General features: G+C 45.7%; 1 protein-coding gene across 1 annotated transcript; it reads left to right on the top strand.

Moving 5' to 3' along the window:
* Positions 1-6,973: 6,973 nt before the first annotated feature.
* LOC142574317 (uncharacterized) lies at positions 6,974-50,820 on the top strand. Its single transcript, XM_075683433.1, has 5 exons — positions 6,974-7,075; positions 22,550-22,620; positions 23,073-23,174; positions 43,634-44,918; positions 50,663-50,820. The coding sequence occupies exons 1-5, from the start codon at positions 7,030-7,032 to the stop codon at positions 50,740-50,742; spliced, it is 1,584 nt and encodes a 527-aa protein (XP_075539548.1). The 5' UTR covers positions 6,974-7,029; the 3' UTR covers positions 50,743-50,820.
* The last annotated feature ends 17,187 nt before the right edge of the window (positions 50,821-68,007 follow it).

The following is a 68,007-nucleotide window of genomic DNA, read 5'->3' on the forward strand; positions in this document are numbered from 1 at the left end:
AGTTCGAAATGGAGGACTTGGATTGTCACATTTGTTTTTGAGACAGGTAGTCAATCGTTTTTTTTTCTTCAGGGACGCAAAAAACCCGTTTTTATACACTGTCTGCCAACTTCGCCTGGGCAAACACTTGCCCGAAGTGGTTGTCTCAGCGGGCAGTTTGCCAGGGGGTGCTTATGGTTTTCTACGTGAAGTTGTGGCTTCATGCAGGTTTTTGTCAGCGCGTTTTTCACTTCAATATTTGAGTGACGTTAACCGGAAAAAAAATGTACAGGGACCTGTGTGATGTTGTTCTTCCCGTGCCTTTATATCGGTCTCTCTACAGAGCTAGCCATGGGCACAATGTTCTGACGCGCGTTAAGGCGATGCTAGTACCGTCAGGCGCTAACACGTTCTTTTTTGAATTGCACTCCGGAACGCTGACTGTCAAACCATGGCTGGCTGAAAGAGGTTTGTTTGTTCCTTGGGGCACTCATTGTACAATTTGCAGGCAGGAGGAGACAATTGAACATGTTTTTCTGCATTGTTGGGATGCCGTTTTCCTCTGGGATGTGCTCCAGCGCACAATCAAAAAGGATTTCCCCCTAGATGCGTATGGGATTCGCTACTTGCCAATAGAAAGTGATGATGGTACCCCATTCGATGTGATCATGCTTATGGCCCTGCATAGCATTTGGAAATGTAGAATTGCGGTAAGGCATGCCGATCTCGATGCAAGAGCGGCTCGCCAGTATTTCAAAGAAAGCATACGGAACTTTGTAGAGGAACAAAAGTTGCTGGAGTGCATCCCAGAGTGGTTGCCACGAGTGGTATTATTATTGGCGATAAGGGAATTTCAGCACAAGCGCAGCCGCACAAGTTCTGCGGTCGTTTTCATTATATTGTGAGTGTGCCTTTTGATTATTTGTGAATGTGTAATTTTTATCCGGGCCAACGACCGGCAATAAAGAAAATAAAAAACTCGTGGCTCAGTGGTAACGTCTCCGTCTCACACTCCGGAGACCCTGGTTCGATTCCCACCCAGCCCATCTTGGAAGTTGCTTTTTATTTATGAAGCGCCTGACGTGATTTATCGCTCACGGCCAACGCCGCGGACACCGACGCCGACGACACCGGCTTTTCTGCGACACGAGCTCCTTAACGCTATCGCGTTAATATATAAGATGTGTAAAGGTGCACTTTGGCATGTAGAACAGGCGCCTTTGGCAGAACAAGGTGGTGGTTCTGTGCAGAAGGTGCTTTCACGAAAACTAAAATGCGAGCACGAAGCAAGAGAAAAACAGTGAAGTCCACAGGACAAGCAGTCAACGAAGCATTGTGCAGGTCCACTTCCTTGTCTTTTTCTTAATTTTTGGCGTCTTTCTGTAGTCATGAACATGTGCCGATCCTCCCAACAACACACTTTAAAGGTGCTTTGTGGGCTCTTAAATAAGCTATCGAATTTTTGCTGAGAGAAGTTCTTAATACTTACTATGAGGAGTTACACCTTTACTTGTTTAAAAATGCTCAGTGTAACTAGTCGTACCTTCGTCGAAATACGATGTGTGTCTCTAGTACACGTACAATAAATGTGACACTGCCATGTATTTCTAGGTGGCGGAAAGGTCAGTAAAATCTTGTAACTAACTCAAACACACTCATGCAATTTTTTTTTTGCTTGGGGCTCGCTTGGACTCCGACTCACCAAATAATTGCACTAAGCCGGGTGCACTCAGACTTGCCGAAGTTATACTCGGGTGGAGTAACTGCAGGCCCAGAGTCACACCTCTCAGGCTCGCCCGAATTCACACAGGCTCAGACTCCCGGGCTTGCCCGATTCCGAATGAGCCGACACATGAGTTAGTTTGCCCATTTATCTAGAGAATTACTTCACAGTAGCATTAACTAATGAGCATTTGAATTGCTGTATAGTGAATGCATGCGTGCTCCAATTGCAATTCTCGAAACACTTGTTCTCGGATATCCTTTCTGACAGTGACATCAGTTCAACTTAGAATCAGTTAATGGATTTAAGTGAACGATTGAACTGTACATGTGATACTGCGACACGAGAGGGCAAATACCGGTCGTTTACGCAAGGTCGAAAACGAAAGGAAAGCCATCATGTAGAAATTAGAGATGTATGAGTAAGCTGCTTCTGCAGGCAGACACCTACCACCTTATTTTTGCGTGGCAGGGTACTTTTGCTTTTGTTGTATAATACGCCACTGACCACTGCTACAACGGTTACGCTTCGTCATGGTAACACGCTAGCCAAATATGAGCTCTGTGTTTCTGCACAACCGTAAGTGACAGCAGCCGCCACCGATCAGCTTGCATGGAATAACTGAAAGAACATCTCGCGCAAACAACCCGCCCTCAGCCCTCTTACTTTATGCAGATTGTAAATGTACCACACAAATGTGTCATCGTGCGTTGTCGCGGTATTCATCTTAGAAAGCCGCGATGGGTATGAATAGTCGATCAGATTTAAAGATCGGAAATTGCCTTAATAAGCCGCATATTCTAGGAGTGAGAAAAAATGCCTTGCAAAATTTTGCAGCTGTCAAACTATTTCATGTGTACCCCTACGGGCCGTCCATTTCGTTTACAACAGCATCATAAGCGATGTACGTGATTGTTTATTGCAATTAGGCTGAGAAAATAAGTAAAACAAAACAGATTATGGATTAATGGTTGGAGCGTCGAGCTGCTGCCCTAGGGTACCAAGGTTTCAAGAGCACCGTCGGATGCGCTTCCTTTTTTTTTTAGGAGTAAGGAGGAATCTACTCTGCGGCAAAGCAACTAGCAACCGCCGGCCTGGCGCAACCATGGTATAGTAGGCCAAGCAAGCTTAGTCCTAAAAAAGTTGAGATTTGTTTGCGTTGCAAGACTGCCTGGGCGAACAATACCCATTGTCTTTCATCACGGCCGCCGCCAGTGTACTTGTATATCTTTTTCGGGTGACGGCTTTTGACCGTCTAAAAAGAATGTTATCGCTCAGGGTGGGACGCGCCAGCATTTATTGGATGTTTCTCGAATGTTATCGACGGTTCTTGCTGCTGTCTGTTGTCACCGAAGCTTGTGTAAGCTGAATGCGTGTGGGACACGAATTTTGTAGAATTTTCTGGAAAACACGCGGACACGAGTGATTACTCTGGAACCTTCGATGGCTCATGTATAAATTTATCATGTATCGGCTTGACCCGCTGATCAGATTTCGACGATCGCCGACTGTGTTCGCCGCTATCGTTGTGGTTTAAGGGTAGCCTCCTTTCGTGGGCACAGGTTCGCCCAATAAAAGTTAGTTTCGTCATTCACAGTATTGCTACTGTGTTCTATGCCGTCACTACTACGTGACAATATATATATATATATATATATATATATATATATATATATATATATATATATATATATATATATATATATATATAGATATATAGATATATATATATATCTGTGTATATGCGCCTCTATGTACTGCATCAATGGAAAAGCGGGAGCCAACTGAAGCAGCGTGATGGGACAAGGACAACGAAAACAAGGAAACAGCCACAGCAGTACTAACGCCGACCACGAACTTCGTTCAAAAAGTGATGCGGTGATGCTTTCAGGCGTCATTTAGGCGAAATGGTACATTAGGAAGAGAGGCGTACCGCAGATTTAAGTTATGATCATGCCGCTCAGCCACCATGGATGACCTTCCAGAGTAACTGCAAATTTTATGCAGCTACAAAACATGTTGAATACCCGCCGTGGTTGCTCAGTGGCTATGGTGTTGGGCTGCTGAGCACGAGGTCGCGGGATCGAATCCCGGCCACGGCGGCCGCATTTCGATGGGGGCGAAATGCGAAAACACCCGTGTGCTTAGATTTAGGTGCACGTTAAAGAACCCCAGGTGGTCAAAATTTCCGGAGTCCTCCACTACGGCGTGCCTCATAATCAGAAAGTGGTTTTGGCACGTAAAACCCTAAATATTATTTAAAACATGTTGAATAGCAATATATTATGGGCTTAACGTTTCGGTGACGAAGGTGTCCCTAACTTCAATCTTCATGAGCTAGGAGATTATCACGCTAAGTTTAGTAACTTGTAGTTCTGCGACTCGACTAAAGCGCCGAGCATCTCAAAGCACGCTCTTGAACGAGGAAGATTCGTAAAGGTGTTTAATACCACCTTTATGGAACACAACAGTTTCTTAATCGTTAGAGCATTGGGATTCTGTGCTGCGGAAACCGGGTAAGTGGATATGGGTAAGCCGCTGTAAGTGTATCGCAAGCCGTTTCTCACCCGTTGACCACCTTCTCGGCGTGTGAATGCTAATGCATTCTTTCGCTATCCTTTATCTTGACTCAGCAGCAAAGTTGCTGTGTTATATTGTTGGTCTACTCGATATCGTTTTTTTTTTGTATCGAGACATAAAGAGGCACAGGCCGTTCGCGATGTCACTGTAGCGGTAGGGTGGTGCCATCTGTCGCCGCTACAGCAGCACACGGCAATATAGGCCACGTGATGACAGATGGTGCCGGCGTTCTATTGCTGAAAAATTGGCACTTTTTAGACGTGACGCATACATTTGCCATTGCCTCAAATTGGCACTACTTTAGAGACCTAACGCCCTAATTTGTGCTGCCCTCTCTTGTACATCAACGCTAGCATGTGCCAAGTCAATGTAACAAATATTTCACAACTCATTAGGGCCTCCCAGATGCATAAGCTTCTCGTGCCTAAACATCACCTACTGCTTCAGTCATGCTTCCGTGAGGAGATGTGGCTACATCGACGTCGAATGATTGGAAATAGCACTATGAGAGAAATATTGTACGCAATATACAGAACAATCAAATTTTATTCCCATAAAAAAACATAAGATGGTGGAACCTACGGATAGAAGCTGCCCCTAAAAGCGTGTCCAAGAAAAGGGGTAAGCTATTCGCACTCTTCGAACTGGAGGGGATGCGGCGACAACAAACTCACCCCGCGTGCATTTATTGATGGTTCGACTGCTGACCGGCGATAAGGTCCACGCCTGATCGACCGTGAATCAGAAGCATGAGGCGGGAGGTGACTGAAAAACACAGGCGCAATGTAACAAAATAAAATCAGGCGAGAGAAATGATGAAAAAAGAATACGCAAATTGAAAGCAAATGTTGCAAAGCCTCACGGAAGGCGTGCGGGTCCCACACAAATCACACTCTGACGCGACGCGCGACACAGAGCTTACTACGTGGGAATTCCTAACACTCGCGAAATTAACAAAAACATACGCGAGACCAAAGAAAAATACACGTGGCAATAAACGCTGTAAACACTACACTAAGAGAACATACAAAAATTAACACGCGACTAATAATTGAAGGAAAGAGAAAACGCGATTTAAAAAGAAGAGACTGGCGGACAGTTCCGAGAGCTGCTTGGAACACGAGGCTTATCTCTGGCGCGCTCGCCGAGATACCGATCTGAAGAGTGTCGGGCTGTTGGTACCTTGCGGCCAAAGATCTTGACGGACTTGCACCGTCTGTCGAGCTACCGGCGAAGATTTCGGCCTGGGGCTTTCAACCTGCCGACCACATCTTCAGCCGTATCTCGGTGCACGGCCACGCAGCTCCGTCTTTCAAACCGCTCTGCCGGCGATCACCGAGGCAAGCTCGTCCCTCGTCACGCTCTGGTGGCCCACGGGACGAACCGGTCCGAAGAACTCGAGAACAATGGGGAGTCCTCCTCCCGATCGCCGTGCGAGCGGCGCTGCGGCGGCAGTGGCAGTGGCGGCCATCTCGACATGGGGCGCGGGCACGCGCTTTGTGCCCGAGCGGCTAGATGACCATTCAGTAGGAATATCTAAACGAGCAAGACACGTTAGAGCTGATGTTTGTGGCTAAATGTACGTAGATAAAACGCACAATACACATTTAAATGTCATGCATTCGTAAACCTATGCGTGACTGCTTTCACTGTAATTCAGAAATAAAATATGTCGTAATCTTTTAATGAACTTTGCGCAGCCGATTACGCTGATCGCAACACAATTTCACAATGATGACACACAAAAGGCACGAACGTTAGCATGGTGCACAGTTATTGCTTGACCGAAGTATATTTATATTAGATAATGATGAAAACTTTGGAGAATAATTATCATAAGCCTTTCACCAAACAACTGCAACGATAAGCTGGACTAAATATTTAAGCTGGCTTCCACAAATACTGATAGTAGTGGCCAATAACACAGAGAGCATAAGTAAGCAATTACAAGAGTACACATTTTAAATGCGAAAGGTTTACTTGCCGCGAACTTGCGATTTCGCCGTGGCGATGCTCCGAGGACGCAGATGATGTCACAACGCGTGCCTCGCAGCGGATATTTATCTCTCGCTCGCTCCCTTGTCACTACCCCGCATGCGCCGATAGTAGCACCGAGCCACAGGTGTTCCGCCGCTGCACAGCGCCGCGCCTTTCCGCATCCGCGGTTTGGTATGACGTCACACTGCGTTCCTCATCGTTGCGGTCGCCTCCGCTGGCTTCGCCAGCTGCGTCGCATGCCTGATAACATCTTGGAGGATTGAAAAAGACAGCTCGCGTGCGCCGCAACCACAGTTGAGGCGGCAGGATGGACGGTGACAATTCTGATAAGCAGGAGGAGGCCTGAAATCGACATCGGAACGAGATGACGAGGAAATGAATCGCCCAGGAAACAGACGAAGCACGCGCCGAACGACCGGCTAAACGCCGCAACATATCTATACAGCCGGACTAACCTGGACTTGCAATCAAGATTAACCAAGGCTAACCATGCTATGCCTTAGCTTTCGCTATCTATATACTGGCATAGAAGAGCTAAGACACTGCCATTTCTTTACCTAAACTTCACGAAACGAAAAAAAAAACATCCGTCATTGAAACTCTGCTCTGCTTGCAATGCAAGCTTCAGGACACGTGAACAATGGCTAGTAAACAAAAAAAAACATTTCCACTCAAAAGGTAACGTGGCCGATATCCTTGTGACAGTGTTCTCGCGTGCATTGTATGGCAAGTGTTCTATAGGCGCAGAAATGCATACCGGCCGGCATCTCTTTACTCAATTGTTTTACTGGATCGGTGAGTACAAAGGTGTCGCTGTTATTTAAGCTTCGCTGCTGTAGCTTACGAATGTAACGAAGAAAGAATTGTCGGCAAAAGAGTTAATATTTAAACGAGGTAAATAGTATTGCCTTCAATTAGATAGCATGCTATTTGTCAATGGCAGTTTGCCTAAATACTTTGAGAAAAACTAATATTATTTTCAGACTGCACGTTCTGGCAGTTCCATCGTACATGCGTAACAAAATGTTCATTTTCTCTGCTATATACAGTAACCTAACTAATACGGTAGTCTTCGCCTCAGTCGTTTATTACTTACCGCAATGTCTTGCAGCTCCAGGTCATTCTCGTAGTATTAATAAAACGAAATTATTCATAACACTTTTATACATAAGATGGAACAATAAATCCGCAGCGAATCCAGAAACACGCAATGCACTTCTCATTTTCATGAAGATTCATGTAGGGCGCTCATTTTTTTCGCTGGTAGGAACGGCAGTGACGTGCAGCAAAATAGCCAGTAATAACTCGTCACCGCAGGTATTTTTAATAGCTGCAGTATACTAGCGACAAACAACTTCAACATATTCATAGCACAACGAGCGTAAAAAATATATGAATACCTGCTGATTTCACGTTGCTTGCAGTTATTCACGATAGTGGCGATTTTTCGTATAAGAATTTCTGATATGCCTTAGGTCAACCGACAATCACCTGTTCCCGCTGCGTATGGGGCTTCTTTATTTGAGGAAATGCAGCATACTGCTCATTGTCTGCCGGGACGCATTCCCGCGCTCTCCAGAATGGCCACGAAATGTGGAAAGATTGTAATGGTTACCTACATGGACTTGACTCTGGTATTTTCAATTGAGTGTGCAGCAAAGCACTTCGACATGTTGGTACACTCTAAAAATTTTAACACCCTTAAGGGTGTAAATGACTTGTCCCATGGGTGACACCCTTTTTGGGTGTATTGCTACACCCCAAGCAATGGGATGCAAATTAACACCCCACAAAAGAAGGGGTGTTAATATGACGTCACCTCGCCTATGGGTGTAAAACAAACAACACCCTTTCTATATGGGGTGTAACACAGACACCACCCTTTCAATATGGGTGTAGCATGGACAATACCCTTCCAAAAGGGTGTTATCCCTGCAAGTATTTTAGCGTTCACTACAGCCACGTAGTTAATGGGCAGACTAGCTGTTGTGAATGCTGCCTAGCCTTAGCTATGGTACTACCTTGTTCAGTATGAGCCAGATTCTGTGAGGCGTCCTCATATTGCGCTTCTGGTCCGTCATGTGGTAGCATAACGTGCGACCCTTTCAGGCAAACAATTTAAGGTTTCGCCATTGCAGCAAGGCACACAGGCCATGCTTTTCCTAATCTTCCTCTGCAGTGATAGTACACTGCCGGCAGGATGCAGAGCGCAATAACAATGCGCGCTGCACTAAGCACACAGGATCTCCCGCACCTTGGTGCACCAGTACTTATAACCCCGTGGAAACAGCACACAGCCAAAAGCATGGTTACATGCATTTCAGAAATAATTAAAAACCTCCACTTTTCTTGGTCAAAAATTTTCGCAACACCAGCTCGACCAGGAGGGAAAGACACCACAGCTCATTGTTGTAGCTCATATTGAATGCAATAGAGCGCAAGCAATGCATGGATTGGCGACGGTAACAAGTGCAGTACTACAGAAGCATACGTTTGCCTGAAAAGCAGTTCTTTGCCGTTTTAAGCACACATTTTATAACTCTATACATTAATGTTGTCATTTATCTCCACGGGATGCTTCTACTAGTACTTTCACACATGACTTAAAGGCAGCACTGAAAGCCAAAGAACTAAGTGCTTCCACGCCGAATGTTTCAGCATTTACGAACAAAACCGCATGTGCAGCTGTGCATGCTGTTCAATATATAAGCATGCACTATTTCCTGAAATATATGTATGCTCCATTTACTGCCAGTGACCTGCTTATACCCAATAATTTAGTTTATTTTTCACCATGTGCTTGCATTGAACATTCCACAGGCATTGTAAGTTAAGCTACCAGAATAACAATCAGCTAGTCTAAGGTTACCTAATTCAACAAAATCATTGTAAAATTTGTGACGAAATGTCAGAAGAAAAGTATTTATTTCATTAAAGAGAAATGGTTACATAATAATGTTTGCACATTTTAAATGTAAAAAGGAAAATAAGGAGTAAAACCATACCAATACAAAGACATAAGCACCAAATAATGGCACAGGCTTGCTCAATTATATTTTAAGCAGAACAGTTTAAGTAACCTGACTACGAACTATCACATGTTTTCATTCGAAAAGCACTGCATCTTATTATAAAGTACAAAAATACCCGGTCACATAAGTAAGAACAAGTCTGAGTGTGTCTTTAACACAAGGATAGAAAGTTGGGCGAGTTGGTACAGTAACATGACCTTGCATTGTAGCGCGAAGTGACACAGACTAGAAGCCGACAGGATGAGCGCTAACTCTCAACTAAATTTTTATTGAAACGAAGAACACACACATTATATATATATATATATATATATATATATATATATATATATATATATATATATAGGTGACTGCAAAAAACCGCAGCACATCTAAATGAATATTGAATACATAGTAGTCACATGAAGACGACAAACAAAAGCCATCAGCCATCAACTGCGTGGCAAATCTCAAATCTGAGTGCAAGCTATTCTCTTATCAAGTATACCTGTAGGCATTGCGACCAGTGTGCTCCCAAGATGTATGAGGCATTAGTCATTGCAGAGTTGTAAGGACATGACAATCCTAGGATGATTATGTCCTTGAGGCTTTTTTCCCCACTTTCCATTATTTGAAACGTGCATACTTTAGTCATGAAAACAAAAATGCTACAACTGGCGTGTGATAAGTTGTGCGTCTTATTTCCTAGCAGCTCATTGAAACGAGCCACGACGACAAATTACGATGCCGTTACCTCATCAGACATTCCAATTTCTTAAACACAAACAAAACCAGATAGGCATTAGAGTGAGCATCACTTAAATACATTACACTGGTTTTAAAGTTATTGTACCACTTTGTGCCAGGTAAAAATGTTAGAAACATCAAAAATGTTAACATTCTACGACCAAGCGTGAAAACTAAATAAAAAATCATTAAGCTTTCTTAAACAGGTACAGGAGCTTTACAACTGGCCGTCTTGGTGATGGACACGCAGATAGATGAGCAGCCATTCCACTGAGATGAGAATGTTGAGGGCTTCGCATGGAAGTCTGCGAGACACTGCAGAGTAGTTCTTGGTCCACATGAAGGAGGTTGCTTGCATACACATCTGGGCCACCATACTGAATGCATGGTGTTACCGGAACCTTTTCCCCTTGCATTGTGGTAAAAAAGCATGGTTAAGTTTATACGATATTTAATATGCAAAAAAATGTGAGCCATGCAGACAGGACACTAGAGTAGAGAAGTGAACATGAACACGAAAAACATGAAAAAATTCATTAAATTGCTTTATTAGATAATTCTTTTACTATGTGTCATTCATTATGAGGGTTCATAACCGCAACATACTTAATATATAAGCAGGTAGAATTAACAGCTTGGTCAGTTTCCACACGCTCGTTTGAGGCAATTAATCGAGTTTCACAAACACAATCTCAACATTCTTGATTGAAAAAGGAACACCTCAGATGACATGCAGTCCTGTGAGTGGGAATTGCACAGTTCAAGAAAAACAAATTAAAACTCACAGACCGAAAGCGGATTAATTGATAGGTTTTAGTAGCACAAGGGCATCTTTGGCCAATGAGTGCCAACTCTGTACTGCAAAAGATAAACTTAGTGCATCTTTAGAAAGCAAATAAATAAAGATGACTAATGCCTCTCTGCACTACAGTTGCTTTGCTCTAGCGTGCAGTCATTTTAATGCATGCACACGTACATACACATGCTACACCCAAGTGTAACAGCTGCAGAATTAAAATTGGGCAGCAACAAAGTCGCAACCTTTAACCATTGATCCCAAGCTGTACTAGTGACTGGAGGCAGTACCAATATCGCCAATGACGAGTCGCACTCTTTCTGCCCGATGTTACGCTGCTCTTATTGTCAAAGATGAGTTACAGTCGGCACTGAGGGAAGGCTGCCCGCAAGAGCAGCTCCTATTTTTGTGTTATTTCTAACCAGAGACTAACGAAGTAATATATTTTTAGAATGAGAATGACATCGAAAAATTGAGTACGTAAAAAATTTGGTACATTTCTCCGGAATTAACTTGGGGGTTAACGGCTAAAGAGGCAATCCAGAAACTAGAACAAGTTTTGACATGTTTGCTACCAGTGAATGCTAGAAAATATGTTGGCATTCTGTAGTTTTGTCCAACAATGCAAAAGGGATTCTTAATAACTGAGGAAAGAAATGGAAAAGTATCATGAAGTATATTTCGTAAATGTAATGCAGAATCACCCAACTTCTGTTACTATATAATCTCCACTTGAATAACCTGCACTTTCTGAACTAGTTCAGGAGGTGCTGCATTTCACTACTCATTCCACCAGTTCAACGTGGCAGCAACTGCATGTTGCGATTTGTTTTACTTAGTGCAGGCTTTGTACAGGGCGAGTTCACAGCATTCCCTGCACTTGGCCGAAAGGTAGTGCATGTTTACGCAGCAGGTGTGGTGCCGCTTCTGCACGAGCAAGGTGCAGAAATAAGAGTTTCATACAATAATTACTAGAGGGAACTCTGACGTTAGTGTCCACAGGAGATCAAACAAGAACGGCTGTACCAGCATGGAAATTATGGGAAGTACATGGATTTGCCTAAACGTCGTCTGTTTGGCTTCAAACGGCTTTGTGACTTTGTAAACTAGTCATTTTCAACAATATACTGTGTAATAAATAAATAAACATTAAAATCGTCCGACGACAGGATTCAAACACAGGAACTCTAGAACAGAAGTCTGACATTGAAACCATTAAGCCACGGAGGCATGTAACGACAAGCGAGTGCAACGCCCTGATGAATTTATCGCGGGCATACCAGTGCCTTGAGACGCTTGGCACCTTTCGATTTGGCCAGCTGGACAAGCTCAATCGTTGCAATTAATAGCAATTGCGCGTGTTGGCGCCGTCTTCTGCACTTCGAAGAGTGTAGACTGCGCTGAAATTTACGACAATAAGATTTATATAGCGTATAATATACGAAGCCACAAGAACGTCTGAATTCACAAGCACGAATATCAGACAACTCCATGTGCTTCCCATCATTCCCATGGTGGTACGACTCCAGTACCAGAGTTCCCTCTAGTAATTACTGTAAGAAACTATGGCAGAAACAGGAGTAATAAACTAAGTTTTGCTGTCCCATAAATCTTACTGGTCATTAATTCCAAGTTCTAGTGCAGTCACATGTCTAGAAAGCAATTGTGGTATTTTGCATAAACATTGCAAAGCCAACTGTGATGAATGTTCACTATGGTAAATTGTTTATGATCGAGTAGCATAGACTACTGAAGCAATCTCTGGAAGGCAAGTTAAGTAATTTTCTTATTAGCAGCCTTTAAGCAGCATTCGAGCATATGACACATGCACCTCAGATATGCAGATAATATTTCCTTGACTCAGCAAGAAGCGATGCTTCATGTTCCACGAGGCTACTTCTATCAAAGCAGTATTGGTGCTCTCTAAAAACAATGCCAATGCAGATGATCCAAATATTTTTCAGGGGCAACATTTATGCCTGAAATCATGCTAGATTAGATTTTTTAAACACATGCCCAGACCATGTTAGAAGTGCTTCCTAAAATCCTCCTATTTATTAGACTAGTCATATATCTGTACACAAAGGCTACTAATTAGGTCCCATGCTATATCATCATCTTAACAAAAACTTCACTTAGTAATACACATGCTGTGATAAGATTTGAGACCACATTGAGATGCTGAACAAGGTGAATTCATTATTTTTAAAATGAAGCTCCTGTTCTTCCAAACGAGAAGAAAGGATACTGAGGGTCAAAATTTTTCTGAATCACAGCTGGAAGATGCCAGGGAAGGCACATGGAAACTTATTTGTAATTTTCTATTTAAATGTAGAAATGATAAAGGGAAATGAAAATCGTCAAAAAAAACAACCAGCCATGGGGGGAGAACGAACCTACAGCCTTTGCATTAGGCATGCGATGCACTAACCACTGCGCCACCGAGGCAGCATTCAACCGTCCACAATGGTCCCTCAGATTGTCGACGCTCGAACACGGCCGTAGTACCACAGTGGTTATTATATCACATGCGTAATGTGAAGGTTATGGGTCCGTTCCCCACCCACAGGTGGATATCTTTTAATCCACTTTCACTTACCTAGAATTTATCATTTCTACACTTCATATAAAAAACTTAAAACATGTTCCTGTATGCTTTCCTTGGCCTCATTATCTGCTGGCTTCTTCCAGTTCTGCTACTTCCAACACTTATACATATTCTAATCTGGTAAGTAAACAGTTTTGCATGATGCTGGAATGCAATATAAAACATTATTGCAGAGCCGTGTTATGTAGAATGCCTTACATAGCCCAGGCAAGGTGTATTAATGTCAATCTGAAAAAAAAAATCCCACTCAAGGCAGAAATGCTGTGTACTGCTGTGTGCAACAGGGTTTAACGAAAACAACTTGTTCAGAAATAAAGCCACCAAACAACGAGGAACTACGAAAACTAGATGAAAATTTGTGCAGTTGCATGTTAAAAATTTAGCACAGCAACAGATGAAGACATAAGGAAGCGCGAAGATGGTTTATTTTGGACACACGAGGCAATATACTTGAAAGATGCATATGAGCTTACACGTGGAGAAATATTGTTTATGTAGCAGCTAAACTACGAACAGGCCTAGAGCACACTGATACAAGGTGTCGAGCATGTAAATCTTATCATGCCCTTAAGTCAAAGAAACATGGCTGTTTCTCATGATTCGCTACACATGGCTGGCTCACACAACTTAGCTACTTCTATATATGCCTTGGAATTACCAGGTGGTCTGTATGACATGTGCAAGCTTTAAATACGTACAAGTGCCACGTAGCTGGACAGCACCAAGGTAATGTCGTTTGCCAACGTTTTGAGGAAGTGAAACCAATTCTTGCATTTTTCCTAATTAGGTAATTAGTTATTAACAATTATTTAACTGCTCAAATATTTTATTCCAAGCAAAAGTGTCAGTGCGAAAATTGTAGAGCATCCTGCAAAATTCCCAATCCAGCTTTCTACTGCTCAGTAGGTGCACCAAATTTTTTTTTCAAGCCTGAAAGAAGCCAGTGAACACATGCAGGAAGTGCCGTGCAACTAACCACTCGTGCACCTGAACACCATTTGGCTCCTCCTTTCATGCTTGAAAAAAACTTTTTGAAATGAATATTTTAGAAATTGATTAATTATTGACTATGTTTTAGGCAAAATGCATGAAATAGTGTGACTGCCACTTCCATTTTCGGCGACATGAATTGACTCCATTTGCATGTCCAAATCCAGCTATACATGGTGCGTGTTTTGAGCTGGTTCTGTAATTTAGGCTGGTTTTGACTAATTGAAGCTTCGCACCCTAATAATGGAGTCAGCCTAAAAAGAAATTGGTACATAAACGGTCGCTGTCAGTACTCCATACTCCTTTAACTTAGTGCAAAGTGCTTGTGGGCCAAGAAGTTGGTAGTTCTAAGCAGTATTTCTCATTTTGACCTGGTGTTATATCCCACTTACTATGATGCCATGCTGCTCAGTCATGCTGGTCCCAGCTTCAATCTAGGCCATGGCAGCTGCCCTCCAATGAGGGTAAAATGCAATACCGCTTATGCACTTAGATTCAGGTGTACATTAAAGAAGCCAGGTTCCCAAAACTTTAGGTTTTGGAATGTAAAAGCCCATAATTTAATTTTAAAATCTAAAGGTGCTTTATTAGGAGCAGGGGCATCATTTTGAGCTTTTACTGCACTGCCATGGCACCAAGAAGCTCCAAGTAAATAAAAACAATTTCTTAGACAATGTACATATCTTGCAAACATTTACAAACACTTCTCTGCATGCACCTCTGTTGCTGTTATATTTGGATCCGTATGCCAAGGCGGTTTATGATGTTAGAACAGGTTTCAAACTTTCTTTTACCGCTTTAAAGTTGTTGGTTATTTTGCATCTCACTGTGTGTCGAACCCACATTTCAGTGCATCAATTTCTTCAGAAAGTGCACTCCTCTTTATTTATTTGTGCATGCAAAAAGGGTTCAGAAGAACTGCTTTCTGAAGGTCTGTATAATAAGCAAAAAACAATTCTATGTAGGCTGCACAAAGAGAAAGGATTGGTTTGTAAATATGTTATTTAGTTCTTAAAAAAAGAGGCAGCTGTCAGTATTCTGTTCCAAAGTAAAAATTGCCCTTACCTGGCTCTGCTTCATTTTCCGATGTTGATGGTCCATTCGGGGGCACTCAACTTGGCGGCTGCACTTTGGCGATGTCGGGTGTGCTGTCACCAGGCACAAGGTCGATCGACATCCTCACCAAAAGTCGAGTCCAAACGCTATAAAAGAAATATCTCATCATTTTGCTATCAGTTTTGTCATCTTGCGTGTTTCACACACGGCCGTCAGTGAAATATTTCGTCACTTGGATACTGAAATAAATTCAAGCATTTTCTGGCAGCCAAGCTGATGATGATCATGTGTGGTGTTTTATGGCGCAAGGGCCAGGTTTGGCCAAAGAGCGTCATGACAAGTGGTAATGTTGACGATGTATTATGGAAGATGTGACTTGGCTGTAAACTGGCCTAAAAATTGTCGCTGTAAAGTGCGTAAAATCTACGTGCTATAAAATTATGGCGATGACTAATGACGAATACTATTAACACTAAAATCCATCGTGGAAGAATGATGCAAAATAGAAAATATATAGGATGGCAAAATTACTTGGAGCACTGCTGCCTCGCCAGAGCCCTTGAAACACAAGGGCCTAGATGCATGTGCTATACGAAAGAGCTATCACAGCGGCATCCTCTGAAGAGAGGGCGGCAGCCAAGCTGAATACACAGTAAATGGAGAACATTAAAGAGCAAATGCAGTTGTCACATTAGATTGATCAAGTACAGCAGAAATGGAAATAAATCAGTGATACTGTGTCTGTTGGCTTTGAATGCAAGAAACGTAAAAACAGGACCTTGCAGCCACGCCACTTTGAATTTCCCGCGTTTGCTACACCTCACAAGTTTGGCATCGTCCGGTACTCGGGGATAGTAAGCGCTTAAAATCAAGATGAACGAGCGTCGGCATAAATTAACAGGATACTTAACCGGGCAATATTGGCGCATAAAACAACTCACGTAACGAAGCTACTGTCAATTACCCGATGACGCATCTGCGGGCGGTGCGGTTTGGGCGAACAATTCAAAAAGGAATGAGAGTTTCACTTGTTTCACGCCTACTAAGCTAAGACAGAATTTGAGTTTCTTACTAAACTATACTGGATACTTACGCTCCGAATAAAACGCTGGAAATTTTGTTACGTCACATTGCATACGTATGAGTGAGGAAATTGCTTTTATTGTGTTCTACCCAGACGGCATGCAGCAGCTACCACTCTCATGCAACATAAGTATGAAAGTCGTACTCGTGACACCGAAAACAAACATATACAGCGCCAACGTTACGCCCCTTGGAGTTGGAACTAAGCACGATCAAGCCAGTTAGTTTTCTAGCTTTCATAACGCCATGAATACGACCAAACATTGAGCGAAACAACTCTCTGCTCTCGAAAATTATTACCGCTTCCATTTATATACCTATCGCTGCCACAAGCAAAAGTCAATGGGCTAGCTGTCCACAAGCCGCAGATTAGACTGACAGCAACATATTACGGTAACGTAAAACAATTTCCACGCTGACTTGGCAGCCGCGGTGTGCTCTAAGTGCCAAAGTTCTCGTTTGCCGCTCGAAATTCACGCCATGATGACGGGCACTGCATCTTTCACATGCAACATTGCACGCTTTGCTCCGGAGCTCAATAGGAGGGCGAAACGCATTTACACGTACCTGAAATCCGCATGCCGGAAACCCGTCGACGCTTCCGAGAACGGGGCGCACAGCCATACACCCGTACGGCGGCTTGACTTGGACGTGAGGCACTTCTATCAAACATTTCACATGCGACATGTTTCACACCGATTGCGCGAGCACCAGAAAATGACGCAGGCCCCATTGCGACGCCGAGCAGACGTGCAGCCACCGATGGGCTGTGTGCGCGGATTGCAGAGAACAAAGCCATACAAAACGTTAGGCGCGACAAGATGGCGGCTCTCGTTGCGGAGACGAAGCGGACGAAGCAATGACGCGCGAATGAATGTTGCCAACTGTTGGTTCCGCGTTATGCCGGCGGTGGTGGCTTTAGTGGCGTGTGTTGCGGCTGTCTAATTTTTTTATTTCTGTTCCCCAAACAGTATAGTTAAGATCAGTTCTTTGTTTCAATATTTAGTTGTGTCGTTTGGCATTATCTTTGTCTTTTTATGCTATTAAGCGGCCAATTATGGCCTCTCAGGTTCGCGCGCGCCAGCTTCGCGCGCAAATCTCAGAGGCCACAAGACAACTCGTTAGAAAATGCCGTTATTGTCGTTGTTAACGTTTCATCATCCTTTCTTTAACTGAGATAGAAAGGTAGTGTCCCTTTTCCCGGGGTTGGGAGGGGGCGATCAAGACGGCATTGCTCAGCGGGGAGCGAGGGAGTAGGTTGGTGTTGGTTCTTATCGCGAAATTCGCGAACCCTGCCATTTTTTTTTATAACGTAAGCATTTCTATACTTCCCCAACAAGAAAAACCATCCGTCCGTCAGTTCGTACCGCACGATTTCTTTCAAAATAGAACCCGCAGCAGCGAGTGAATTCACCTTCGTGCTAGCTCTCGCTTCAACGCGAACGAAGCGGCGAGAACACTGCGCTCACGAAGCTTTCAGCTTATGCCGCACTATGCGCTTTTCGCAGATCACTTTCAAGATAGGTGTACGCGCGTCTGTTTTCAAAGCGAAGTAAACGGTGAGAACACAGCGCGTGAAGTTTTCAGCAGTGGGCACACTCTGTCCACAATGCAGTTCGCTTTCAAGATACGGTTCGCGCGGCCGTGCCACAAGCAGCCGCCGCCGGAGAACGGTTGATAATGGTTCGTCGCGGATGAGGAGCGCTAAAGAGCGATAACGGCTCAAAACGAACGGAACGTCACCAGCGCGCCTGGCCCCGCCACCTGCAGTACTTTGCTTGCGCCGCCGACCAGAGCAGCTCGTGTCGCCGCAGCGCTGTCGCTTATACTTGTCGGATCAAGTCTCATACATTGATAACGACATGGACTGCGTGTAGATGAGGAAGAGTCACAATGCTTACGCACACTCAGACAAATGCGAGAGGAGTTCCTGTGTGATTTTTTTTACCGGAAATGTACAGTCAGCGGTGGGACCCAGAGTTGACAATGCCTGTAAGAGGGGTGCCAAGCTTTTTTTTTTTTTTTGTGAGAGTCTTGCCCAGCTCCCAAAGATCTGCTCAAGCTAAGACTTGCTGATGGCTGTATGTGTGTTTTTTTATTGTCGCATGCCCTCGAACCGCCACGAATCCTACAGTGTAATGGCATTAGAGCAGTATTCACGGCCAAAGGGAAATGCAGCCGGTAATTGGGCTGCTTAAGGTTTGCGGCCCGGCGGCAGCTGCCCTCCCGTCCCCGTTTCCGTTGACAAGTTAGGGGGAGGGTTCTAGAGCAATCTTACACCCCCCTCCCCACAGTGGCGTAACCAGAAATTTTTTTAGTGTGAGGGGCGGGGGGGTCCCAATTGACCGTGGAGGGGGAAGGAGCGGGGTCATTGCCATAGCAGCAAAAATTTTACTGTTAGTGAGCGTTACAAGTGCCCGGCGTGCCCCACTTGGCTACGCCGCTACTAGCCCCCCCCCCCCCCCCCCCCCCCGCGATCGACGTAAATCGAGCAATCAGAACGTGCATCACACGCATGCATGACATAACATGAATGACATGCCGCGAAGCTGGCATGGATGTCGTCACGTCATCATCATCATCAGCTTATTTTGATGTCCATCGCAGGAGGCAAGCTTCTCCAGCGATCTCCAATACCCCTGTCTTGTGCCAACTGGTTCCACGTGTCCTCAAGTTTCCTAAATTCATCACGTCCACATTATTCTCTGCCGTCCTCGACTGTGCTTCCCTTCTCTTAGCACCCATTCTGCGACTCTAATAGACCAGCAGTTCTCTCCCTTACGCATTGCAATGTCTGCCCAGCACGACTTCTTCCTCTGAATGTCAACCAGAATATCAGCTATCCCCGTTCGTTCTCTAATCCACATCGCTGTCTTCCAGTCTATTATCATCATGCCTAATAATTTTCATTCCATCGCTCGTTGCGCGGTCCTCAACGTCTTCCCAAGCTTCTTTGGTAACTTCCAAGTTTCGGCCCCATACGTTAGTAACGGTAAAAAGCCATGGTTAGCAGTAAGCTCCCTGGTCATTATTTAGTAATGCCTGCCGTAAGCTCTCCAGCTAATGTTTTATTTTTGTTAATTTCCTTGATCAGAGGCCCCTGCGAGTAATTAACCTCAATAAACGTATTTCTGTGCAGGCTCTAGAGGCTGACTGCCGACCATGACATTCGTTCTCTCGCCAGGCTGCGGAACATTACTTTTCTCTTCTGCATACTAACTCTCAATCATCCTTACACTTTCTTCGACAAGTTCCTCAAACGTTTGTTGCAAATAGTCTGCAGCGTTGCTGAGTATGCCAATGTCATCTACAAACCGTAAGTTGGTGAGCTATTTACCGTTAGCCCTCACTCCTAACCATTCCCAATCTAACTGGTTGCACACCTTTAAGTATTAAGTGATAGCATTGTAAATATTTTGCTATTGATCATATGAAGCCTTTTGCAGATATCTGGCTATGCAAAGTCTGCGCGTTAGTGTCATCCGTTCGATATCAACATTCGTGGGAAACTTCATTTTTGACCACTGTTCGGAGTCAGTGCGCTGCTGCTTAGGTGCCCCGATCTAATCATTCCAGCTGCCTGATTCAAGCGCAGGTAGCGCGCGTTTCATGTATAGCCAATATCAACGCCTTAACTGGCAATGTTCGTTTATCATATACTGTAAGCTTGTTCACTTACTCCCTTATAATTAGGGTGTAAATTAGGAAGACTGGGGTGTTCCAAGGGTGTTTTCTTGTTGAATACCCTTTTCGGTTAAAAAAGGGTGTTTCAAGGGTGTTTACAAGGGTGAAAAGATGAATACACTCGCATTACACCCATAAGGGTGTGAAAATTTTAAGAGTGTAGCTACCCGCCCTGCTTGCTCAGTGGCTATGGTGTTGGTCTGCTGAGGACGAGGTAGCTGGATCGAAACCCGGCCAAGGCGGCCGCATTTCGATGGGGGCGAAATGCGAAATTACCCGTGTGCTTAGATTTAGGTGCACATTAAAGAACCCCAGGTGGTCGAAATTTCCGGAGTCCTCCACTACGCCGTTAAACCCTATAATTTAAATGTTGGTAGCTGAACAGGCTAACTGAGAATTCCGGCAGCCAAGAGACCAGTTGAATCTGATGCGAAGCATTGTTGCTTGTTTCGGAGAAAAGGGTTTCCTAAGAATCGATTTAATTTTGTGAAGAGAAACGGTGACCGCAATTGTAACGTTTTGCGCGAACTGAAGGTACGTGCATTGGGAATGACACAGTGCTTGTTAAGATGAAATGTTTGATGACATTTAAAGATTATTAGTACATTGTTACATTATGGTACGTACATGTGCATTACGTTGAATATATCATATTTAATATCGATTCGTTTACTCGTTTTGTTTCTTTCATTGTTTTGATAGCGTTCCCTTTCGGCGAACAGTTTTTGTTACTTTAGGATAGCGCGTGCCTCAGGCGTCTGAGTTGCATGACAATGACGAGTGGTCTTGGCGCACTTACGCTTACGTTCCTCTAACATGACTGGGATGAGAAGCTTATTGTATTGATATAAAAAAAAGAACACTTATTGATGTCTAAGTTCTACCGTGTTCCAAATTGAGCCTATTGTAGTCAATACTTTTTGTTATTAATTTATGTTCTGATGCAATTTATGTTCTTCTGTGACTGCTGCTGCCAAGGGTGGCGAGGCCCAGTCAGGCACGTTCAGTGCCTTTTGTCGCGTCCCCCAGGCATTTCTGTAAGGAATGTCTTGAATAAATGAATAAAGAAAGAAAGAAAGAAAGAAAGAAAGAAAGAAAGAAAGAAAGAAAGGTATTTTTGCGTATTTTTGGTCGTGCAGAGCGACATGCCGACTCAAGGCTGTTCCCAGGGCGCAATGAAGCTGGACAAAGCGAGCCACTGTGTTACAGAGTTCTCACATTACCTCTACGCGCCTAGGGCGTCTACCGGTCAATCGTTACTTGTGGCAAATTTGGGTAATCGACGCGATCCTCTGAGCCGGATTGTGAGACGCTCCAGATTGGAGTTAAAGAAAGCACCTGCCACCCGGACGGCGAGTAAGCTTCCGGAGGAGTGATAGGGAAGGAAGCGAAGGCCAAGGGAAACTTCCATTGATGATGAAGAGCGCCTCCTCTTATACCGTGATAGCATCAGGGTGAGCTAAATATAAGCATCACCCAATGGCCTGATTGCTAAAGTTCTTTGAGTGGTTATGCGCGGAGCATGTTTCCTCTCTGGTTTTAGTGCACGAAGCAGCTTTCATGGCTGCAACGCTCGATCGAGTGCATAGCGTAGTTATTGCGACTTAAGCAGAGGTGCAACCAAGCTGCGCAAGTTCGAGAATATTGTCCTATGTCACTTCGCAACGTGAATTATAGAAATAGTAGCTGCGATATTAGCGAATCGATTTCGAGTAGCAATCTTTTTTGCAGTGGGAGACAGTATGTATGGATACGGGAGCTATGCATATAAACATTCATGCTGCGTCGTGTTTTTCGGGTCTCTAGCAAAAATGTAGAGCTATTTAGCCAATGTGCGAGTTGTCAAAGTCATTTCACGAGGTTAATCACTACTTCTTGTTTTGTGGACACAGGATGTAGACAGAGTGGCTCTCCTCTTTGTCAAAGTATGATCATCGGTTATTATAATGGCCCCCAAGGCAAATTTTTTATGGTTCTCTATGAGAATCCATTTACGCCTTGACGCTTACATGAATTGTCGCCATATCCTTGTCGGTCTAATAGAATGAGGGGTGGGGGGGGGGGCATGGCAAACGAAGTTTTAAGTTATACTGCTTTCGAAATATAAATTCTTATATGAGATGGACTATACGCTTGTGGCTATTATTTCGTGGAAATTACAACCTTAAGTAATGCCATCCCGTGCGCCACGAGTATTCACAGGCACAGACGCCCGTCTCTTCTTTCATAATTAGTTCAGAAAATTATAATAGGAGAAAAATGTTCCCTGCCTTACAGTATTTCTTTCGTTGCAGGAACTTTCTACCGAACCGAAGCTCATTACCAGAGCACATTCTATTGTCATAGTTGCATCGCGCCTCTAATAGTGAGTATACAAATAAGGTTTTCTGAGCTGCTCCAAAGTTTACGTATGTATGTACATACATAGAGGAGACGGATATTTGCGATACACACAATTTGATGATGTTTCGGTTCTTCACTTTTTGCATAGTAAATCTTAGAGAGCTTTCCGTTTGCTCTGTTTCAATAACATGAAAAAATACTATTTACCACATCGTGCAGTTGACGATGTTCTCATATTTAAAATTTAGGTCAGTGGCAATAAACGTAATATGAACGAGCTGCACTTCTCATCCCATTATACCGCGAAGAGCTGGGCAAAAAGCTCGATATAATTGTAATGGTACTTAAAGCGCTCCCCTTCTGACCGAGGCAGTTTGTTATGAATGCCCCTGATGCCCAAGTACAGTTGTCTCACTCGGCGCCATGTACAGAATATACAAAAATTGAATTTTCTATTGCTTTACCTGTTTTCAGGCATCAGTTCTCTCTCCGTGTACTTTTCCATGTATATGCCTCTCGCCAGAAGGAATTTCAGCAATGATTATGCTATGGGAGCCCGAGGGAACTCCTTGTAGGGTGAGTAAAATGCTCTCCCACTAAAGCTGCAAATGCATAGTGTACGTTAGCCAATGCTGCCGTCGAGAAAAAGCAGTTATAATGACAAAATACAGCACGAGCGGAACAAAGACACAAAGAAGTGGGACAGCATGAGCATTTCTTCAAAACTCGGTATCTTTTTATTCACAGAAAATCTGAGTCTATACAATCTCGGTAGGTAAAGAAAAAAATGCGCACAAAAGCGTAAGGATGTTTACAAACCATTCAGGGACCATGACAAGTGGTTGTGATAAGCTGAAACACATTATCACAAAGGAAATTTTGCGCTGAACTGAAACATCTTGCGCCTTTTTTTTTTTTTTTGATGCCTAACGACTGATTTTTTGCTGTTTGATCGCTGTCTAGCCAACATGGTGACAGCCCCACGCATTGCAGCGTGCTATTAAATTTGAATTAGTGGATACGGTTATTGTATACTCGTGTTCCCCTAGGTGCGCTTTAATACATCTACAATTTGGCTGTCGTAACTCTTGCCAACCCGACGTGGTTGCTTAGTCGCTATGATGTTGGGCTACTAAGCACGAGGTCACGGGATCGAATCCCGGCCACGGCGGCCGCATCTTGAAGGGAACCGTAATGCGAGAACACCCGTGTACTTAGATTTAGGTTCACGTTAAAGAACCCCAAGTGGTCCTAATTTCCGGAGTCCCCCTCTACGGCGTGCCTCGTAATCAGGAAGGGGTTTGACATGTAAAACCTCATAATAAAAAAAACTCTTGAAACGTGTGAAGGGGTTCTGGTACACAAATAGTGCCATCCGTTCGACCCGTTTAGTGACAAGCGTCGCTCCTAGATCTCCGCTTGACCATTCTTTATCTTTCAGCCTACATTTTGATAGTTTTCCGCATAGCCCCGGAAGCATGTCAGGGGTCGGTAATATTACTCGAACATCATATGGCTCATCATATTTTTAGCCTGTTCGATAGCCCATGATAATATGGAGGCACAGTAAATCAAATGAGTTGCTTCGCCTTTGGACTTTTTAGCACAATGAACAATTTTTCAGTTGCCCTGTTTAAGACAGTTTCAGGGTTGGTGCCGTCTACAAGTCCATGCACCTGTACCCCGAAGCATCTGACATATTCCTAAGCCGAGTACACAGCAGCCTAAAGGAAAATCCGCCAGCTGTGGTAATTAAAGCCCTTCGCTTTGTTGATGACTACCTCGTCGCGTTTTACTACAGTGGTTGAAATCATCACTTCATTATTTTGAATGCGTCTCATAGATCTGGCGCCGGCCGCTGCCACACTTTTCCACTTATAATAGAGCGCGCTGAGCAGTTTCTGGATATCTGACTTGTTTTCCAGGACTCTTGGGTTTGCTGGTCACATCGTACGAAAGGAAAACGTGTCCGCATTTTTTTCCGAATCATTGATGTGTTCTGCAAACAAGATACTGTCACGTAGTAATGTCGGTAAACAACACATTAGCAATACTGTGAACAACGAAACTAAGTATACCGCTGCCCACAAAAACAGGCTGAACTCAAAGCACAGCGTTAGCGGCGAACACACTCGCAATCGTCGAAATCTTATCAGCGAGTCAAGCGCGTCAGCTTTTATACATGTTTAATAGAATATTCCGGGGAAATTGCCGGTGGCCGCGTGTCTTCCAGAAAGTACCACACAATTTCCGTCACGTATAGATGCAATCAGATTACACAAGGCACGGTGGCAGCAGACAGCAGATACAACCATCGATAACATTCGAGAAACTTCCGGCACATCCAGGTGCTTCACGCGCTTAATTGTTGGACGTTGAAGTGCGGTCACCCAATGAATGATGACAAGTACACGTGTCAATATCGCGTTTTCGTGCTTTAAGTCAGCCCTGTCCAAGTCCTGCCTACACGAACGGCCGCAAAATCTCTGGGAACATATCTACAGACTTACAGACGCCGCGTATCTTGAAAGCCTTTCAGTTAGACAACGTGAAAAATTGGTTATGGCGATGAAAAGTCCTAAGCAAACAGGCATTACATTAAAAAAAATCCAAGAAACTTGAGATACATAACATGATTCATTTGAATCACGTGCTTTCACCCGGACTAAATAATTTCCCGAGTCGTTATGGTATTCGGATAACCTTTTCGGTCCTTACCACCTTTTCAGGATACGTGTATTGTAGCAAAATTTTCGCTCAGTTCCAATAGAGGGTCAACCTGGGAGTGTGGATTTCGGTATGTTGATTCGCGCCATGTAGGGCCGCAATCGTCGACCAGATCTTGACATGGCGGATAACATATCGGGGTCAAAGTACTTTATGTGTCTAACACGCGCCTAAGGGAATACAAGTTTCATTATCAGCGTGCACTCATTTCCCTTAGGCCATACAGTGCAGAGCATGTAGCTGCAATTGTGATGTTCAACAACACTACCATTCTAGTTTGGCATTGTAATCAGTCTTCGATGAAATAATCGACAAATACCATACCGATATTGAAGGTTCCACATGTGTTAGCTAGGCATCAAATACATTTTTGCTGCTAAAGCATCAAATGATCCCTTGAGCGAAGGAGCCGGAGGCTGTCGTCTGGGCAAGCGAGAAACGAGCGCGCCTCGTACAGGGAAGCGTACTTAGCCCCTTTCTTTGTAACTGCGTCATGGCTGATTTAGTAAGAAGACTGTCATCACAGTTAACGTTTTCATTGTATGCTGATGATGTGTGCATTGCGACATCTGGGTCTAATGCTCAACTACTTCAGATGGCGTTGCAAGACGGCATAAATATCATTAACCAATTTTTGAGACAGAGAGGAATGGTTCTATCACGCGCAAAAACAGCTGTATTGCCCTTCACTCAGAGGCAGTTAAAAAATTTCACCCTTAATCTGGAAGGACAACCTCTAATGATTGTCACACAGCATGGATTCCTTGGCATAATACTTGATAGGCAGCTATCCTGGACATCCCACATAAAGAAAACTCGAAAACGAGGTCAATGCCATAGTGACTGTACTTCGCTGACTCGCAGGCACATCATGGGACGGATCAGTATCGTCCGTGCTGACTGTATACATTGCATTTATACGACAAAAATTGTGTATTCCGCGCCCATCTCACACGGACTTTCCCACACGTAAGAAGAACGACTTAAAAAACTTTTAGCTAGAGGACTACGCATATGTCTAGGAGTTCCACGAGCGACTGCTAGCTCTCTTGTAACAGCTGAGGCTCGCCAGTCACTATTTCCAGTTATGCGAACTACAGAAACATGCCAGCATTATTTTCGCCTTCAAACACAGCATAAAAGTCACCCATTGGCTCTAGACATAATGAAGCGAGATAAAAGTTATGTTCATATAGAAATTCCAGGAAATCTTCAGATATTGCCAAGAAATGAATTTCGGAACTCAGATGTCGAATATCCTCCATGGCTGCTTGCATTTCCAAAAATCGAATTGTCAGTAGACGGGATATTCAGAAAAAGAGACATGTTCATTCAAGCTGCTCAACAGCCAGCACTTTACCAGATATATATGCGGTATTCAGGATAGACACACGTCTATACAGTTGGCTCCAGTACATCAACCTCTTCAATTTCATCATTCATTATGCCGCACCTCAACAAACAAGAATCATTTAAGTTATCTCGTGTGACTTCGTCCACAACGGCTGAACTGTTCGCAATCCTGTGTGCGATAAAATTTATATTGTCAGTAAGAGATGCGCAAAAATGGGCAATTTTTAGCGATTCCCAGGCAGCCCTAACATCACTCTGCAGCACAAAAGGGAAACCATTCAGTTATAGTGTAATACACGAGACGCTTAAAAACCTCACAAAGGCAAGCGCAGCGAAACATGCAATAGCATTTCAGTGGATACCAGGGCATTGTAACATTCCTGGCAACACAATAGCCGATGAAGCAGCACAACAAGCACACCTCAATGATGATATGGTTCCACTCCCAATATCAAAGAATGAGTTACGTTGCATTATAAAGACAACGTCTTTCAAAATGTGTAGAAAAACTTGGTTTGACCAGAATTCCAAGAGCTCGAACTTATACCATATTGATTCGTTTCTTGAATTCAAATCTTCTTTATCATTAGACAGAACTGTAGAAACCCTTATTCATCGACGAAGGCTAGGCACTGCCTACACAAAGCATTTCGTACACAAAATTGGCCGTGCGGAAACCCCCGAATGTGATTTTCGATTTGTAGACGAAGACATATATCACCTCCTTCTAGATTGCCCACGTCACGACACACCAAGATGCCGACTTAAATTAACCCTAATTAAATTAGACCGCAGACCTTTCAGTTTAAAGAAACTTTTGGGTTCTTGGCCAACAACGTCTTTACAGTAGAGCGCTTTAAGAGCACTAAAGACTTTTCTTGAAGACAGCGGCATTGTTGGACGTTATTAACGCTTTTATTGTTCCTTTCATTTCATTGTCGCTGTATATATGCATGTATTTGTGAATTATGTTATGTTGACTGTTTTGTTGTGACTATACGTGATAATGCACTTACACGATGAATGTACCACTCGCTGACTAGAGACTGTGTCACTAGGCGACAGTATCGTTTGTATCTTTGAGACGTTTAGCTACATAACTGTGGAGACAGTTACATTGTATATTGTATGTACCATGTGTTTATTACGTCATAGTCTTTCTGTGAAAACGTTGCGTGATAAGTCCTGGTGCTTCTGTGAAAAGATTATTTCATATGTAATCTTGAACCCTGTATGTTTATAATAGAACCATTCATGAGATAAGGAGTAGCCGGCGCCTTACTTGTGCGTCAGCATCTCCTTATATTATATCAATAAAGAAAAGAAGTTTAATAATCCTGCAGAACCGATGGTATATATCATCGATAAAAAATTTGCATAACTTCACAAGGCACACGTATAGCATAACCATAAGCTAACCAAAGCATATCCATAAGTTAAACCGTAAGCATAACCATACGCTAAATCATAACCATAAGCTAAACCGTAAGCATATCCATAAGTTAAGCCATAAGCATATCCATAAGTTAAACCGTAAGCACATCCATAGGCTAAATCGTAAAGCATAACCATAAGCTAACCCGTAAGCATAACCATAGGCTAAATCACAAAGCATAACCATAAGCATTACCGAATCTTTTCGGTTCGAGATATCCAGGCTAAGCCCCAGCCAATTTTTTTAACTCGAAGGACCGCTCAGCGGCGTTCAATTGCACACTAGTGCTTTGGCATTCACGCATAAGAAGTGCTCAGGCGTCCTCACGTTTTTTAACAAATACCTTTCGTTCTCGATAGCCACTTGTTATAGGTGACTATTTGTCACCGCCCGATTTTTAAGAGTATGCCAACAAATATTTATAGTCATCAAGACCATTAACGGAAACGGCATGACTTCTAGTTTGAGCTAAACGAGTTCTCTTCCATAGAACTGGATGGTTTCTCGCCGGGACTTTGTGCGCTTGAAACTAAGCGCGCCTAATTAAGCCAGATTGAAATAACGCAAGTCGACCGCACTACTTTGCGGGGTAAGGCATGCCAAATCGCTGCTGGTTTCTAATTAATTGCCTAATTCTTTGTTGAAGAGAGTTGGCAACTGTGCCATAGCTTAATGGCATGACTCGGCCAACATCAATGAATTCAGACTTTCAATCACTTTTACTTCAGGCAATCGCGGATGTGGAAAAATAGCGCTACATTGGTAATGAACATGTGAAACGTAAAACAGAACATAGCAAAATTTGATATCTTAATGCATTTTAATTTTGAATGATGTTTTGACAGGTTGAATGCCGCCGTTCTCGTGTATATTAAACTTTATTGGCTATTGCTGCCACAACGCGGACTCGCTGCGAATTATCGTGAACAAAGATCTTGAACATCCTTACTTCATGAAAAAAGAAAACTACGTTACCTACGCTGTACATGCACTCTGATTAAGAACACACATGTAAGAAACAGTAGACAGAGCAGAAATTCACTCTTATTACGAATTACGAACACCTGAAGCACTGACCTTAATAAATGACCCATTTAAGTACAGCCGAATGAATCCATTGCAGTTACTTGTTGTATTTGACAATGCGGTCGTTCATGAGTGCTGCTTTTAGGTCTAACTTGTTGGTATATAGTTGAGCTAGAAACGGTTCAAGCGGCAGTTTATTACAGGATTCTGAAAGCCAGTAGACTAGTGCAGACATTTAGGTCCCCACCTAATTTATTACTCCGAATTGTTGCAATATACGCATATTGCGCTGTGATATACAATTAAAAAAAATATAGCGTTTGACGTGCCAAAACGACTTCATAATTATGAGGCACGCCGTAGTGGAGGACTCTGGAAATTTCAACCACCTGGGGTTCTTTAACGTGCGCCTAAATCTAAGTACACGGATATTTTCGCCCCCACCAAAATGCGGCCGCCGTGGCGGGGATTCGATCCCGCGACCTCGTGCTCAGCAGCCTAACACCATAGCCACTGAGCAACCACGGCGGGTGCGACATACAATTCAAATTGATTTACTAAACAAAATGTGGAGTTCAACCTGCCAAAATTACTATATGATTATGAGGAATATGAAATGGCGTATATATATATATATATATATATATATATATATATATATATATATATATATATATATATATATATATATATATATATATATGTAGGAATCGTACTAAATCCGCCTGTGGCACTAATTGCGCTTGCGCCGCAATACTCCGCGCGGCGCCCTTCGTGGCGCTCCGCGGAGCTCGGCCACCCGCTCCGTGTTACCTCTAACAGTGGCCGCGCCTGTACAATGGCAAACATTGGATTCGGTGCACATACAGAATCATGGTGGATTGAAAATAATCTGGAGGCTCCCAAGACATGCATTTCTCACAGACCATGTTCTTGCAATTTCTTAATACAATTAATATTTTGGCGCATCTATGCAGCAAAAACAAAAATATTTTCTTGGGAAGAGACCGCGAAATAAAATTGAGGATGTCTGGTAGCGTAGCAAGAGCCGTAGAAAGTTTCTTTTTCTTCGGCAAAAGGTGTGATTTTCATCAATTACGTGCTAATAAAACAGAGCGCTGAACCATAACCTGATCGGGGTGAACCGGAGGACGACATTTCTGATGCCCTGCTAAGTTGTTTCTGTCGCGTCTGGCAAGTGTGAGAACGACACGTCATATTTAGCGCAATGTGTATTCAAGTGTTTTGTTTGAGGATTATTCTCTAACCTTGGCCTTCTCAAGCCATTTCAAGGCCGTGTATTAACGCTTTCCGTACTTTCTTCGTTTCCTGCTTCCTGACCCCGAAGTAATGACAATGTGCAAGCACTAGAACTTGTTTCTTTGACTTCAAGCTAACAATGACATCTGGTGTTCCACTATTTCTTTCTTTTATTTTCATGTCCACGTGCATTTATGATCTTTAAAGCAATTTCTGAGAATAATTTTGCCATACTGCGGAAGCGACCTCGGGTACCAGAAAGCACATATTTCCAACCTTTCAACGTGGCCTTCTAGCTAAATATCCACTTTCTGCTATTCTAACATCTTGACCTTCAGTCCCGTTCACCCATCACTCACTGCTCGCCGCCTTTCAGTTAGGAGTTAATCCAGACAGAGTGCGGCGAGCAGATATTTCTCTACTTCCTCCTTATTGTATTCATTTCTTAAAAAAGAGAGAGAGAGAGGAGAGTTCAGGAAAGGCAGGGATGTTAACCAGTCAATAGTCTGGTTGGCTACCCTACACTGGGGGATGGGAGAAGGGGAAGAGAAAGAAGGGAGAGAGAAGGTGTAGATACGTGTACGGACAGCACTTCAGTTAGAGTCGCTCGAGCAAACCAGAAGTTCTGAGAAAACACAAAAGTGCCTTCACTGCCTTCTGAGCCGATGATCGGTCGGGACGGTGCTCTAATATGGTCTGTTCACTAAGAGGACGATCATCTAGTTTCCTCAATGTGTTGGACAAAGACTGTCTTTGTGCTTCATGATTGATTGATTAGTAGGGTTTTTTTTGGCGCAAGGGCCAGATGTGACCAAAGAGCGCCAAGTCGATGGTCTGTACTTCTGAATGATATATGGGTGTTAATTTCGGGGAGTAATGAAACACGGCTGTATAGTGGCCTAAAATATTCGCTAAAAAGCGCAGTATATGCATGTGGTGCGATGTGGCTGTAAAAGGGCCTAAAATTTATTTGCTCTAAAGTGCGTAAAATACAAGTATATACATAATATAAAAAAATGACTGTGATTGATCGTTTCTGCGATGACAATAGATGTTTCACAAGATGGGGATGGTCAGTAAATTATGTAAAATCTGTAGCACTAGTGCCTCAGCAAAGCCTTGAAAGCAAGGGCTGGGAGGCACGTGCTCTAGAAAATGTTTTCATTGCAGCTACGACCTCCAGGTGGAGGCCGCGCTACAAGTAGCCTGGCCAAATCACATTTAGGGTGTCAGCTTCAAATAAAAAGTTGAATAGTGATTGAAAAGTAAAAAGGGGTTCATTGCTAAGAAAAAATGCTGGATGTAACGGTATGTGTTGGATATAAGCAGAGGGAAAGTGCTTTTTTCTTTCTGCCTCCAGTTCAGTGCATTGGATAAGAACATGAATAACTGTAAGCCTGTTGCCACATTTGCTACATGTCGGTGGTTCGCTTCCCGTCAAAAGGTAGGAGTGAGTGGCGTACGTATGCCCTATTCTTAATCTACACGGAAGCACTTCCTTGTGTCTTGTTGTTTTTTCAGTTATCCAGTTCCCTAATTTTGGCTTGATAACGTGTAGCTTATTCAATACTGCATTATCCCATTGGTCCTGCCAGTACTTCCTCAGTTTGTTGCGTAAGAAGGGCTTAAGTTCTTTTGCTGATATAGGTTTATTCATATCCGTTTCATTAAACGTGACTGACGTTGCACTTTCGTCAGCAGCTACATTGCCTTTTATGCCCCTATGGCCAGGTACCCAACATAGGATGATGTTCTGGTTGTACATTAATGCTAGGCATAGTTGTGTGTATAGTTCATTAAAAACAGGGTTCTTATGTTTTCGAAAACTCATTAAGGCCCTTATTACGCTTAATGAATCTGTGAAAATGATGGCCTTATTCAGATTTGTTTTTCTGATGTGCTTTACGGCTGAGAGTACTGCGTACGCTTCAGCCGTAAAAATACTTGTGTTAGGATTTAGAGTACCGGAGGTGGAAAAAACTGGCCCAAGAGCTGCATACGCGACACCAGCAGATGATTTAGAAGCATCTGTATAATACTCGGCACAGCAGTACTGCGCTTGGAGTTCGAGGAAGTGTGATAGTATATGTGCCTCAGGTGCATGTTTCGTTATTGCAACAAAAGAGATATCGCACTCCATGGTCTGCCATTCCCAAGGCGGTGGAAGGCGAGTGGGAGGCATTAAGATATTTTCTGGGAGATGGATGTTTGTTTCTTCTGCCATTGCTTCCAAACGTAGGCTCAAAGGAGTTCTAATACGTGGGTGGTTACTGTAAAGTCTGGCAGCGGACAGGTCGCTAACAATGGAATGACATGGATGCTCGGTGTCTGATTTTACCTTAGTGTAGTATGAAAAACTTAAGAATGTTCTGCGTAGATGTAAGGACCATTCGTTAGCCTCGACGTACAAACTTTCAACAGGGCTAGTTCTAAAGGCGCCTGTTGCCAGTCGTATACCGAGGTTGTGGACTGGATCGAGAATCTTTAGCGCACTCTCAGTTGCGGAGTGGTACACCACGGCTCCGTAATCGAGGCGTGATTGTATGAGACTCTTATACAGGCTCAGCAGACACTTCCTGTCACTGCCCCAGGTTGTTCGAGAGAGCAGCTTGAGGAGGTTCATGGTCTTGAGGCATTTTTCTTTAAGATATTTTAAGTGGGGGACGAAGTTAAGCTTTGTGTCCAGGATAACACCTAAGAATTTGTGTTCAGGGCTAACAGTTAGTCTTTCTCCATTAAGGTTAATATCGGGTTGTGGTAGTACACTTCTCTTGTTAGAAAACAGGACACATGTGCTCTTTTGGGGGTTCAATTTGAAACCATTCTCGTCCGCCCACCTTGAGAATCTATTCAAGCCAAGTTGTAGCTGCCTCTCGCAAATGCTAAGATTGCATGACCTGAACCCTATCTGTACGTCGTCCACATAGACGGAATAGAAGAGTGTGCGAGGTAATACGGTGTGGAGGGAATTCATTTTAACAATAAATAACGTACAGCTCAGTACTCCACCCTGCGGTACGCCTGTCTCCTGTATGAATGGTCGAGATTGCACGTTGCCAACTCTAACGCGAAATGTCCTGTTAGAGAGATAGCTTTCAATTATTCTCAGCAGGTTGCCGCGAATGCCCATTGCAGAAAGATCCCGAAGGATCCCGAAGCGCCACGTGGTATCATACGCCTTCTCCATGTCAAGAAACACGGACAACACAAGCTGTTTGTGGACAAACGCTTCCCTGATATACATTTCCATGCGTACAAGCTGATCTGTCGTTGATCTGCCTTCTCTAAAGCCACATTGATATTGATCTAATTTCTTGTTAATTTCTAGATAATGTACCAGGCGACTATTTACCATCTTTTCAAAAACTTTACATGAGCAGCTCGTCAATGCTATAGGCCTATAACTATTTGCCAAAGAAGGGTCCTTACCCTGTTTCAAAATAGGAATTATGATGGCCTCTTTCTAAGCAGAGGGAATGCGGCCGGACGACCATATAGAATTGTAGAGACAAAGAAGGGTTTTTTGTGTTTCAGGCGGCAGGTGTTTAAGCATTTCACATAGGATGCGGTCAGATCCGGGGGCAGATTGGTTGCAGCTGTTTAGGGCTGCCTGAAGCTCTGCCATGCAAAAGGGTCTATTGTATGCCTCGTATTGTGTGCTTTTCCTTTCTAATGGTTGTCCTTCTATTTGCCTTTTGTGCCCTTGGAATGTTTTAGAGTACTGCGACGAGCTGGATATCTGTTCGAAATGTGCGCCAAGAAAGTTCGCCTGATCTTCCATGCTGTCGCCTTGAGTATTCACTAAAGGCAGAGAGTAAGACTGTCGACCCTTTATTCTGTTAACTCTATTCCAAACCTTTGTTTCGTCAGTGTAGGAGTTAATGCCTGATATATACTTTCTCCAACTCTCTCTTCTAGCTTGTCGCCGCGTTCTTCGACCCTGGGATTTGACCTGCTTGAAATTGACTAGATTTTCTGCTGTCGGAGAATCCCGAAGTAAACCCCATACCTTGTTTCGCTTCTTTCGCGCTTTTCGACACTCATCGTTCCACCATGGAAGACGGCGTTTTGTGGAGAATCCACTTGTTACAGGAATACATTTGGAGGAGGTGTCAAGGAGAAAAGCCGTAAAATATTCAACCGCAGCGTCTATGCTTAAAGCACACATGTCGTCCCAGGATAAACAAGCAAGCTTTTTGAACGTTTCCCAGTCAGCCGAGTCAGTTCTCCAGCGAGGTAATTGTGGAAGGCATTCATTAGCGATAGGTGTGCTTAGGACTACAGGGAAATGATCACTCCCGTATGGGTTTTTAATAACTTTCCATTGAAAGTAAGGTAGAAGAGTAGGAGATGCCATGCTAAGATCTATGGAGGAGTATGTTTTGTTTGTCATGTTATATTACGTGGGCTCCTTCCCATTCAAAAGACATGCACCTGAAGAAAAAAGGAACTGTTCAATCAAGCGACCTCTCGCGTCGCAGCGCGAGTCGCCCCATAGGTTGCTGTGCGCATTTAAATCTCCAAGCACAAGATATGGTTCAGGCAACTGATCTATTAGTGTTTGGAATTCTTGTTTGTGGAGCTGAAAATGCGGCGGTATATATAGGGAGCAGATGGTTATCAGCTTATTTAACAGTACAGCTCGAATGGCCACTGCCTCAAGGGTTGTTTGTAGCTGTAAGTGTTGACAGGCTATAGATTTGTCAGCTATGATGGCTACGCCGCCGGATGATGCGAGGGCATCATCGCGATCCTTCCGAAAAATAACATACTGACGTAGGAAGTGTTTATGTTTAGATTTCAAATGAGTCTCTTGGACACACAGCACTTTAGGAGTTAGTTGATTAAGGAGTTCTTGGATATCATCGAGGTTGCAGAGCAGGCCTCTGATATTCCACTGAATAATCAGTGTATCCATATTAGAATAAATGTTGTGCTATGTGTCAAAGAGAATGAACTTGGTTTAGCTTATGTTGCCCTTTTGGGGCCCTGTAATTGGAGTTTTGTCTTTTTTGGAGCGATCGGCAAAATCGCGCCGCTCCTTAGGCGTCAACTGCGCCTTCTGACTCGGTGTTGTGTCCATGGCCTCTTGAGAGGCACTGGACAGCCGCTCTTGCGAGCGGTGTGTTTTCCGTGAAAGCCTTGTCTCGGAAGACAAGGCCTTGGAGCCCACCGTCCTGGTGGTTGGTGGGCTAGTCTTGACCTCGGAGCTGGACTGACTGGTGCCAGCACTAGCGGAGGCCTCAACTGTGGACAAATTCGGGAGAGGTAGGGCAGCCTTCGCTGCTCCCACCGTGGGGGCGGGTGGCGTTGCCGCACGCTCGCTACGCGTGGTGCTGGCGTCCGCCAAGTGCCGTTGTGGTACTGCCCCCCGACGTACCACTTCGGCGAAAGATGCGGTCTGTGTAAATGTTTGTGAGATGCGTTGTCTTGCTTCTCTGAAAGTTATGTTTTCTTTTACCTTTATTGTAATTATTTCTTTTTCTTTCTGCCAGACTGCGCATGATAGGGAATATGCTGGGTGACCACCATTACAATTACTACAACGGGGCTCAGCCTTACAGTCATCTGCAGAGTGGTCATTGATGCCACATTTTGCACATGTTAGCCGCCCTCGGCAGCTCTGGGAAGCATGACCAAACCTCTGGCATTTAAAACACCGTCGAGGGTTCGGGATGTATGGTCGTACTCTGACTTTGGTATATCCAGTTTCTAATGTCTCTGGTAGTGTGCTAGAGCCAAAGGTAATAATCAGGTGCTTAGTTGGCAGTTCCTTGTTGTCACGTCTAATCTTTATTCTTTGTACACTTATTACGTTTTCATCTTTCCATCCTTCCAGGAGTTCTTCATCGGTCAAGTCCATCAAGTCTATGTCAGAGATTACACCTTTGGCCGTATTCATGGTTCGGTGCGCTGTCACACTGACAGGGATGTCTCCAAGTTGTACAAGTTTTGTTAGCTTGTCGTGTTGTGCTTTGTCTTTTAGTTCTAGTAATAGGTCCCCACTGGCCAGCTTGGTGATCTTATAGCCGCCTCCAATTGTCTCTGCGAGATGCTTCGCGACAACGAATGGTGAAATTGCTCTTGCTTTCTTGTCAGGTTTGTCACTGTGGACAACGTGAAATTTAGGGAAAGTCTGAGTGCCTTTTAAAAAAAACTGAAACGTAGCATCGGTGCGCCCCCTTTTAGAAGGACGATCGGTACAGAAGGGGTTGGAAGTTCCCATGAAATGTGTTGTGTATTCAGCGACGATGCCAGTCACCCACCACCGAGCCCAACAAGGGGACACGGCAGGGTATGCGGTGAAGCAAACCCTACCATGCCAACTGTACATCGTCGCTATAACCACATATGTTATAACCAAGGTAGGTCATAGCACACCAGGTTCACCCTCGCCGCCAGGAATGTTGGAAGTTATCAGAAGAAAAAGAAGACAGGAAAGACTAAAAGTGAGAGGGAAAGACGAAGATGTGCGAAGTGAGAGACAGGAAAATGCGACTGCCGGTTTCCTCCAGGTGGGTCAGTCTGGAGGTGCCGTCTATGCGAAGCAGAGGCCAAAGGGGTGTGTTGCCTCCGCCGGGGGGCCTTAAAGGTCCAAACACCCAGCATCGGCTCAACCCCCAGGATCCCCCTTTCCCCAGACACGGCTAAACCGCGCACGGCTACTCGCGGGAGGGTCCAACCCTCGTGTGCTCGGGTACGTGGTGTCGCAACACACCAAACGCCTGCTGACGCAGATGCCCCTGCGGGGCTTTGTGCTTCAAATTGAGGACAATGGCACAATAAGTGGTCAATGTTCTCTTCGCATCCGCAAACATCACATGCAGGAGTATTAGTCATTCCAATTAGTGCTGAGTAGGCATTCGTGAAGGCAACTCCAAGCCATAACCGGCACAGAAGAGACGCTTCACGTCGGTGTAGACCCGCTGGAGGTTTGAGTTGAAGTGACGGGTTTAGTCTTTGCAGTCTTGTGCGCCTTGTATGTGCGGCGTTCCACTCTGCCAAGGAGATCGTGCGTGCTAGAATGCCAAGTTGCCTCGCGGCGTCGGTCCTTGAGAGAGGAATGGGGACGCAGCGGTCTTCTAGGTTTGACGTCCGAGCTGTCTTATCGGCGTCATCATTTCCAATGATACCGCAATGACCTGGTATCCACTGAAAAGAGATATCATGGCCTTTTCCTATTAAGTGATGAACAAGTTCCGCGATTTCGCACGTGAGCTGATCGTGAGTTCCATGTCGGAGAAACGACTGCACACATTGCAAGGCCGGCCTTGAATCGCAGAAGATTGCCCATTTTCTAGGACTTTCAGCATTTATCACTTGAAGCGCGTCGCGGAGAGCCGCGAGCTCTGCAGCTGTAGACGTAGTGACATGGGAAGTCTTGAACCGCTTGGTTATTCTCATTGCTGGTATAACTACAGCGCCACCGGAACTGGTCGATGTAGTTGATCCATCAGTGTAAACGTGTGTGCAGTCGCTGTATTTCTCGTACAAGAGAAGTAAAGTTAGTTGCGTGAGCGCTGATGATGGCAAGTCCGACTTTTTGTAAGGTTCACTTGAGTACGGCGCATACACCATGGAGGACTGGAAGGCCTTGCCGCAGGTGTGTAACCTGACCTGAAAGAGGCACGGTGCGCGAAGACAGTCGCACTGAATGTCGTGTGGGGCCTATCTACTGGGAGACTTGCTAGGTGGTGGGTAGGGGTCCGGGCAAAGTGTCGTATGTGCACACGCATTGTTTCAATGATAATGTGCGTTTTAATAGGGAAATCTTGAGCGACTGCAATAACCTCAGTCGTTGACACACTCCGCGGTAGACCGAGACATATCTTGAGGGCTTGGGCTTGGATGCTTTGAATTATATTCAGGTTAGTTCTGCAGGTGTTGGACATGACCGGCAGGCTGTACCGTAGGAATCCAATAAAGAGGACCCTGTACAGTTGCAGCATAGAGTGTATTGGTACTCCCCAGGTCTTTCCTGCAAGGAACTTAAACATATGACAAATTCCTGTCAGGCGCTTTTTCACATAATTCACATGAGGGGTCCAGGAGAGATTTTTATCAAGGACCACTCCCAAAAATCTGTGACTCGTGTTGTACGAGATCATGTGTCTGTCGACGGATATCACGTATGGAGACATTGATTTCCTGGTAAATGCCACCGCTGCGCACTTTACGTATGATATACGAAGTCCTTGTTCTCTAAGGTAGGATGATGTTAAAGTGGCTGACTTTTGAAGCCGCGCGCGAAGCTGCAGTCGCGTCACAGCCGACGTCCAAATGCAAATGTCGTCGGCGTAGATGGAGAGCCTAACGGTGCCTGGCAGGATGTCGGTGAGTCCAATGAGTGTTAGACTGAAGAGCGTTGGGCTGAGTACTCCGCCCTGAGGCACCCCACGGTTACTGTAATGCTGCGAGGTCGGGCCATCCTCGGTAAGTACGAAAAAGGATCTCTTATGTAGATAGCTACTTATCCAGAGATAGACTTTGCCGCCAAGTCCTACTGCCTCTAACGCGTTGAAAATCGCTTCGTGCGTTACGTTATCGTACGCTCCTTTAACATCCAGAAACAGGGCAGCAGATAATCTTTTGCAGGACTTCTTGTGCTCGACGTACGTCACTAAGTCGATAACGTTGTCTATGGAAGAACGGCCACGCCTGAAGCCGGCCACTGCATCTGGATATACCTGGTAATGTTCGAGGTACCATTCTAGCCGTGCTAGAACCATCCTCTCCATTAGTTTTCCGATGCAACTGGCAAGCGCAATTGGTCGGTATGATGCAATGTCTACAGGCGACTTGCCAGGCTTGAGTAGTGGAATTAGGCGACTGGTCTTCCATTCCTGGGGAACCGTACCTGTCTGCCAGGAGCTGTTGAACAAGAGCAGGAGCACTTTTCGAGCCTCTTCACCAAGATTACATAGGGCACGGTAGGTTATACCGTCGGGTCATGGTGAAGATGAACGCTTGCACAAGGCCAGTGCAGCTTCGAGCTCGTCCATGGAGAAAGGACTATCCATGCGGGGGTCGCGTGAAACCGGTGAGTGGTGGAGCGTCGATGTTCCAGCGGAACTAGTTTCGCCAGCAATCCTCCTGCAGAAAGCTTCCGCTACGTCAATCTCGCTGCATTGTTGGTGAAGGGCCAAAGACTTAAAAGGGTGGCGCTGCTGAGGGGTTCCACAGAGACCACGAACAGTTCTCCATATGTGAGACAAAGGTTTTCGTGGATCCAAAGATTCGCAGAATGATTTCCATCTTTGCGATGCGAGTTTGTCCATGCGACGCTGAATCTTCTTTTGAGTTCTTCTGGCCAACCTCAAGTCATGTACAGAGGTCGTGCGCCTGTATCTTCGCTCTGCACGACGACGAATTGCACGAAGCTTCTCTAGCTCGATGTCGTATTCGGTGCGTGTATGCGTTCTCAGAAGCGAATGTTTCGCAACCTCTAGGGCACCTTTTATGATGCCCTCTAGGCTAGAGGACAAGTCATCACGACAGCCGTCTTCGACAATTGACTTGAACATAGGCCAGTCGATACATTGTGTGACGCCGGCTAACCTGGAGTCCGTCAACCCTTCAACCCTAAGATAAGTGGGTAGGTGGTCACTTCCCCGTGTTTCAATATCCGGAAACCACCTGACCTTTCTAGTGAAAGAGTGTGAAACAAAGGTCAGGTCCAGGCAGCTACAGTAGGCAGTTCCACGCAGGAAGGTGGGGCTTCCATCATTTAACAAGCACAGTTCTTGTTCGGAGGCAAATGACACTAATTTTCTGCCTCTCGAGTTTATCTTAGAACTTCCCCAGAGATGGTGGTGGGCATTAAAATCTCCAGCAATCACCAAAAGCTGCGGAGTCGCCGTCGTGATTCGCCGTAATCTCTCGCAGTCCAGCCGACTTGAGGGCGATATGTAGGCTCCAATTAATGTGAAAGTGAGCTCGCCTTTCTTTACTGTCAGACATACGTATTGGTTTTCTTGGTCAGGCGACACTGGGTGATGGACATACGTAAGATCACGTCGCATGAATACGATGATCTTGCTGCATTCTCCGTGGGTGGCGGACATGAAACACTCATACCCGGACAGTCTGATGTTATCTGATAAGGGCTCGCAGATGACGATGATTGGGAACTTATTCGTGAACACAAACTGTCGAAAGTCCGACATGCGTGACTTCAGTCCTCTAGCGTTCCACTGAAATATCGACGCGTTTCGGACTTCGTCACGAAACGACGGCTTCTGGAGAGCCATGATTTTAACCAAGAGCTGCAAGTACTGGACTCAAAGTGTCGAGCACCTGTAGTGCGCTTTGCGCAGACGGAGACTTCATGTTGGTAAGTATAACGCGAATGGCATTCATGAGCGACCGCAGAATGTTGATGTCCTGGAGATCATCAGTCAGCGTCGCTTCAACAGGTGCAGAAGCCATTGAAGTCGGTGCGTTTGGAGGGAACTTAGCAGGGAGTTGTGCGATCGGTAGCTCAGGCCATTCTTCAGGACGGGCGAGCCTCCCCGCTTTGTTTGCTTTCCTTGTATCTGTCTTGGTGGCGCAGTGCGGTGATGCGGCAGTCCGTCTGACGGTAGCTGGCGTGTACCTATCTGCAGTTTCGGAATTTCGCGAACGTTTTCGGCGTCGATGCCGACGTCGCCGAACAGCGGTAGCAGCCTCTCGATGCGTTGAATTGTCCCGCACCATTCGTTTTAGAATGGTGAATTCCGTCCGCATCCGCGGGCAATCCTTTGATGAGGCCTTGTGCGGACCACTGCAGTTAGGGCATTTTAGAACATGTGCGTTGCAGGCGTCTTCTGAATGAGACTCAGAGCACCGCGGGCACACGACGTTGTTCACACAGACACCCTTCACGTGGCCAATCTTGCAACACTTGAAACACTGGAGGGGCTTCCGTACGAATGGTCGTACTGGATGGCGGACATGTCCTACTTTGACGTGGGAAGGAAGGCTGTCTCCTTCAAACAAAATCTTCACACAGCGTGTGTTTCCCAATCTGGAAATCCTTGTAATGAAATTGCCTTCTGTCGTTGGCTTCATCAGCGTTGGCAAGTCGTCATTAGAAATGGCAACGTCGACGTCATAAATGACGCCCGCAGTACCATCGCCGCCTGTGGGGATCATTGATCGCACCTTTACATTGTCGATATCAGTTATATTACGTAGGTGTTGTAGGGCGCTGCGATGTAAAACATCAATTGCCAGGACATTCTTCCGCGAGTTTATTCGCACGTCTTTAATCTCATTTGGTGCGATTCGCTCAAGTAAGCAAGAGAGGACCTGCCTGTTGAGGAGCCGCAAATTGGTCGCCGGGTCCACGGGCATGAAGAGCACAGTGTGCGGCCAGCGCAGCGGTGCACTCTTCACGGTAGAAGCACTTGGCGACGAAGATGCCTGCAGTAGTCTTCTTTTCGCTGATCTACTCATCACGACCTGGAAGTCATCGTCCGATGAGTCGTAGCTGTCCGAACATATCTCAGTGGCCTCGGTGTCTGTATCGCCTGACGCACTTCCACGTTTCCTGGACGCTACCCGACCTGACGGCTGCACATCAGGAAAGTCCTCGGATATTTCTTCATCCATTGCCGCAAGGAGGGAGCGGCAGCTCCCAGAAATGCAGGAAAACAAAGCGAAAAAGCGGAGACAAACGTAGAAGCGTTCTATCAAAGAATCACTTCGTCTTCCTTCCATTTCTTAAAGATGGGTAATTATGTCTGCACCACTCTCACGCTTTAGCATTATCGCCGATCGCTTCACGTGGGTGGAAGAGAAACACACTAAAATTGAACATGCTCAAATCACCAGCTGGGTTTAGGTGTCTTGCAATGCGCCAGGATATGCTTGACCAGCGGCCCTGATGACACTCCCTCGTTGCAGTGTTTTTTTTTTGTTACAACTAGTGAAAAATGTAATGGTGCGCTTTACCGCGAGAGTGCTGTGAAAAAAAATCAATGATATCATGTTTTACAAATATTTTAAGTATCCTAGAACTATGGTCGAGGTGGTTGCAACCACGGGAACGACCCATCGCATTCCGAGCGCTGTGACCTGCGCACAGCCGCGTCACGGAAGCTGTTCTGAACATAAAGGTGACGACACCACCTCTGAGATTACACCGCGCGCCGCCTGATCGCGGAGGCTAAGGTAACGGCATGGGACTTGAGCACGCTTGGAAACCGTAGCGCGCCAACTTCCACTAATGCTCTACGGCTGTTGGGTGGCACCTATGACGTTATGGGAGAGTCTAGTGCGCATCTTGAAGCAGTGAAAGTTCGGGTAGAAAGCAACTTTCATTTTATATGTTTCTTCAATTTCTTTTCTGACTGAAAACTTGTATTTGTGTGGGTCAATTTTCACAATTCACTTCTATCTGTGTTCTATTACATGCTGAGAATAGATGTGGAGCTAATATGAAGATCCGAAAACGGTCGTTGCAAGGTGTCTTTATTGCCTTAGCCGCTGGTTCTGAATCGCTTTCTCAAGAACTTAGAGACTAAGGCGCCGCATGTCGACAGCAGTTGCATCTTCCTAGAAATGTGTCTTGCACAATCCTCATATCCACGATGAATAAAAGCGGTCCTGTCAAGCGCCTTTGCTGAATATTGTCCAAGTTTAGAATAGGAGAACGGTGTATCATTTATCTTATTGCCAAATAAATTTTGCTACGACTGAGGTCTTATTTCAGGCCTGTAGTTGTATCGGGTTGTAGTTAGTTCACCTCTATTTCTTAAAATTTTTGAGGAACATTTAGTACTGCATTCATGTTGCCCAATGCAGTGTTTTCGCGCCGTAGATATATTGGAGATAAATTGCGCATTCTGAATGAGAGAGGGGGGATTTGCATAAAGGTCAGCGTTAAATTAAGTTTGCTCTGTTCTTCCACACCACATTAAAGAAAAGTGACGCTAGGGGATATGCCTGATGATGACGAATAGAAGTATTAAATTTAAGAGATTACTTTACGAATGTGCTATGACATACCTAAAAGCTGAATAAATTTGGTTGTGAAAGTATGTAAGAGAAACAAGCATTAGTAACTGGTGACGTCATTCTGCTCATTTTTGAGGCAATGTATAAGCCCTTAACGGATACACGTACGGAGAGAACTTCTTCTGATTAATCAGACATTGTAAATATATACAGGTCTGGCTCTTTGCATACTATAATAAATACTCGTAATTCGCGCGCTCTAGCCGTTTTTAAACTTTGCTTTGCATATTTCTAGGTTGGTCACTGCAAAGGAGGTGCTTGTCTTGAACTTTGGAATTTTTCAAGAGTGAGACTGCACCATCACCCAAAAAAGGAAGAAAGTCACCGTGTCCCTATTGCCAGCTCTCGTGACCGAAGTAGCAGCACTTCTGGCATAACTAGCGTCGGCAGGACTAGTACAGCTGTTATCAAAGAGATTGCAACGGTGCAACGTGCTGGCAAACTTTACGTCAATCGAGGAGATGTCATAGATACAGGCGTTTTCTCCAGCAGTGGAAGCAGTGTACCTGAACGAAGTATAAGCAGATTCCGTGCAAAAAGAGCGGCAAAACACCGGGCAAAGGCGCAAGGTGAGCGAAAGAAAAGAAAGTTTAACGTCCTGCCAGGGTTTTTGCGGAAAAGGCGCAATAATAGCCCAGTTCAGGCCACTGATAATGGAAAAATCAATGACGCCCAAAGCTTAGGAGGAACCAGTGGCAGTGGTGGTGTGGGATATCCACCGAGCGCCACTGGTTTTGCCAGCCCGAACGCCTACGGTGGGGCAGGCCCTGGAATTAAGAACGGGTATGGTGGCCACCCCGCTTACGGCAATAGCATGAGACGCCGCAGCCGCTTTAGCTTGCCACCTGGCGTTGGTCTTATATTAAGCCTGACTGCTTTGAATGCCGGTATTCAGATTGCATCCGAAGGCGCAAAGGCAGGTATCAGAAGTCGCGCTAATAAAGCGGCTGGGGTTAGCGGACGTGCTTTCAACACAGGCCCCACCGAAAGCGCAGTAAAATCAGGCGGCATTGATAATCTCGACAGTGATAACACTCCTTCTAAAGAGAGAAATAACGCTGGAACAAGTAACAGAGAAACTGATGGTGAAAAGGGTGGAGAGGGTGTGAGCGCTGCCGGTTCCAAGGACGTCGATAGAGAGCCTGAAAGCAACAAAGGAAACGATACGAACTCTAGAGGAAATGACCAGAAAGCAGATGTCACTGCCCATGGTAATGCTGCAAGCACAACCTATGGAAGCAGCACTGGAAGCGTAGGCGGCAGTGGCGATGCGTCAGGCGCTAGCAATGCTGCTACGGGAGCCAATGGCACCGCAGCTACTGGCGGAAAGGCTGGCAAGATTGATGCGTCCGGCTCTGCCCGCAGCGAGGATGGAACTGCTGCTGGCACTAACAGATTCAACACGAGGCCTGGCCTCAGCAATGCAAATGGAAGTAGCTCTCGTAACGAGAACGGTGGTGTCACTGCCCCTGGAAACAGTGATGACACGAAAATCATCCACAAATCGGGGGCCGAGTCAGGTGAGTAAACTTTCACTATGTGTAACAGGCCGGATTCCTCAAGTAAAAAAAAAAAAAAAACATATGCCTCACTATATGCCTGAGTATGACAGCACGTATGCCTCAGTGTATTTGCGTTATGCCTTGTATTACTTATTGCTTATCAAACAGCGGTTGTTGATGTCCGCCCACGCAATTTCCTGATATTAATAAATCAATAAAATTAACTCCCAAATCAGTATATCCATGTCACATATGGCACAAACCGGCTCCTATTCAGATCATATATCTTTCATAATGAATTACTCGATGTAACAGTCATGGGGCATACGGGATTTCTCAGTTGGGATAGATCTTTGAAGCAGCGCCAAAAGTGAGGTCTTTAGCAATTTTATTCGTTACACTTCTATTTGTGATGGACGCAGCGGTGGTGCAGTGAGCTACTCCAAAACAGTAATGAGAAAGTGGGAGCTGCAGACATGGTGTTATTAGTTTGCAACCATTGGGGCTTATGTTGTCCCACAGCAATGTGAGCCAGCATGCCCGCATTTCCTTTCTTTAAAGCAGTAGTGATACAAGATTTAGAAGTGGAGATAACGCGTAAGACCGACTTATGTGGGCACACACACGTCGTCTGCAAAATATCAACGACGGATATAGCTTATAACGCATTCAAAATCAATTTTAAAGTAGGTGCGCGAAACCAACCGCGAAACGCAGCGCACCCCGCGACATCAATCATCTTCAACGAAGGATTGTAAACAACTCAGAAAACGCCACGTCACGAATTTTCGCTGGCTACTATGCTCATTTCATGTGCTCTTCTTAGTTGCTAGTAGTGGGAGGCTCTCGGTGTTTCTGCAACTGCAGAATAAACCGGCAGTTTGTGTTGTGTCCGCACATTTCTCGCACTATCAGCCCGACTTGCGCTGTGCTAACCGCGCACGGATTGCAAGCACAGCCATACAGCACAATGCCGCGTGTATAGTGCGTCATTGATTCTGCCGAACACATTGAGGATTGAGAATGGCGATTCATCGTTTTCGCCACAATACCCTTCACTGGCAGAAGTGGACACGCTACTGCTAAATACCGTGCAGGCTACGACGTTTGACGCCGATTTGTCGCGTCCTACCATTGAACGTGGCTGATGTGAGAGTCTAGAGGTTCGTCCTCGATGTCGCCTGCCGCAGTATCCAAGTTGCTGCTTTCTAGTGGGCCGAATCGAAAGTGATTGGCAACGTCAAATACGGTGGCGACTCCCGCCTGCAGGCAATCGTTGCCGCTGGACAACGAAAACGACGACGATGATGGCAGCGAAGACATCGCAAAGCACGTGCAGCCGTAGCAGGCGAAGTGGCAAAGCGAGGCTCGCGCGCCAGCATGCGTGCTGGCGTGCGCGTCAGAGCAAAGGTCAGAGGTTTTTCCGATCTCCTGCCCAGCTGTGTTTACATTCCTTCTCTGGCCCATCTCGTTCCTCTCTGAAATTGAAACATTCACGGGTCTCTAACAAGACTCCAAATAATTACCTGTCGCGTTCTGAAGTAAATGAGGTTTTGTGCCGTGATTACTAGGTCATTAGCTACTTATTAAAGAAGAAAACAACAAGATCGAATTTTTTTGTGTCAGTACTCCTTTAACGTTTCACACCCGGTACTTCCGGGTCATGAACCGCAGGCGCGTTATTAGCGTCACATAGCATTCTAGACATAAAAGTAGCGAGCGCAGAGTTTTCAAGAAGGGAAATGCAAGCAAGCCAGTTGATTATTTTGTGTTGTATAAGATAAGCCCCAAAGGGTGCAAACGTTTTTAAGAGTGAAACTGAATCGAATCATGGCGTCTTAAGGGCAGGCTGATCGCGTGAGGTAAGGCAGCGCGCTAACCTGAACCTCCCATCCTTTCTGCAAGCAAATGCCACAAGGAAAATTGGCCCTGGGAAATATTATCCCTTAGCCCATTTTTTTTCAATTGTAAGAAAAAACATTGGTGAAGAGATGCTATTGCGACTCGAGGTCCAGAACGAGAGAGAAACTCTCGAAGCTGACGAAGAGGAGACTAAAAGCTTTATGCAACATGTACAGATATAGCAGGTAATAGCATTGAAGTAGCGGTAAGAGCGCACCAGACGGACGGGGCGGCAGGTGCGACTATCTCGGTCTTCACCATGGGCCGGTTCCGCTTAAATTCCTTTGGCGATCCATCGTCGGTAGTAAGGGGGCGGGGCGGGTGCCAACGTCACCCGCGCCTCATTCCACTTTCGTCTCGGCAGCTGTCTTGGTGCGTCGCGCCAACAGATTTCTCAGTTCGACCCACGGGAGGGGGTCGACACTTTCGTGGAACTTTGGAGGTTCGTAGACATAGTTGGGCGAGTTGGCTTGACATGACGATGTCAAGGTTGTCACTTGATGTTTGAAGCTCAGTACAAAAACAACCACTTCAGAAAAATGAGGAGGTCGGGTGGGGGGGGGGGGATGCGCCCGTTGTCTCGATGAAAGGCACGCAGTGTGGCACAACAGCACTCCCGATGGCAGACGATGCTTACATAAGTTCAGCTATCCAACGCAGCCCGGAAGATATCACGTGTTGGTAGAGCGGCGCCGATGATTGAGTGAAGGGGTACGCTTTTTCTTTCCTCTGGTGGTCGTATCTGCTGCACGGCCCTGATAAGGTCCACAGGAACGACCGAGAATCAACAACGACAAACTACTCCAGCCAAAGCCAGCACCCGTCGAATGTTCTTCAAACAGACAGACCAAAATCACTGAAGAAAATACTTTCTGAAATCTGGCTACGCAAAAGAAAAAAGGAAACAAACAAAAAGGTTCGCGGACAAAACGAGACATGTATCTGAGAGAAAATTTGAGGTGCAGAGTTTTCCGTAATAGTCAACGCGTGACCATGGTAATCAAATCAGAATTGTTTCGTATGCGATATTCGACTGCAATACGGCCAGGTTGGTAAAGACCTAGGTTGCCAAAAGTGACCTAATTTCGACCACGAAAGCAATGACGCTAAGGCTGAGCGCTGCTAATCTGTGAGCTTGGGCGCCACTTTGTAAAAGTACGGAATGGCATCCAACAATTGCAAACGCCAACCGAAATAGCCCTTGGCTTAGTGCTGTTTAAATGCACTTAACAAAACGAGTCCTACATTTTTAAGGCCCAAATGCGGTCCTACCAAAGTAATAAACAAATACTCAAACTCACGCCAACGAAATGAAAACAAAGGTAAATGAAAATTCTGCGCTGACGCTACTAATGCGTACGATACATAAATCAAGGTACAATCAAAGTTAAGCATTTAGGCTCTTCCTAGGCTACGTATAAGTAAGTACAACAATGAAACGGAAACACTGACGCGTTCTCTATCGAGTGTTCAGCAATCAAACCTTAATAAAAAAAAGATTATGAGTAAATTACAGAATGCCTGTCTTTCGCGAAGAGGAAGGACCAGAGCATAAGATAATGCGCACTTCTTGACATCTCAACCCTTTCCCACGCTCAACACGCGACTCAACTTCATAGCGAAGAAGACTAAAAAATGAATACTAAAATTACAAATAACAGAATGGGCTTTGAAACTACGGCGTTCTTATTCGCTCGGTTTTCACAAACACACCCTTTTAGGCGGGCTCGAGCGGGTCGCCCATTCTCTAGTCGAAGGGTTGTCCAATCGCCTAACCAGAACACAACCGATTCGCCCAAAGCACTTGCGACTTTCGACCAGCGGCCTCCAAATAGTGGGAGAGCGGCACGTTCGTAGACCCGCGGGCACGCAGTGCCCTTGTCCGCTAGGCAGTCGTCTTTCTATTCCCCAGGAAAGGAGCGGCCATCGAAGCAGACTTTCGAGAATACCCGACGCTTGGCTACGTTCAACCGCTTATAATGCCTTGACACCACTGAGAATACGCGTCATTTTCGGCATCTGAATTTTTGCGAAACCCTTTCTTTCCCGACGCGAGTCAAGCTTATTCTATATTTGGACAACCACATAAGCTTCGGATTTTGCTCCCTAGGCTTTTTCCTAACGTATCGGCCCTTGGTGCGCTTGACCCGGCTCGTATTGCCGCCCGAGTTCATCTTTCTCGGCTTCCGCCTTCGTTGTTTGCCCTCCGCGCGGCTGGCAAAGCTTGCGGTCTCGGCACTCGTACTCATGGTACGTTGCCTTCTCGTTGCAACGATACCGCTCCGTGCGCCAAAACCAAGGTATGCTCGTGGTCGTCGCTAGATGTCTATATCACTGACAGAACATGCCTGCATACGATGCCCTCTGAGCTATCCGGCTCGCCCTACGGTCCCTCTTCAACAGGCTTGGCCTTGTCGCTAACACCTGGGCTTTTGCAGTCGGCCTGACTTACAGCATCCAAATGCCTCAACAAATCTATCTTTGCCTCATCGTAGCCGCGATTCTCCTCATCAAGCAGGTGTTCCAAAACACACGCGAGATTACAAAGGAGCAATAGCATCAACCGCTCGGCCCAGAGGTCCCGGTTGACATCTTCTCGGCAAACTTTCCAGAAGCCAGCAAGAAAAGTAACGAATCTCTCGCCTGAGTAGAAATTGTGCAGATGGTATCGTGCTGTGCGCCATATCCATGTTTGAATTTCTCGACTACTCTGATAGACACGCAGTGTGGCACAACTGTGCATAGCTTATACAGCGGGTGCGGCAATAGCCACTTGGGGTGGTGATTTATTACCACAGTGTTTCCATGATTACCCACAGCATTCGCAACCTACCGATTCATTCGTAAATACTTCAAAATGCAGTCCTACGTGCACATATACTCTCATGACACTTGCGTTGAGATATAAATACGATTGAAGATCAAGAATAGTGCATGCATACTTGACGTCATGTTCTGCAGTCCATGATTCGCTGACGCGACAAGCACGCATGTCAACAGTCAGGTAATTATTTGATAAACACTTTAATACTTCAAACAGTCACGAGGTTAATCGCAATTACCAGTGTCTAGACGAAAATTGCTGCTGGCTGTACTTTTAGCCCAGTGGATAACCGGAAGAACAAATATGACAGCCCTCGTTAGGCTAAGGCTATTTACAAAGTTATTACCTTCGACAAAGTAGGTAGTGTTGGTTTCTTTTTTCAAGAAAGCCTTTAATACTCGTTCTTGATATCAAAGCACCCACGGTGCAGAAATCAGTGCGAGAGTAGAGGCGAATTACCGGGACTGCCCCTACTTCACATGTGGACTTTATAACACAGGTACAGTTTGGGCAACAGAAGCATTGACGCTGCACTGAAAGCTAGACAAATCCCAGCTAAAGCAGCGATAGTTTTTGTCAGTCGTAGGAGCCATAACAGGGAAAGCTGTCGCCAAGCTATAATGCAGAAATCGACGACATCGTTACAATTGTAGTGGAGTTAAACTTCGAGTGCGATATCGTCCGTGTTTATCTTCTGTAGGTTTCCAAACAGCATATTTGTGTTGCCAAAATTATATAAACTAACAGTTTTCCCTCTTATACTACTCTTTGAAATGTGCACATATCGTCAGATACACATAGAGCTTAGGTGCTTAATATGCAGTTTGAGCATTACGATCTGTGAGAGTTTCAGACTTGCTTTGAGGACAGGGCGACATCTTGATACCACGCCCGGGTAATGGTTGGCTTCAATTCTGCAATCGCAAGATCTCCCCAAAGTTCACTAATGAAAAATTACGGAGATACTATACGCATTGTCGAAATCTATGTTATGCGAAGTATTTTGCAGTTAACTGACTGTCTATCACTGTTTCAGGTTCTGCAAAACATCATCAAACGGTGACGCAGATCCATGTAGGGCGATCAACTGTGTCCGTGACGATAACGTCGAGCTGATGGCACCATTGTGACGGATACGGTGGCCTGACGACTGGTTTACTGTACTTGGTATAGTATGGTATGATAAAACTTTAATGAAGTCCTGCAGATCGTGAGTCTTCACGAAGCGGGCTGCTCCCACGTGGGAAACGGAAGGCCGAGAGGCTCGGCCGCATTGTGGGCCTGCTGGACAGCCCAGAGTTGGTCAGCCAGAAGAGGGCTGCGGAGAACCGCCTCCCATCTGGCCGAGCTGTTAGCGATGATAGAGCTTGACCGGGCACACCGCCAGAGCATGTGGTCTAACGTGGCTATTTCTCCACAATCGTGGCAGGTAGCATTGGTGTAAGTATCCGGATAGATTTCATGTAAAAGTGACGGATTGGGACAGGTATTCGTTTGTAATAGACGGAGCGTTAATGCGTGAGCTCTACTGAGGCGCGGATGAGGAACAAAGTAAGTTCTACGGCTGAGGTAGTAGTGTGTAGTAATCTCGTTGTAGGTGGAGGGCGTGACGCTATTCTCTGGGGAGTCGGCTTCCGATTGGTCGAGGGTAGCGCAGGAAAGTTCACGCGCAGCCCCGTGAGCCGACTCGTTGAGGTAGGGAGGAGCTCCCTTTATTGCCTTGCCCCCAATAAGTCTGAGGGCCTATTTGGAAATGGTGCCTTTTTCAAATGCTCTGACTGTAGATCTTGAATCACTATAGATGACATACCGTGAGCTATCCAGCAGGGCTAGTGCAATAGCCATTTGTTCAGCTATTTCGGAGTCCCTCGTCTGAACGGAGGCAGCATTGGTGATTCCTTCCCAACCATCAACAGTGACGATGGACTTGGACGATAAGAAATACATGTTCTATTAAGACATGCGGTCATTCTATAGGGCGTGCATAGGTACGGTTGTGTAATGTGAGATACCATTCTAAAGCGCTAGCAGTCAAAGCAACGATGAGAGAAAACTGGTGCACCCTCGTATGTGGTTGGCAAATGGTTGCTATATGACGTGGCGATTCAACCATTTCAAAGCGCTAGCTTGCGTCAAGAAGTTGCGTTAGTTAGGAGAAACACATCGAACACGCCATCAGCGTGACTAAAAACACACTACCGCGTTCCCATGATGAGGATCACAAAACATACATACATGCAGACAGACAGACAGACAGACAGACACACAAACACACACACAAACACATACACACACACACACACACAGACAACCCGCCGTGGTTGCTCAGTGGCTATGGTGTTAGCTGCCGAGCACGAGGTCGTGGGATCGAATCCCGGACACGGCGGCAGTTTTTCGATGGGGGCGATATGCGAAAACACCCGTGGTACATAGATTTAGGTGCACATTAAAGAACCCCAGGTGGTCGAAATTTCCGGAGTCCTCCACTACGGCGTGCCTCATAATCAGAAAATGGTTTTGGCACGTAAAACCCCATAAAACCACATTCCCTTTACGTGAACGTACTGTTATTCTTTAATAAATTGATTTAAAATTGAAAAAAATGTTCTTCACGAGGAAGTGTACCCCCCCCCCCTCTATCAGCGCTTTTGAGCGCATCTGTTAACTTAGAACTCCATGCTCCAACTCAAGCATCAAATCTTCGATGACAAATCCCGACACACAAAGACGATCTTGTGTCTCGGTCTCCAGCGCGCCTTCGATAATGTCTCGCACTCTACCGCCTCGAACGCATCTCCCGACTCAACCTTGGCGAGCGCCCCTAGAACTACATGCGAGACTTTCTATACAACCGACGGGCGTTCCTCTCGATTAGAAATAATCAATCGGAGAAATTATCTCAGATGCGCGGGAACTCCACAAGGCTCTGTCATTTGCCCAATGCTGTTCTATTTTGTCATGCTCGGATTAGCACAGGAACTACAGAAGCTCAACGGCATAGGACATACCATCTATGCCGACGACATTACCATCTGGACAACAACGGGCAGCGATGGGCAAGGCGCAAGGCGCAAGGTGCAAGCATGCAAGGCGCAAGCAATGCCGTCAAAAATTATCTCCAAGGCACAGGGCTTCGATGTTCCTCGACAAGTGAGAGCTCCTCCTACACCGCCCCACGCTCCGTCGATGCCCACCCCTAGGGTCTACGTACAAACGCCACTACGAGGAAATCCAACTCCACATGAGGGATGGTGGAACCATACCCGTGGTCTCCACCATCCGGGTCCTCGGCATGACCATCAAAGCCAACCGCGCCAACTCAACAGCTATGGCCAAGCTCCTCCGAGAGATGGCAAATACGTCGCGGCTGCTGAAATGGCCGACCGACCGGCGACAGGGCATGAAGGAAGAAAGCCTCATCCGCCTTGTTCCCTCGTTCGTCATCTGTCACATCACGTACGTCACCGCCTTCCATAATTGGTACAAAGAAGAAAAGACTGAATTGGACATGATTACATGCGGCGCCTACAAGCTACCCCTTAGGGCTGCCAAATTACACCAGCACGGAACTTCTACTCCAGTTAGGACTCCATACCACCTTCGACGAATTAATCGAAACACAGAGTCGGTCTCATCCGGAGCGTCTCACCCTCACAGAAACGGGCCATCACATTTTAACTAAACTCGGAATCACATACCACCGTCAACAAGGAGCCAAACACCCAATTCCACGCGACCTACAGACTTGGCTACATGCCGACCCTATCCCCAAAAATATGCACCCTGACTACAATAAAGAACGCCGGGAGGCAAGGGCTGCCTCCCTCATTAAAGCCTATGGCGACACCACGGGCGTCACCTTCGTCGGCGCAGCTGAATATCAAGCTTCGCGGTAGCTACCACAGTAGGCGCCTCACTCAATCATACCGCCAGCATCGTAACACAAGCCCCCAAGGACCGAAGAAGTGGCCATCACCCTGGCCGCCCTCGATCCGGACTGACACACCATCGTGAACGATTACCGCACGACAATAAGCAATTACACCAAAGGTCGTATTTCACAACAAGCACTACACATCCTACACCAAGCCCCTCACTCACCCGAAACCTAAATCACTCTTGTGTGGTTCCCAGCGCACGCGGGCGACGTACATACGCACCTGACCAACCTCAACGAGCTCGCTCACTTCATAGCACGAGGCCTTGTCAACCGTGCTGGAGACAGCGCAGGTGCACCCATCGAACGCGATCGCCTCACCAGCTACAACGACCTTACGAAATCATTCTATCACGAAGGAAGAACCTTTCCATGGATCCCTCATCACAACCTAAACAGAGCATACGAAACCACCCTTCGCATGTTGCAGACAACACGTACCCCTCACTAACACGTTACCATAGGATCCAACCAGACATATGCCCTCACTTGGAAGATCTGTAAGACTCAGGCAGCATCGCTTCCCCACATGCTATGGGAATGTAAACACCAATATCAGACAAATAATACTGTGACCCTCTCGTCGAGATGACACGTCACCCACCGCAGCTCCCACCTCCACGACCAACTCTGGGCTACCCAGCAAAACCTATATCATGATTGTCATGTGTAAAACCTATATCATGATTGTCAGCTAGCAGAGTGCTAGCGAGGTTGCCGCTGTCTGGGACAAAGCCTAGAGCTACGTGTGAAACCATAGAAGCGACAGAAAGCTTATGAGAAGGTAATTAACGCGTTTCCTTGAAATGCAGAAATCAAGAAGTCGGAGTTTCAGTAAAAAAGCGGAGCATCGATTGCGATAGAAAATTAGAGAGCTATGCCAAGTAAGATAGGTTCTTTTACCGGCTGTACAAATATCAGTAATCCTCCCCTTACTAAATAAATTCACGAGCTTGGTGTCACGGGCTCACAGGCAAACATGAACCGATTTCACTCAGTGACCGAGCTACTCGCCGTCAGAACGCAGACGTCATGTAGAGCGGCATCAGCAGTGAGTGGAAGCTTTGTGCTGTCTTTCTCTTGAACGCGTCTCTGAAACTTGAAATTGCGCGATCTCTAACACAAAGGGCGTTTGAACACAGAGCACACGAAGCCACGAGGTATGTGCGCACTTTTAGCCTTTGTACCTGCCGCAGATTACTTCCAAGGTAGGGCGGCTTCGCCTGCCTAAAGCCCCTCTATTAAGCGCTTTACACCTGCCTCTCCCTCTCGCCCTTGCGCGCACAACACCCCCTCTTTGTGCGCAACAATTGACGAGCGGGAAAACAGCGCCCACCAAGCCACCATTTTTCGCGGCTTACCTGCTCACGCTTTATATCGCGCCTGCAACAAAAGGCGCCGCGGGGCGCGATAAGATCGCAATTCGACGTTTTATGGAAGCTCACGGGACAGCGACGACGACGGTCGAAATTCGCCTGGAGTGTTCCTATGATTGTTCTCGCAATACTTAGGTAAATGGAAATAAAGTAAAAAGAAAATATGATTTGCCGCAAATGGAACCCTAACTCACATCCTGTGCACTACGCGTGCGGTATTTTAGCAATTAAGCTGGCGTGGCACCATTCCTCCGGCAAGATTCCTGCGTATTAATCACGAAGGTAAGCCCTAGGAGTGTAAGTCAGTCTCGCTGACGGTCAAAGCGGCGGGCACGGAGTGTCTTTTTAATCAGAGTTGTGACGTAGTACGGGAGCCTAGGCGCAAGCAGTGGCTGAATAAGCTATCGTATGCTGCCTCATGGGATAAAGATTGCCAAATTCATGGCCCTGGGTATGTGATGGGCGAGAAGACTGAGATAATACGGGGGGCTACATTTCTTGTTACTCCCAACAACATCAAGTAACAGACAATTCCGTCGGAGAAATCATTGGGAAGTTACTTGTTGTTCATTTGCTATACAGAAATATTAAGATCAATGTAAATGAAAGACCTTTTCTACCATTTTCATTTTTCAATACCTTACTATTTTTTATACTTCAGTTAAACCTAATAAATAACCTTGTTTTCGCTTTCTCTGCATTCATTGTCTGTTACTTCATGTGGTTGTGATTAAACGCGTAGTTTCTACCCTAAGGCCGGCGGCAACCCTTATTTGTTTATACAAATATATCTCATCGCTGCTTTACCGCGAGACGCGACGTGCATTGACAGTCTATTGGTCATATTGGGATCCGGTTTGTATACTCCTAATACCATTTGTCTGTCGATTGCGTGGCGTAAAATGTCTGATCATTGAATCATATAAACGGGTTAGCTCCTCCATCATATCTACTGTAAACTGCCGCGCATGGCCATTTTATCAATTGTGGTGAAAATTGTCAGGAGACCACACGGAAAACGGACGCGTTGGCCGCAATCCCGGAGGAGCTCCTGCAGCCTCGAAGTTGCGTGTCAGATAATCAAAGCACACGCCTCTCCAACGGTTACCTATTAAGGACCATGGTTTATCACACTGCCTTCCTACGGTACCACGTGGTGAGAATCAATGCTTGGTGGCTGCACTGGCCCATTTTTGCCCAGCTCGCTCGGTGCTGGGACGTTTATGGCGTCACACTGTGTGCAGCTGTCGAAGCGCTCATGGGTTGTCTTACGCTTTCGAGTAAAACAGGAGCTTTCTATAGAGCCCGGTGTGGCGCTCTTTGGCTATCCCTGGCCCTTGCGCCAAAAAAAAAAAACATGCGTATTCGTCATTGGAGCCCGATGGAGTGTCCTCGCAGATTCCAAGCTACAGGTAGTTTGTTCGCGGTCCATTGCATGCAAGATAGCGCGAAGAAGGCTTTCGGGCACTCTAGGAGGAGGTGCGTTCCCGCTGTCCCGTATTACGTTTACTGCGCTAAGCGCCTATGAAGCTAGAAACTGGTCTATTCCGACAGCGTCAAGCTCGAACGAATTGACATCACCGATGAAATACAGTAGAATCTCTAATTGCCTTAGGGTTATAGCGAACATTCATACGCTTTTAATACAGTTACTCTGGAACCGCTGCACAAATGCATTGTTTAATTCACAATAGCCACGTGAAAACAAAGGTTTATAGTAGTAAAAAAATGCAGCATATTGCAGCGGTCAGGTGTTTTCGCAAAAATGGAAGAGGGAAAACTAACCAAGGTACGCTAGAACACTTGTATATTCTGACTGTGTAAAATGTATGCTCATCAAATTGCCCTTGGTATTTAGTGCTGGTACAGCGTTTTCTTCAATGAGCGCTGGTTAACTAACATATACACATCTGATATGTATATACTTTCTCTGAAGATAGCTCAAAATAATTACTCATCTAAAATATGAAATATGTGAGCTACAGTAATTTTTGATTTATTCCTTATCCTTACGCCTAATACATACCAGCACCTCGAGCCCCAAAAAGCGCGAGTGACTGTGTTGCATTTCTGTTCTTGATTGTTACAGTTACATCAGACCCTGGCTACGTCCCTCCCAGCAATTATTGGGACAAATGGTCACTGGAGGGGCATGAGTCGCTTCAGTATCTGAGGAAAAAGAACAGCAAGCACGAATGCAGACTCTCTTTGTTCGCATCAAAGCACTGCGTCTTGTGTGTAAAGCACGTCCGTGTTCTTCCAACACGTAGCCAATACCTCCATTCTACTGATTTCCTCCTTAAAGCATTACCTACGGTAGCAACACATTATTCACTTTTCTAACCGGAGGCATATTCGATTATAGTGTATGCCGCATCCCTATTCTGATGCTATTTGCTTGGGTTGTGATTTATTCAAGTTATACATTACAACCTTTCACAAGCTATATTTAGCAAACATCGATACATCTCGACAGCTGGAGACATGAGAGTGGCTGCTTGCTGGGACAATGTATTCAAAACATGGAAGTCCTAGACACACAGCTGCTAAAACTTAAGAAGTCTCGATCAAACAGCTCGCGTCGCGCATTGTCTCGGTCCACCTACTTAACGACGCCCCTCTAACCTCAGAGAGACATTATCGAACTTAAAGAAGCCAAGTAGTTTAACGCGCAAGCGTACATGGTCAGTATGTGAAATTGGTGAAGGCAAGTTTGAAGCCGCAAAAGAAGCGAGTGCTGGACGAGGAAGGCGCCTGGAGGACAAGAGACTAGCGCGCCGGGAAAACTACAAAAGAGCGTGCTGAGCACGTGGCAAAGCAACAACACCTAGAGAAAAGTGTAAGTGGCGTTGAGCAAAGTGGGGAAGGAGAAAAGGACGAAGCGTCGATGCGGAGAAGGGTAGGCGGATGTGCGCTGGGTTGACCTCCCCTGGCAGTTCCTACGGATTCAATGTGCAGTATGGACGTACCTAGTTCGCCTCGAGATAAGATGGTCCCCGCACGCTGTATGCTGTATGTCCGAAAGCGTGCATCGGTGAGCTGACGATGCCGGTTCGATCTCGGGCGCGCAACGGAGGAAAGCGGGGAGGAATCACGCCGCCTTTCTACCGAGGGAGGGGGGTGTTTTACTTCGGTGGCTGCTGCGTATGGCGTGGACGCGCGAGCCCTATCTTGAAAGCGGTCCGCGATACTGACAGCCAAGGCGTCTAGGCGCACCGAGTGCGGAGTCCAATCGCCTAGGCGCAACGTCACCCGCGTTCACGAAGAGAAATGTCATTGTAAATTTTTGTGTTACGATTCATTGACATCGGCGTCAAATTATTAGATTTACTCTCCCTGCGGACAAATTGGCTGCTGTCTCATTAAGAACTTCTTGTGACGAGGCGCGGTACCACAGGCGAAACAACGACGTACGGCTTATCGCGGCTGTCACGTTAGGCGAGCTGAGGGAGTGCGCACGCAAGTGAAATCCATGACCCGATTAACCGGCTGTTTGCCCCAGTCCAGACCGCAGCTGGTGGTCCCCTTCTACGCCCGTGTCTACAATAAAGTGCAAGATGCATCTCACTTCTTGTCGCTGCACAAATTACCTATTATCCCCATTATTATGCAGTGAGGACTTACTGATATGATACCCAAGGTTTCAAGAGTACCAGCCGGCAAGTCTCTTTTATTTCTGTGCAAGACCTCATCTTCTGTCCACTGCAATTTCATCTATAAAGCTTCTCGACATAATGTGCTTCAAATCTTGTATAACGATATCAGGGAACTTGAGCTATGAAAGCAGTTAGGCGAGCAAGTACCTGGCTGCCCAGAGCGGATGCAATGTCATCAATGAAGTTGTTAACAACATCATACCTGCGCAAAATCCCAACTTTTCTTTCCAGTGAAAGGTGAACTCTTCCCTAGAAATCATGTTTCTAATTTAATTACGGGGTTTTACGTGTCAAAACCACTTTCTGATTATGAGGCACACCGAAGTGGGGGACTCCGGAAATTTCAACCACCTGGGGTTCGTTAACATGCACCTAAATCTAAGTACACGGGTATTTTCGCATTTCGCCCCCAGCAAATGCGGCCGCCGTGACCGGGATTCAATCCCGCGACCTCGTGCTTAGCAGCCCAACACCACAGCCGCTAAGCAACCACGGCGGGTGAAGTCGTGTTTCTACTTGACCCACATATGGGCGGGTGATGGGGGACACCCCTCAAATTCTTTCACTGTTCATGGTCCATTTACTTCTGAGATGTTTTCCGAGCTCCGTTGTTGCTATCAGAGGTCACCTACGCAATAGCTTAGCTCACTCGCTTCTGCTCGAGAAATCACTCTATCAAGATTCCACGGCTAGTTAAACTGCCAGGCGGATTGAAAACGAGCAGCCCTTGCCCACCAAGTCCCCGCTGCCCAGCAAAATCTCTTAGCCTGGGCTTTACGCCACAATATTTCAGAATCTCTGAGACAGCCTCCTCTGCTGCACAGCTGACACTAGTGGTAATTTTCCGCTTCCTCCGCACGCACGTATACGTGCAATGTGGAAGCTTTGAGCCTGCCGCGACCTGGAGACCTTATTTCTCGTATTTGCCGGAGCGTTGAGCGCATGCGTGAGTTGCGAGAGAGACAACTGGAGACTTTCGCTTGGCGGAATCTACATTTTATTAGGTACTACCTGATCACAGAGGAGGACAAGCTTTGCTACGTTTGTCCCTAGCCGAGCTGCCATTACGCGACAGCGGATAAATACTCTAGAATGAGCTGGAAATGTGGTGGTGCCATGTCTACGCGTCGAGCTCATGACTTGGAGGGTGTCGGTTTGAACCACATTGCATGACAAACTTTTTCTTTAAGACTTGACTATTACATCAATTATCTTTGTGACTTTTGCAATATTCGTTATTTTCGTATTCTTTACAGCCAGGCCCGACATCAAGGCCTACTGCCTAGAGGAGCGAATTTACCCAGTGCAAACCATAGTGTTATGCGGATGCTCGTCTAGGTCAAGGTATAATTATCATAGACCAGCCACTAATGTCACGTTGTTACTGCGAACTCGTTTGGTTGCAAACATCCATAGGCGGATTATACTGAAGGCCTTGCTCATGGCTGGGCGGCGCATACCCAGAGCCTGCCCATGTGATACGTACTCCTCTCGTTACGCAGGACCATGGCACTGGCCGAGCGCCGAAGACGCAGTGCGAAGCGACACGTCTTATGCTACGTGCGCCACAGTGACACGGGCAAACCACTTACGATAAACTTATGACGCTTCTACTCTGTATTGAGAGCTATTATGATTCCTTTGTACAGAAGATTAGGTCGCACGGAGGAAAGTGCGACGGTCCTCCGTAGTACGTACTCAAACGCGCGCTAATAGCAAAACACCCCAAGCGAAATGTCCCCGCATATCGCAAAAGCCCCCAGAAAAATCCATAGCTGTCTCTCTCGCAACTCGCCAATGCGCACGACGACCGGGCAAATACGCGAAAGAAGGTCGTGTGCCTGAGAAGGGCGGCGCGGCATAGGCGTGTGCAGCGGGAGTAGAGATGCAATCTCCTGACGTGCACACCGTGTAGTTGGGGTCAGTTGAATTTAGCGCGGCCGCGACGCTGGCCCTGGCACAGAGTGTTGGCAAGGAAGCGGTAATGCTGCGCAATCCGCATGGTCGTTGGCACAGGCGGGCGCGCGGCTATTGAGGAGCTCGAACCTGGCCCCATGACACGGCGTTTCCTCATTACAAATCACAATGTGCTCTAGCTCTGCTCTGTGTCGTGCATCATTGCTTTAATTATGTTCTCACTTCCTATGCTCACACACCGACCTACAGAATCTCCGTAGACGACCGAGAGTACTGAGCGGCGCCGCAATGCTGCTAATTCTTTCCCATCAATATCTGCTTCCGGGATGTGTTTAATGCGATAGCATTATACAGAAATAAATATCGCCTTCGGCCATGTACAAAGGTGCGTCTTCCACGGATCAGTTGGCGGCGAAAAGACTAAGTAGCGAGGAAGGAAGAGTATCAAAGCCGTGTGGCGTAGACAGGCAGGTCATAGATGCAGCCGCACCGTTTGCGCGTAGCCCTCACATCACTATTCATAAGGTAGATGAATAAATTAAAGAGACTTCCAGTCGGGGTACAAATGACACACGATGACGTTGTGGAATTGTGTCAGCAGATAGGCCTAATAAGTGAACAGATGCTACATATTTGAAAGTCCATGGAACGACAGTAAGCACCATTCCTTGATCGATAGAACAGCGCACACATAATGATATAGAGTTATTAAGGCGATAGCCTTAAGTAGCTGCACGGGTCGGAAAAGCCGTTGTCCGACGTGTTCGAAAAATTGGCGGTTTTGCATTATGGCACGAAAATTTAATGGAAGCCAAATGATGGTGCTACGCTCGACCAGTGGTGGGATATGAACACACGACCTTTGGTGTTAAGCAAGCCACTCGAACGCACGTGCTTTGGTGGGAGTGAAACCCTGGACTTCGGTGGGACCAAAATTCAATGTCACCAAACTTGATGGTGCCGCCATTGATAGTCGAACCTATAACTCTTCGTGGGAGTCGAACCCATGACCTTTGGTGTTAATAAAGGCGAAGTTACTTAGGGCACTTGAACTCATGACCTCTGCTGGGAGAAAACAATAGGAAGGAACAACGCATTCGAATGAGAATGTGAAGTAATTTGACGAATGTCTCGGGAGAGCCCAGGCTTTCACCTTTATCCTCTTTAGCGTATGCACAAGTGACTGCCAACTTTATTTCTAGTAAATCTAGTGGAAAAGCTGGCCGCGAAGAAAGGCGGCACCCGCCAAGGCCTAGCCTGGCTGCTACCTATCATTATTGCAATGCTCAAAATATTTAAAATAATATTTACAAACATGCATTTACAGGTAGCGTGTGCGTTGGAGCATGCAAAGTTAATTTTGCATGTTTCAGAAAGCTACGATCACTCTTCATAAAGTTATAATGTGAAATTTACGGTGCGTTAAAGAATGTGTTTTAAAAAGCCTGAACTAGATGGGTCTACAACACAGACGGAGGCTTGGGTTCGCAGTGATTGCGCGCCTCGTCTGAATCGCACCTCGTCGTCTGCACCTGCGCGCTTGCACAGAGTAGCAACATGGTGGCGCCCTTACGGTCACCGATTTGGATACATGAGCGCTAGGGGCACAGTCTTTACTCTAGAGATAGTTATATTATCGCAATGCATCTTACGAACATTGTGAATTTTATTACGAGAGACAGCAAGTTTTTATTTTCGAACTTTCATTTGAATCTAATATATTGTTTCTACATTAAAATACAAATGCGCAAATATATTTTCTGTTTGTCTTAGCTTCATTGTCCCTTTGCTTTCGATGCATATTCGGAACAAAAAAAAATATAGCGAGCCTCTGTGTTTCCCTGATTATTTTAGTGCATATAATAGTGAGAGGTTAATGCTTTCGCAATTTTTATACCGAGTAGTGGCACATAAGGGCAGTATATTGGCCAGTTCCATGCTCCATGGTTCACATATGACATACTCGATTGAAGATAAAATCCACATCTGCCTCCACGTTATTCAGTGGCACTCGGTCAGACACTTCGATCTAATAGACAGCCACCCTAGAAAGTGAACGTGGGAATCGCGTCGGCCACATAACTCAATTATTGGACCATCGCACGCATCATGGTAATATTACTGCTAAGTACTCTACACACCTGGCAGTTCTTACAAACGCGATATATTTAAATTTAGGATTGCCATTTATTTGTTACCTGTCATGTGGCCGAGGAAAACTCAGCCTGTACCTCTAAAAAGCCGGTGTTATGTTTGTCCCTAATTTCCTAGAGTCGCTACGCCATACGCATCCAGGAGGAAACATGCGTATGTGCAATAATAGGAATGATCGCCGCGAAGTATTTCCCCAATAAAACACGCTGCTACGCACATAACTTAGGTGTGGTGGATGTTTATGTCCCTTGTAGTGCGATAAACTTCTATATCCGCAGTTTAAATAACGAATTTCCCAAAATTTCACAAATACGCTAGGCGTACTTTCCCTGAACATTACGAGAAACTTTGTAGCAGATGTGGCTGGAGAACAAAAGCCTTTCTTTAACCAAATTCCGCAACATGAGAAGGGATCCCTATTCCCGACTGCGCTTTTTTTTTACAACCGCAATTTTTTAGAGACTCGAACAATGGTCACTCAACTATAAAGTAATGCGGAACGGTACACCTTGCATCCTGCCTCGAGAGTCCGTAAGCTTCACCGAATTGTGCTGTCACGTGTTTCTTTTCAGAAAAAGAACACCATAGCGGTGGAAATACATGCTGGTTGCTATCTGCTATATGCTATTGTTCTTCACGACTGGCAAGGACACAGATATCTCTCTCCATCTGGTTTCGCGTTGCTAGCATATAGAAGTATGGTGAAAACGTAAGTCAGAAAATGGCACCATACTTGATATAGCTAGTGTTCCTTAGATAGATAGAATAAACTTTATTTTCCAACGGATAAGGTGATCTACCCACCCCCGACACGCAGGTCAGGCGGCGAGTGCCACCGCCTCAGATGCAGGCTGAGAGGTCTTGGGTCCCAGCAGCCTCTTCAGCCAGTTGGACGAGCCGGAGCTGGAGCTCAGAGTCCGAGCTGCGCAGCACGGTCTCCCAGGTGTCTCTACTACCTATTTTGTGCGTTCCCCGGGAGAGTACGGACATTCCCATATTATGTGGTCGAGGATCCCTCTCGCCCCACAAAGGTTACACCTATCGCTCCTGGCCTCGGGGAACATTTGGTTCGCCATAACCGGGTGCGGATGCGTATATGTTTGTGGTTGTCTCCATGCGACTGCTTGTCTGCTGTTTAATTTCGGGTCTGGCGTGGATGCCAGTCTACGAGCTAATCTATAATGCTGCGTGATCTCCCTATATTTTACATGCGCTATCCGCTCCCTCGGTCATCGAGGGGCCCCGTAGCGGCTCGGCGGTAGAGATCTCGAGCCAGCTAGTGGGCCGCCTCGTTGCCGGGGACGGCTTCGTTTGCCAGAGTCCAAATTATTTAAATTTTTCTATCTAACTTTCTCTGGCCTAGGATTCTGACCGCTAAGGGCGAGATCCTTCCCTTGCTACAATTTTGTATGGCAGTTTTGCTGTCACTGATCACAAATTTCGCGTCCGTTCCAGCGCAAGCTAATGCGATCGCAATTTCCTCAGCAACGTCTATGTTGCGCCCGCGCAGAGTGACAGCGTTCAAAGAATGTTCCATGTGGCAGTCGCACAATAACCGTTTGAGTAAAAGACATAGTGTGAAACATTTATTATCGCAGATGTGCTCGGTGTTGCATGTTACATGTAGCACCACAGTCCTTCGATACCTTACTGCTCGTGAATTTCCAGCGCAAGCCAATGGGTGAGTTTGGCGTGCCGTCTCAAGCGACCGTGCCGAGGCGCTATCGATGATTGTAGGGCAGTTCAGCCGGTAGCCTCCACTGCGCGCTGCCGCAGTTGTTAAAATGATGTAATTAGCACACCACGGAGCACCGATCACCAACGGTGATGCCCGCAACAAACTGTGTGTTTGGCTGCTTCCGACTACAGTGGCAACGCCGAGATCTCGCTGTTACGTTTCCCGACGGATGCCAAGAGCCAGATAGCGGGAAAAGACGCAATGCCTTGTAGATACGCTGGCGGTTCTGTACAGCTCACCGCTCGTCCGGGTGTACTAAATTCGCTTCGACACCGCATACATCGTTCATCTTCAAGTACAAGTCGTAAACGGAAAAATTCGATTGCTGTAACTCAATCTCTTTGAATTCGCTGCTAAAGCTATTCCAAGAACCTATAAGGCGCTTCCTGCCTACCTGTCGGAGCCAAAAGTAGCTTATCAGCCTTTATCTCAGTGGATGGAAAGTTCCGCGAGTGGGTATACCAGTATTTTGTAAGAACAGCTCCAAAAGACGCCGAGAAGTGCATGCTATTTAACACAGGCTATAGATTACGCGATCGGTATTTGATGGAGCTCACATCACACGCAAAGATTCTGATTGTGACGATTAGGATTCGATATCACTCGTAAAGAGAACTTGCATACCTTGATACGGTGAAGGAAGACGGCGCTTCGAGTGAATACATTTGGCGCGGGTGTAACGAACTGAGACCTTAGACACACATGAAGCGAAGTGTGGGTGTTCTTTATGTGTGTTAAATGTCTCAGTTCTATACGTCCGTAATCAAAGTTTTTCTTCGTAGTCCGATGTTCTATTATATCCCAGAACCAGGTCGCCCACAACACCAGAATGCCTTTATCGCTCGTTGGCGCACGGTCATTGGGTGACGACATTTGCTTTTGTTTGTGCACGCTTAAAGAACCTCGATTTGATGTTGCGTGTGCATAAAGTACCTTCTTATGTGTGAATAAAACTATGTAGCTAATCAGCGTGAGGTTTCCCGTCTTTGCGCTTTGCCCTGATGTTAGAAATGCTCCATCTCTATGCCTGCTGTGATAGCGTTTGTTTATCACCTGTCATAAATTCCTCATTCGCTGAAGATAACTTGCAAACTAAGTAAATTTGTTCAGCTGTTCAATGCCCAATCTCATTTTTTTAACATAGGTAGCAGTTGTTGCTTACAAAATGATGTTACTTTGGGAAAACAGGCCACCAAATATCAGACTATCGAATACATTAAAAAATTCGGCGACTAAGGAATGCGGCCAAATAAAAAAAAAGTGAGAAGAGCGGTAGAAGAAATAACGAAGGTGTAAAGGATCACATGACTCAGGCGTAGCCTGCTATACAATATAGACAGCGCTGTATAAGAAGTGGACTTGAACTGATTACGAGCAGGGTAGCGATCGTCGACCTCTGTTGCACAAAGGAGTCGATGACGACTGGACAGCGCCTAACAACGACATGAACAGTACTTATAGCGCGTGATCCTCTTGCAATATAAATGCCAAACAACGCCGTGTTATATTTCAGGCTAGCAATATCTGATAACCAAAGGCGTAGCCAATCGGCGCTAGCTGCTACTTTGTCGAAAATTTCCCGTTTTCGCACTCAAGCCCCGTCAGTTGCGCGAGAGAGCTTCTCTCACGAAGAAGTAGCTTTTCGAAAATTAAAATTAAATCACTCTTGCGTTTGGCGTGGCAAGACCAGTGTCCGAATATGAGGACGCCTTAGCTGGCAACTCTGGAATAATTTTGTCCATCTGGGATTCTCTAACGGGCAGCTAAATCTAAGCGAGCGCTTTTGAATTTTACCGCCGTTGAAATGCGGCCGCCGTGGCCGGGATCCCACGGGCAATCTCTCGCTCAACAGTGCGACGCCATAGTCACTGAGCTACGGCGACGACTTATGGGCAGCTTTAGACCTCGACCTTGGACCTCTTGTCATTTACTGTCGAGTCAGAGGCACGCGCGCGATTCTGTCACCCTGCACTCCAATACGCCGACAGTACATCCGCCGCCCTATGATGATGATGATGATGATGATGATGATAATGATGATGATTATTGGTATCTCCTTTGAAACGGGGCGGTGGCAAATAAGCACCAAGCTTGCTCGAGTTAATCACATATGCTATACAGGCTTTTGATTCTAGCATTTTTGTAAACGTCTGTTAATTCTTTCTTTTTTTTTTCCTCAAAACATATCTATATACCTTGTACCGTTACTTATGCATGTAGCGCATGTGGTCGTATCTATCTTTTCCCTGCTTTATCTCAACCAATACTATAAACGCCTCCTGCTTATCTGGACTGCTGTCCGGCTGATGCTTCCATTCACTTTAAATCGAAGCACTCTTGGTGCACGTTGCCGGCGCGTCTCACAGAGTGGATACTTTCGATAAGTACCCGGATTGATGGATGGATATTATAAGCGTCCCCTTTGGAACGAGGCCGTGGGTTGCTCCACCAAGCTCTTGCTATTATGGTGACTAATATCCTGCCTAGGTTAAAAAAATAAAAATAAACCAGAATGAACTCCCACAACCAAATTCTCTGACCCCCTATTGTGAACTTTGCTTTTTTACGTCACCGGTTTTTGTCGTTTTCCTACTTTTCTTCCACCAATCTTCCAATCACCCCTTAGTAATCTGTATTGCGGACATGTTTGCTTTTCCCCCGCTCTCACTTAACTCAAGGGCTTCAAGGAGGCCAGTAGTGCCTAAATCGACCACTGTGCAGATGCCTTCACATTCTAATAAAACATGCTCCATGGTTTCCCTAGCTTTACCACAGCAAGCACATGCTTCTTCCTTCTTATATCTCGCTTTATAGGTGCGTGTTCAAAGGCATCCCGATCTCGCCTCGAAAATAATGACCTTCCCTTTGAGTTATCTTAAATTGTTTCTATCCTTATTTCATTTTCCCCTAAGTACCTACTCATGGCAGGTTTATTTTCCATTGCCACCACCCATGAGATTATTTCAGCCTCAATACTCTCCCAGCCGATTTACTTTCTTCCATATTCCTCAGTCCTTCTTCATAATCAATTTTACTGTGAGCTTCCCTCACTTCAAAACTAGTCCAGCCCATGTTACCCTGTACAGCTTCATTTGTAGACTTCCCGTGAGCGCCCAGTGCGAGGCGTCCCACCGACCTTTGCTTCCCATCGAGTCCTGATTGTACCGCTGATTTCAACCGAACAACCGCATATGCAAAAGTAAGTTTTGGAACCATTAGACCTTTCTACATACCCCGGAGGACCTCGTACCTATTGTATCCCCATAGCGTTCTGTGCTTCATTATGGCCGCATTTCTCTTCCTCTTTACTGTTATTGTTTTTTCGTGTGTTTCCATATATATATATATTGCCTTCGTTTATCCATATACCAAGGTATTTATATTCTTTTACCCGAGGTATTTACTGGGCCTGTATTGCCGCTATCTGCTCAGTTTTCATTGAATACTGCAACACCTAATTTTCTAACACTAAATTTCAAACCTAAATTCTCGCCTTCCTGTCCACAGATATTAGCCAGGCGTTGCAAATCACTTTGCTTGTTAGCTAGCAACACAATGTCGTCCGCACAATGTGATCCGCTTATCGAACCTTCGATAAGCGGC

Source organism: Dermacentor variabilis, chromosome 3 (genome assembly GCF_050947875.1).
Source record: "Dermacentor variabilis isolate Ectoservices chromosome 3, ASM5094787v1, whole genome shotgun sequence".
In the NCBI taxonomy this organism is placed as follows: Eukaryota; Metazoa; Arthropoda; class Arachnida; order Ixodida; family Ixodidae; genus Dermacentor; species Dermacentor variabilis.

What these genes read in the sequence shown, in the direction of transcription:
- LOC142574317 (XM_075683433.1), top strand. Translation starts at nt 7,030, where the DNA reads ATGCATACCGGCCGGCATCTCTTTACTCAATTGTTTTACTGGATCG. An exon ending in GTTGCATCGCGCCTCTAATA is followed by an intron (nt 22,621 to 23,072) that starts GTGAGTATACAA and finishes ACCTGTTTTCAG; the next exon opens with GCATCAGTTCTCTCTCCGTG. An exon ending in CCGAGGGAACTCCTTGTAGG is followed by an intron (nt 23,175 to 43,633) that starts GTGAGTAAAATG and finishes GCATATTTCTAG; the next exon opens with GTTGGTCACTGCAAAGGAGG.